At 36.9% G+C, this 72089-nt stretch overlaps 1 protein-coding gene across 1 annotated transcript; it reads right to left on the reverse strand.

The window, feature by feature from the left end:
* Positions 1-14529: 14529 nt before the first annotated feature.
* LOC140243362 (uncharacterized) lies at positions 14530-44747 on the reverse strand. The gene is made up of 18 exons (XM_072323042.1): positions 43635-44747; positions 39897-39976; positions 38848-38950; positions 38029-38103; positions 37567-37729; positions 34882-34958; positions 34233-34316; positions 33368-33444; positions 31960-32037; positions 31407-31467; positions 21541-21610; positions 20444-20614; positions 19348-19517; positions 18547-18649; positions 17156-17271; positions 15942-16004; positions 15287-15421; positions 14530-14667 (listed from the first exon to the last, which is right to left on the reverse strand). The coding sequence occupies exons 1-18, from the start codon at positions 44745-44747 to the stop codon at positions 14530-14532; spliced, it is 2877 nt and encodes a 958-aa protein (XP_072179143.1).
* Between the last annotated feature and the right edge of the window lie 27342 nt (positions 44748-72089).

Consider the following 72089-nt stretch of genomic DNA (forward strand, 5'->3'; position numbering starts at 1 on the left):
AAAAAAACATCAACACTTGTTGGACTACATCCACAAAGTAAGGTTTAACATGATAATTTTCATAACCAAATCTATACAATAATCCCAGAATAAACATAAATATAACAAATATATCACCGCCCCACCCTCCCAAATCATGTATATACCCTCCCTCCAGACATCCAAAACATCCAATTCATTTACCATTTATACCTAATAATTAATTTTTATGTTTGTTTGCATGTTTTATCATGTACCACTAACATGTTTTATGAGGTTTAGGCCAACAACCCCCGGGTAATTACCCTAGACCCTGCCTTTTAGGATTTGAAATGGAAGTAAACAAATTGAATTCAATTTCTGGATCATGAAAGAACAATGTTCTTGCGCAATTGGATGTGATTGATGCAGTTCGGTGCGGTCGTATGCAATGCATTGTTTATAACTACCACACGCCACATGTAAAGAGTACAAATTGGGAGGAAACTATGCACTCAAGAAGCAATTGAAAATGATTATGATTGAAAATTAAAAAAAAATGTCGGACGGTTTAGAGGCCCGGTAGGGAGGCACCAACATTCCTTCCAGTAACCACCATACACACCATCGTCAGCGACATACGTATATGCCAAGCCCCTTTGAGGCCCTTTAGACATCTAAATTGCTCTTCTGAGCAGTCGAAGAGTTTCCTCTCTTTCCAGTGGAAAATCGGGTACTCCAGTGTGGCTCGCTTTCCTAAGAGGAAATGGCCGAATATTGCACTCATGGTGCGCAAGTGAAAGTTCAGTGCCATTCGGCTAACGACGTGCATAAGAGGACAACTGGCATGGTAAGTGATGTTCCCGAATAAGGAGCCCACACCTGACCTCTCCACGAACCGCCGACAATCAGCGCACACTTTCGCAAGAATTTATAACATTGGTGCAGACAGGTTTGTGATGTCGTGGTTAGTTTTTGATGATCGACGAGAAGCGAAATTCACGCAATAACGTGAAAAAGTGGATTAACGAATAAATTGTACCATGTAAACTTCGACAGTATACGCCTATATCTATATGCATGCTTCTGTGAATAACGTTTGTCGCTGTTTTGTGTGTTCATAGGGGGTAAACGAAGTCTCAATTATATTCATATTTTATTCATAAGTAAAAAGATCGATCATGGAAATAACAACTAAAAAGTATAGGTAACTAATGTGCAGCAGACGTCAACGGTCACGTACAAAGACACGTTAGTGGTCTACAGAGGGCGTACACTACTTTCCAACTGATCGAAATCATCGATTCATACGGTGTTAAGTTGTGAACCATGTTAGGTGGAACGGAATTTCTCACAGGAATCGGCGTTTGTTTGTTCGTTTGTTTGTTTGTCTGTCTTAGATATATTTTAGGAAAAAATAATTTGCTGGAATGTTTCGAACGAGGGAAGGGACAAAGCAATTATAAGTTTTATTGTCGACCTAGATATGGAGCTATATTGTAGGTCCATGATACGGATCATCGCTTGGATCCAAAAATGTTGGTGAAAAAGGGATTTTACACTACAAGATATAAAATGGAAGAGTTGATATAATATGGTATGCAGTTACGAACAATATCAGTATTCATGGGTCAAAAAAACAAACACACAAACAAGGGACAATATCATGAAAAATGCAATAAGTAATCCGAATACCACCAATGTTCTAAGCAATGATCCAGAATGGTTCATTCATAGAGGCCCGTGAAAAATTCGCAGTTAGATGCGCAGTCTGAACCGAGCTGTGAAGATGGGACTTTTATAGGGGTAAACTGTTTACTGTCATTAAGAATATTTATGAAAGTGCTAAATCATGTGTGGCGGTTAGGGGGGAGATGTCAGAGTTTTTTTTTTTTTTTTACTTGTAACACTGGCGACAGGGTGAAAACCTTTCCCCATTTTTATTTGCCATTTATCTAAATGATTTTCAAGATTACATTAGAAATTCATATGGTGGACTTAAATAATTGGACAGTGAGATTTCTTACCACCTGGATTCTGATAATGTCAAAAAAGCTTTAAATCTTTCTTGTTTACTTGATGACACAATAATTTTAGCAGAAACTCCGGAGGAGTTGCAAAAAGCTCTTGATGCTGTAGATAGTTATTGTCAGACATGGCGCTTAAGTGTAAATGCAAGCAAGCCTAAAATTGTTTTTTTTTCTCCCGTTGGAAGGTTAGAAGAATTCCTGAATTCGTTTATGCTGGTGATCCACTTGAGGTTGTAGATGACTTTGTGTACCTTGGAGTTAAATTCAATTATGATGGTAGTTTTAAGGCAATTTCTAAACAAGTCACACAAGCTAGAAAAGCACTTTATAGCATGTTGGTCAAGGCTAAAAAGTTACAGCTCTCTGTGGACACACAGTGTCATCTATTTGATCATCTTGTTTTACCTGTTTTACTCTACGGTTGTGAAGTCTGGGGTTATGAGTGCATAGACCAAATTGAAATTTTCCATAGGAAATTCTTATGAAAAATTTTGCTTGTGAACAAAATAATGTACTCCTGATTGTATGGTTTATGGTGAAACTGGACGTGGATTAATTTTGAACCATATTAAATGTCGAATGATTGGATTCTGGTTGAGATTAGTCAAGGGAAAAGAAACCAAACACTCATGTACAATTTTCAAATTAGACATACACTCCTCGTCAAAATCACAATAGTTATTATTTATCGCAAATATTTTTTATTATGCAGGGCTAGGGAATGTGTGGTTAGCACATGGGGTAGATTTAGTGCTGCATGGTTTGACACACCTCAGAAGTTAAACTTTTAGATATGTTTATTCAAGAGTGGAGAGCAGCAACATGGCCAAATAGAATCTGTACAAATTATAGAACATTTAAGGATAATTTGATGTTAGAGAAGTATTTACAGGTCTTGTGTAAGAAAGATTATATCACATTAAGTAAATTCAGATGTAGATCTAATGGATTGCCCGTTACTAAGGGCAGGTTTGATGCAAGCCTGACAGATGAATTGCATTGTACTATATGTTCATCCGACGATATAGGGGATGAATTTCATTATATTTTTGTTTGTCCCTTTTTCAACAAAGAGAGACTATTGTATTTACCAAGTAGCTTGACGGCCAGTAGACCAAGTGCATTACATATGGCCAAATTATTCAATTCAACTAATGCTTGCCATTTGAAAAAACTAGCCAAATTTGTCAGAATTATTATGTTTCAGTTCTCTTCAATACCAAAGAAGAAAGACAGTAGTTTTGTAGAAAGTAAAGTAGATGTGAATGTTTGTACACGTAGTGGTAGAGTAGTTAAACGTCCTTTACGCCTTGTTTTGTAAACACATTTATTTATATCTGTTATTTTCACATATACATGTACATTATCACTTATATTTTTGTATTCATATATTGTAAATATGTTTGTACTCTCATACCCCGAGAGGGGGTCAATAGAGTCAATAAGATTTTACAAATCTTACAAATCTTACAAAGCAGGGGCGGATCCAGGAATTCTGTAAAGGGAGGGGGGCGCAACTAATATTTCTGGTGCCACTGCCGGGTTTTTCTTTTTATTTCTTTTGTTTTAACGATAAAGAATCTGCAGGGAAAAAGACGATCGAGGGTTTTCACGATTCCAATTTTATGATATTACATTTGTTTTTTGGTGTTTTTTTTGCATTTTCTTTTTGCAGTTTTTGTTGGTATTTTCTTTTTCCAGTTTTTTTGTGTTTTTCCTGAATTGTGAAAATTCTTGTTCATCACATACTTGTTACTTCGTTGCTTTTTTTGTGATTTTTGCTTTTTGAATTTTTTTTTCGGAGTCGTGTCTTCCTGATCGCCGAGACATGCTATACCCCGGCGTTTATAATACACACGTAAATGTAAAAAATTGAGCACATGGTTAGTTTTCTAGCACGAATATCTCGATCACAATTCTTTAATATTCACTCTGATTTCAGACAAGGACATTGACCCCCCCCCCCTTCCACAGGTAAGAAAAAAGAAATAAAAAGACCCTGACAAATATTATGGCTGTAAGTGCTATATTCCTTGAAAGTTTACAATTTCTCAAATAGGTATCTCCTTTCACACACTATTGTGAGATCGTCAGCAGCTTCCTGTTCTGTTTCGGAAACTCGTGCCTGAATAGCTGAGTCACACTTGTTGTTTTCCCCTTTTTCTTTTTAATTTCACTCCTGTGAACGCAACATGTCACGCAACTGTTGTCTCTATGATACACAGTACCTTTCGGCAGTCAGTCAGAATATTTATTGGATCCGACAAAGTTGTACATTTTGGTATTGTTTCATTAAGTTATCAGCAATAGCTTAAGGGTAGATCATGGTACAGTCTGAAGAACTAGCTGATGGTTATGGTTGTGATTGTCACAGAGCGAAGGAGCTTTGAGTTGATGACATTACCTATAATTCCACTCCGTTTAGCTCTGAGTGACTGGTGTTTAATTCCATTTAAGAATGAACTATTTTGGATATGAAATTTAAATGAACAAAATACATGTTTTAAATCTAAGATGTAATTCAGTATTCAAATTGAATTTGGTGAGGAGCGTGGAGTAACTAAAAAGACGACTATAGGAAGAAGTGCATTCTTTAACAATAAAACTACAGAAGTTTTGTTTGTGTGGTTGATAATATATTACTGCATCTCTGGAAGTTAATGTTTTATATTGCAATGACACTTTGCTTTTATAACACACACACACACACACACACACTCTCTCTCTCTCTCTCTCTCCCTCTCTCTCTCTCTCTCACACATTCTGTCTTTGCACAATATGCAGGGCTCGACAATATACCCGTGACCCAGTGGCCCTGGGGTTATAGACCTGGGGCCCAGAAGATTTATTCAGTTGAAAAAAAAAATCACACGGTTTGATGGTCTCATCATGTTAGGAGGTGGCCACGAGTCAATAAAATGAATTGCTGGAAAGTCACATCCTGTACCGTACGCCTAGGGGCCACAAAAAGGGGCCCCGAAAAATGCATTTATCTTGGGCTCCCAAGTTTCCAGACAGGTTATCTTGAGGTGGTCCATGAGAAATTGGATTGGTATGTTTCCTTTTATTTTAGGGCCAATGCATTTCTTTGTCGGAAAAGTATTTTTTTTTTTCAAATTCAAAGATTTAGCGTTTATACTTACCACTAATTATGCCTGATTGGCAAGACTATTTTATAATTCTATTTTTTTTTTCTCGGAATTTAACGCTTTCTGTGCCAGGGACTTTGGACTGTGTGTACAACGCTATGGGGTCTTCAGTACCAATGATCACTGAAAGCACACAAGGGCCCGAATTCTCAAAGGTGGACTAACTTTATTATACACGGCTTATTCCGCCGATTTATTACGCCTTTTATGCAAATCAGGCCCTCGTGACGTAAAATGACGCGATTTATTCCCCGGAATCTATTCTCAAAGGTGGAATAACTTATTCCCCGGAATAACTATTCCGCGGAATAGTTATTCCAGCTTTGAGAATTCGGGCCAAGGGGTTAAAGATTTAAAGACACATACTAATATCAAGAGAGAAGAGAAATCATATTTTCCAAGACAACATCTCATGATACTTTTATTTGGTAGATTTCAGTGTTCTTACAAAAATTCACAAAACATATTTCACACATTTACAAAGTTTATAGAAGTGAGAAGACTAAGATATTAAAGGGATGATATAGTTTTGATTGAGATGGGGCTTTAGGTTTCGACTTCTTTTTTTTTTGTGAGATAACAAGAAACCTCTTCTGAATGAAAGAGCGTTCAATCTAGGAGGAATTCAAATTTTATTTGATGAAGATTGGTCTTAAATGGCTGACATGTCCAAAGCAAAACAATCCTAATAAGAGGTTAACTTTTCTCAGGATCACTTTGTTCAAAATCGATCTTTTTTTTTCATCAAATAAACATTGAATACCTCTTAAAATTGTATGCTCTGCAATATTTTACAGGTGGTTTTGTAATTATCTTGCAAAAAAAAAAATTAAAATCTAAGTCTCCATTTCTATACCAAAACTATACCATCCCTTTAACTTTTTTAGAGTGTTCAAGGTAGAAAACTCATTGTAACCACAGTATATTACAGCACACGTATCTCGCTCTTCGACTAAAACACCAATAAGAAATTTTGTTCTTCCAGCGCAAATTGACGTTGCTGAATGCATTTGACATTTACACATAGTATGACGATTGACGCTAGTGGCATTCCATTATAAAGATGGACAAGTTAATCATGAGTGTAGGAAATTAGTGATTAATGAGCACTGGAGAGTCACACGCTTTCATCTACGAATCTACTAGATATTTAGCAGAGACGGCTAGTCGAGCACATTTTTTTTTTTTTTTTTTTTTTTTTTTTTACCGTCAATGCCTGTTTTCTCCGGGATTTTTTTTTTTCTTCACAATTTCCATTCTCTCCTAAATATTTTCTTCTCCTTACATGCATTTCCATTTTTTTTTTTTTTTTTTTAGAAAAAATAGAAAATCAGTTACTTCCGACACCCAAAAGGCCGTACGTTGCCTATAGCAAAAATGTATGCCTGCAATCTTGGTTCCAAGTATTGGAATACATCAAATTTGTTTACTAAATATATGGATGACACTGGTTTTATACCTAAGCGACAGGAAATAACTTGAGTGTGTATGAATAATTTTGTTATTCTTTCCATCCGAAAGTGTTGACGAATACAGGCAATTATTGTAAAGCGTTGAGGCCTGCATGCATTATGGTCTTGTTTCAGCGGGAGAACTCAGTAATCTTCCTTAAAGTAGACCAAAAAAAAGTGGAATAACACAACACGTTTACTCAATAGGCAATCTCAAAAACCATATAAGCTCACTTAACATGTGAGCAGTCTCGTGATCAACTTTTCCGATGTAAATGAAAACAGTTAAAGCAGAAAGAAGCGACGACAGCCATCCACTAAACTATAATCACTCAAGCTCGTAAGACACTATCTCCAAGTGCAATTTCATACCACGTTCAGGATAGTGCAAAGTCACCCATATTCTTTACATGAAATCAATAATATTGATTACTAGCTGCCTCGGCGCGCGCTGCGCGCGCGCCTCGGCAGCTAGGCTCGGCGCTACGCGCCTCGGCGTCCCTTGTCAAGTATAGCGAGGTGCCCGCACCTCGTCAGGGGCCCGAATACCGTCACCCCGCTTAAAATTGTTTTAATCACACTAAACAAAAATTTATGACCGGGAATGTGTTCAGTACGCTGGAAACTTGGCAGGGCCACCATAACCAAGCAAATTGTGGTGAAAACTGAACAGTTTTTCGCGAAAATCTGAAACATCCAGCGTGGGGTGCATTATTTATGACCAAAAGAGGGCGTCTTACAACCTCAGACCACAGAACTCTTACAGAACTCTTACACAGTAAGAGTTCTGTGCCTCAGACTTAGCCAAGGAGCTGTAGAATAACTTTAGCCAATCACAGAGATCCTTCATGGACTCAGAAAAATTATTACAAGCAAAGAAATGTATTTTAGAATGTCTCTTATTGGCCAAAACACCTACCAGGGGTTCGAGCCTGCTGAGAAAGTAATCAATATTCATGTTTACAGCGCGCATGTATCTTTGTTGCCCCAGCAACTGCAGTGATTTCTTACGCGCGGTATCGTGATATCGATCGATCTCCTCAGAGAGGAGTGCGTGGATATCTGATTACCTAGCTGTGTGTGTCGAATTCCATCTACGTTAGTGAGTGTTGCGTAACTTCTCTAGGTTTCCAGTCCATTCCCTCTTTTTTTCTCTTTTACTTTCGTATCATTCTATATCTTTTATTCTCAGAGTACAATCGTACTTCTGAGAGTGTTTTGTTCATTATTTTAAGTGATTATCTCGTTTGCAACAATTTAGAGGTGAGTTTTTGTTCGAGTGTTTGTTGAGTTTTTTGATTGAACACGATGTAGTAGATTATCTACGTGTGTGCGAGAACATCGTTCTTTGTATGGTACCCACTCGTTTGTTTTCGAGTTAGCATTTTTACCCTAAAGTGTTTTCATCGTTCGTCTTCCAGGCATCGGGTTTTCACCCTAGTTTTCCTCATCGTAGTTTTTTTACCTCGATTTTTTTTTTTCCGGTGCAAGATGTTTTGTGTATTTTTTTCTACGGTAAAATACCACTGTCGATAGTCTTCGTGTATTCATTACTTGTTTTCCACCTCCGTTTCATTTTTGTGTATAACTAATGTCTAGCTAGGTCTCGTTTGCTGATGTGTTTTGTGAGAGTGAAGAGTATGATGATGATGGGAGTGATATTCAGGGATTTGCTGTGGTTGAGATGATAGTGATGATGATGATAATGTCCATGATTCTGGTGATGTTGATGTACGAACCCTTATGATGCAATTTATTTCGTGTGACCATGAGCATGACGTTGATGGCGAGTACGACATGACACGAGTAGCCTAGGCCGATGACGAGAGTGACACTGAAACGGTGCTGATGCTCGCTCGTGCACAGACAGGAATGGTCTAGAGACCTGCATTTTATCTTTTTTTTTTTTCATTTTGCTTGTTCACTCGGATTTAGTGCTACCAAAATTTGTGTCTCTAAAGAAACTCAACCAAAAGCTTGACAATAAGTTTGCATTAGGTCTATTCTGTAGTGAATATTAGATCTAAATGACGATGCTAATTTATTTAGTTTTCATTTAGAACTTGATGAAATCCCGTTTTCTTTGCTAATTTTTCGACTAATAAATTATTTAGAATTGTACTTATAATCTGATGTACTGCGTTCACCATTGTGTTAAATCAATAAAAAAAGAGCCTGCTGAGCAGGTATTTCATTCTGTCCTCTTCATTTCCTCCCTATCCTTTTTGTTTCCTTGCTGTCACTTTCTTCTTTGACCCTGGATGGAAAAAAAAAAATCCCATCTTGCCATGTAAAGACAGAACACATACCATCATGAAATATTATGACATTAAACTAATAAAAGAAATATGTAAGTGATAAAAATTCTTATTTGTGAAAATAAATGATAAATCAAAGGTGATTTCTTGTGAAGCAGTTCTTTCAAACGTCCAACAGCTTCGATAATGAAGCAAGTGAAATCTGAAAACTATCGTGGCAACAAGTGATATCGATAGGGAATTCTGACTAAAACTGTCACACCATTTGATGTTTGAATTTGTCTTTTTTTTTATTGGCTAGGGTTATAAAACTATAAACACCACCGATAAATTCACAATCGCTCTCAATTACAATCTAACAGGAGCAGTTAAGGGTAGGTACGTTTTCACATCAGCCCGATGTTTCGAAATAGCGCGCTATTTTCTGACTTGGGGAATAAAAAAAAAAATATCTCGAGCTTGGATTTTTATCGGGCTGATGTGAAAACGCCTTCTGTAAACAGTTGATTACTTATGCATCGTATCCATGGGCAACTGCGGGGAACTGCAAGAAAGCGCATGGATTTTAGACTTGAGTTAAGAATTTTTGTTTATTATTACTTTTTTATTCAAAAGTCTTTTTCTCTCGGACTGAAAAAAACCCCCAAATATTTCATATTACGCTTCTAAAATATATAACGAATATAATTATCAAGTATTTTAATCGTGATTTTATGAAGAATTAGAATTATTATGAAAATGTAAATACTAGACGGGCTGAACAATGAAGTCTAATTTCGCCCCAAGAATTTGCAGCACACCGCGTAGCTGGTGCATTCCTAGCGTTCTTGTCGCGCTCGATGCATGCAGCAGTCACATTGCACATGTTACAGTACACGTTGTATGAGTACCTAGTTCAGTTATCTCATTCCTGATCTCGAGCGAGGAAAACCTCGAAAATCCTCTCAAAACTAAGCCAGACATGATTTTGGAACATACATTACAGTGTCAAGACCTTTTCAGTGGACATTGATTTCACTATTTGTCTGTTTTAGCTCTTGAATGTACGACTTCTTACGTCCGATTTGTTTGTACCATGCCACGTGCTGCATGTTTTTTTCAGCCCCATGCTTCCCCTACACACAAGCCATCGCGATCGAAGTTTGAGCGATAGCGATAACACGTGCGGAGCAGACATGCGGATTGCAGCACAGGGTAAATGAGTAGTTGAACGTATCACGATTGTAAAACAAATCTTTTCCTATGTCTCTGCAAAATTGAATTAGGCTATCTAAGCATAGATAGATTATGATACATTATAGAATAGATTAGCCATATAGCAAGAACTTGCTTACATGAGAGTTAGTTGATAACGTTGCAAAATAAAAACCCCGTCATTGAATGGAATGTCCCAGCGCTATCTCTGTGGGCTCGAGGACACTATGGACACGTCGATTTGCAAGTGGGTAAAATGTGATTACAGATAGGTTGAAATGAAGATGATTTATGAATAAAATACGCAGAAACATAATATTTGTTCATTATACCTTCACAGTTTATTATTTCTTTTCATTAAAATTGACATAAACTAGTGCTGTATTGAGTCAACTAAGTGCACATTCGCACGAGTGTACACGCATCATCCCTCCTGCCTAGTGGCAGGCAGTTTTTCAATGCAATGACCTATGAATGCCCTTGGCGTTCCGCCTGAGTGCACCGAGCAAGTGCGAGCAGCAGCAGCAGCAGCAGCAGCAGCAGCAGCAGCAGTAGTTCGAGACTTTTATATATATAGATATGATAATAGCCCAGCGCTGATTACACTTGCTGAATTATTGACCAAAAACTTTGTGTACAGACCTTTTCTAATTTACCACAGCAGCGTGTGTATAGCCGCGCACTATTTGGTGAAGATATTATGTGAAACTTACACATTTTGTGACTAACTTATTCTTGTCCGATTTCAGGAGTGTTCGGATTGCTGACGTGCACAATATCAAGTTTTTTGTGTACCTGTTTTTTTATTTATTTTTTTTTCGCTGCAAGTAGCTATTACATCATATTGTCACAAGTCCATCAGGCAAAAATAAATAAATGCATGAATGAATGCTTGAATAAGTAAATAAATAACAATTAAGTTAAACAAATAAATAAATAATTACATAAATAAATAAATAAATAAATAAATAAATAAATAAATAAAGAAAATAAATAAATAAAATGTCAGTGGTAAAATGACGGTGGTATTGTAATATATCAAATGTAGGAGCGTTGTCGCTGCAAAACCAAGCTTCAACCACTACAGACATGAGGGAAAACTCCTTCATTGCTATTCCCAGAATTTTGTCCACCCCGACTGGTCATCACATCCTGTGGTCAGTCTACACACCCTACCTCCCTAGGAGCCTAACCTCTCCCATAAACATTTCTGGATAACTTGTCTCCCCATTGTCTACCAGTGCTATTAAGTTTCTCCCCCATCATCCCCATCATGTAAAATGTGAATCACTGGTGTCAGTGACCCATGGATTGACAGTGGTCATTACTAACCTACTCCTTTGTTTTATTATAATCTGAATCCCTCTATTTTGAATATTTGAATATTGTAGATTAAGCCCCTCCTTCGAGTATAGATGTATTATAAAAGTGACCATGTGCTTTGGTCAAGAGTTCTCTCTTTCACCCTCTTCGGGTAAAGACACAAAGCGTTGGTCTCCCTTGCCATCCCTCTTTAGGGGCAATATATGGCCGTTTGATGGAGAGTACCTATTAATATATCATATTCTTGTAAAGCGTTATATCCTCTTGTGACTAAATAAAGAGCCTGGATTTGGATGCTTATATGAACTGGTCTCTTGGTCTCTTCTGTGTGCTGTCGAGAAACATTACCAATGTAACACCGCCAATACGCCATCGAAGAACACTCAACTACAAAATAAAGGTGTTACATTCTGGTGGCAGCGGTGTGTTGATTAATCGAGCCTATACTTCTGCAGGTGGGATTGGACGAGCCCATCTCCACATTATACCGCCCTGGATTTTGCAGTTTGTAGACTGTTTATACCATTTGTTTCTCGACTGTGGATCATCTCGAGACATTGATCTATCTCTTCTGTGGAACAGCCTTTGTGCATCATAGAAGGCTCGACCCTGCTTGTGGACACAATAATTCCCCACTGTTGAAAGTGAATTTACACAGTGAACTATATTTATCATCACTTTCCTCATTCATCATCACAGCATCATCACCTGATGGAGTGTTTTGTGTTTTAATGTACATGTAAGCTGTTCGCCACTGCTGGAGAATCAACCTTTATTTCCTTGGATGAGCTGTTCTTCTTCATCGGGGATCTACTTTCATCGCTGACTTGTACTATCAAAGTCCTCCTCTACCATCTCTTCCGCCCCAACCTCCCTCCCCACCTGCCCCACATGTTGCATCTCCTCCTAGTCAACCCAACTTGCCTCCCCTCCTCCTTCATCATCCCATGATGCCCATGCACGTAACCATGATCCTCCGAACCGCACTCGAAGCGGCCGGATTGTACACCCTCCTGATTATTATGGTAACCCCATTTCCTCAGACTTCACCTCTTTTTCTCGTTAGGCCTTGGTAAACTTGACTTTCAGACAACCTTAATTAAGGATTGTTGCTATTTTGAAGTTTATCACATCATTTGTTTTATGTTCACCTATGTTTCTGTTGTCTGACTTCTGAATGCAAAGTAAGGAGGTATTGCCTCCTATAATGCCATTCCTTTGTATATATTTTTTTCATGACCATCAACAGTTAAAGCAGGTCATGATTTATGTTTATAGACAAGTGTAGTTCCTACCGATGAATGCCTTGATATTTGAATTTGTTTGCTATAATTTCACGTGTGATTATTTTTTAAGCCAACAATATCTTGCTCATATCCCACATGAGTGTTGTGTGGTTCAAGTTTTAATAATAGCCTTCCAATTGCTTTGACTTTTCCTTTGCTCTGCCTGTTCTCTGACTCCTCAGCTTTTGAATCTCCTCTCTCTATTTCACTTCACACGATGCTTTCAACATATTATTTCTGCCTGTCCACAGCCTCCTGTGGACCAATTACTAAAATTTTTTACACATTTCTGTGTGATCTCCATTTTTCACACAAGTATCCACATGACCTTATCGCCATACCTAGATTGGCCTATTTTTAATATTTGTTTGAATGTGTTTTTTTTTTTTATTATATTACGCTAACAATATCCTGGTTTCAGGTTTTCCATTCCATAAATGCAAGATTATTATATTTTTATTCCATTATTTCAAGTTGGCTTTATTTTTCCTGCTTATTCGAGACATTGACCTAATTATATTTATACCTAGATGTGTTTATTTTATTGACCAGTTATTTGCTGAATTTGGGTGATCAATGCAATCACTTTCTCTTTGGTTATTATTCCATTTTAGTAGAATTTTTTTATTCCTGTTCGTGTATTACACCCTATTACACATGGAGTTAGTTGTTTTGGATTAATGTCAATATTGTAGTTTTCGTATATTGTTCAGATGAAGTTGGTTTTTGTTTAGTTGTTTAAATTCACTGCGCACACATTTTTTTTCCTCATAGTTTGAATCAGTATTTATGCGATTCTTTGATTTTTGCCTCGGTTTTACGACCTTCAGTATTGCAACACGGAAACAGGAGAATGTTTCATGATTTTTCCCATGTGCTCACTGCCTTTTAACTATGATTTCACTTGATGTTTTTGTAGTAATGTTAACACCATGTTGAATTTGATATTTCTATGTTCTTTTGTTTCCTTCTACCTCTTTCCACTTTCTTTCATTCCTTTAGTCATGCTGTAGTATTCTGTATGTTTTATCATTTTGTACACATAAGTTACATTTTGTATCCAGTCCCCTCTCTCATTTTCTCACTGGAGAATACTCTCAATTGTTTTTAGGTCACCTGTCCCACTGTAATAACCCTCCTTGAAACGAGGACGTTTCATTTTGGAAGATGGAAGTAATGTAATATATCAAATGTAGGAGCGTTGTCGCTGCAAAACCAAGCTTCAACCACTACAGACATGAGGGGAAACTCCTTCATTGCTATTCCCAGAATTTTGTCCATCCCGACTGGTCATCACATCCTGTGGTCAGTCTACACACCCTACCTCCCTAGGAGCCTAACCTCTCCCATAAACATTTCTGGATAACTTGTCTCCCCATTGTCTACCAGTGCTAAGTTTCTCCCCCATCATCCCCATCATGTAAAATGTGAATCACTGGTGTCAGTGACCCATGGATTGACAGTGGTCATTACTAACCTACTCCTTTGTTTTATTATAATCTGAATCCCTCTATTTTGAATATTTGAATATTGTAGATTAAGCCCCTCCTTCGAGTATAGATGTATTATAAAAGTGACCATGTGCTTTGGTCAAGAGTTCTCTCTTTCACCCTCTTCGGGTAAAGACACAAAGCGTTGGTCTCCCTTGCCATCCCTCTTTAGGGGCAATATATGGCCGTTTGATGGAGAGTACCTATTAATATATCATATTCTTGTAAAGCGTTATATCCTCTTGTGACTAAATAAAGAGCCTGGATTTGGATGCTTTTATGAACTGGTCTCTTGGTCTCTTCTGTGTGCTGTCGAGAAACATTACCAATGTAACACCGCCAATACGCCATCGAAGAACACTCAACTACAAAATAAAGGTGTTACAGTATCTATCTGAATCGACTGGCTCTGTCCCGAGCCTTGCTTTCTTCAAGCGTGCCCTTTAGAGTCTCCTCCTTGTAGATGTCCCATTTGAGCTTGACCTCTAACCCCGCCTGCAGCTCATCTTCCGGGGGATACCGCTGATACTATCGATACAAAAGAAAATAAGGGTAATAGTTTAATCAATATATCTTCAAAGAAATTAGTGTATCACATGCTTAAAGGGACATGAGACCCAAATATTGTGTGAATTGAGTGAATGCAGAAATATTAGTTGAACACATCAGTGATGTTTAAAGAATATTAGACAATCCGTTCCCAACATATTTTAGAAGTACTGGACCGACATTGCTGGATAATAAGACATTTGTGATGTCACAGTAGGACAACGATGAGGAGTATATAGAAAGAGCATTCAACATCATTTTTCTAGGATAATGAAAACAGCACTATTTGGATCATCTCTTTCAGGAGACAGGGGGAATAATGAATTATAATAATATGTATTAACAATCTATAATGGGGTGATGGTTATTTTCATAAAGTATGCTGAATAATTGACTTTTTTGTTTTGTTTTGGTTTGGTTTGTTTGTTTGTTTGTTTTTAGCAAGGGGAGGAGGGCTGGGAATAAGAGGGGGTATTTGAGATCTGTCATAACCGCCTACAAAAGCGGTTATGTTTGTCCAGATGTTTCTACGTATAAATGGCGTTATGTTATTTCATCATCATAAGCAAAGTAGCTCATTCAGTGAAGCTTTGGTTACCTCTGTTCGTAATTTACTGATCATCCGCATGGTGGCGTGCTCCATGTACAGTTTCTTGGAGAGGAGGATACATTCGGCCCCATTGCTGATGACTGCGAAGCTTGGTTGGGAATCATAAGCCATGTCAGCCAGGCCCTATAAAATAAAAAAATAAAAGAATAAATGAATTAAAAATGAAATGAAATAAAAACATTTCTGTTAATGGGTGTCATATAATATTTTAAGCTATTGATATAATTCATGTACAGAAGCATATCTTCAATTTTTGCTTTTATTTTCAAGAAATATTGAAGGCATTCAAATTCAAATTTCAGAGTCAAAATTTTCAACGAATTTGATGTACAAACGGATCATTTTAGGTCTACTTCTTTTCGAGACCTTCCCCTTTACATTTTTTTCTCTTTTTTTTTAAACAATCATGGCAATACAATGCGTCCGGTTGGGCTTTGAAGTCCCAGAAACCTGAAACTTCTCTTGCAGTTAAGACTTCTCAAAAGACAATTCAACCTTTTTAGCGTTATGTTATCGCGCAGGTATACTTAACATAGAACGCAGCCCAGCCATTTGCCCATCAGAATATTACATTCAATTTATCATTTCGCAGTCAACCATAATATCTTCCCAGTGCAACCGGAACCCGTATACATGTACTTACAAACACACTTCCTTTGGTAAGAGTCTGAACCCGTACCCAAATTGGCTCTGTGTTCCCATCCACCTGTGAGAGAGAGAGGAGAGAGGTTTGCAAGTACAGTTGTTTACAGATCAAGCTGTAGAAGTATTCACTTCTAAAATTTGTTGCCCACATAATCGTCAAATTTCTATTTTCATTTTTCTCTAAACGCAATTAAGCTTCAGTCTCAAATTCTGATTTTATATGGCTGTTTATGATTTTGAACTTCATCATGGAATTTCATTGTATTTCACACTTTTATAACAGAAATATTGAATTTCGGCATTTTCTGTTGTACGCGGCCAATGAACTATTGTGAGGAAGTTATATCATCTGCTCATTCATTTACATATTCATATGAACTGTTCAAAAACTCTTTTGAAGGAAATAGTAAAACTTCACAATTTTGTAATTCACCTAATTTTTATCAGATTGAAATTTCACTGTTGCGCTTACAAGATTTTCTCCTTTTTTCAAACTATTCTCAACTCGTCTGGAATGATTCGGTGGTGTACACAACAAGCTTATTTTAAGATTCCCTCTAAAACCACAACATATCATTGGAGGTGAACTTTAAGAATTGGCTTGGCAAACTGCCAGTCTAGCAGGATGATGGAAATGTAACGTGTGATGTGGCTGTGTTAGTAATGCAACAGACATGGAGAAAAAAAAAATACACGATCACGACAACTGACTATGACTGTCAGCCAAGCGCAAGCAAGTTTGTGCTTATGAAAGGCAGGTAGTCGGAGCTGTTCACAGATCACTTTTGTACTACAACCTTTGTTTTCATCATAATCTAGAACAAATTGCATTTATGAACAAACAAACCAAACGAATACTCATACATTAACAGACAAACAGACAGACAGGCATATACTTAGCACACACACGCATATTAACCCTATACCCCACATGGACACAAGCGCGTTTGAACTGTGACACGACATTTGCTCCTGCGACCACTGTTGCCTGCGACAATAAGTTGCTCCGGTCTTATTTTCTCAAAAGACTTGTCGGGTTGGTGTTAGGGTTGGATAGGGCTTTTAGGTTTAATTTGATGTGAGGATTAAGATTAGGGTTATGTTTGTGGGCAGAATTTATGTTTGGCTTAGCGTGCAGATATTTCATGGGAGCAATTGTTGCTGGAGCAAATGTCATGGCACCCGTTTGAACACACTTTGGTCACATCTTACTTCAATGCCTTCGAAGTCGGATCCGCCGATGTCGTCTAACAGGGTTTTCTTCTTGCCATACATCGATTTCTGCTTCTCAGCTTTTTGCTGCACATTGTGCAGGAAGAGAATGTCGGCTGGGAAAAAAAAAAACACGAATAATGGCAGTGACTTATTTTTAGTTGCTGTGACAAAAGTCACGTGTTCATCCTGTCAAACAGGAAGAGCATGTTTTAATGAGGTGAGAGGTCGGGCAAGCTCAGAATAATTTCCACAGTTAACCCAGTCTGAATGTTATTGTTCGTGTAAGTTATTGAACACGGAGGCCATGCGACAGCGTTGAAATAGCCTTCTCTTATGACTGATGTATCTTTCATATAGATCTCTGCTTTAGATATCATTGCATAAAAAATATATGTGTATGTATGTGTGTATGCATATATATATATATATATATATATATATATATATACATATATACGTGGATTACCATTCATGATTCTGTATAATAAATGAAGGAATGAACTTCCCGAACTATTTAATGATAATACAGGACTGATCATGAAATTGTGTAGATGCATTCAGTGTACTCGTCGACAAAAAAAACCCCCAAAAATCATAATGATGTCTGTTGACAGAACTTAATATGCCAGGATGATAATGACTCTGATTATTATTATATGATTGAAGTAATTAAGATTGACAGTACTTCTCACTTTTCATACCAAGAATTCAGGGTTCTGGCTGAATTAAAAAAAAGAAGGATTTTTATACATATCGAATATTAATTATGTGGTATTGACTGAATATGTAATTACTATTTTGGTTTGGCTTTATACAGTGTTAAATATTCTGAAATTTCGTACGGTTTGATATGTAAATATGTGACTGTTTGGTATTCAAGGGAGAGAAACCACAAAATAGATTCGGTAATGTTAGTTATCAAGTCAAATCATATCTATTACGATTTCGGTTGATCTTCAAATAACGTCATATCACACGTGTAGGCTAATATATTTCTTTTTAGAATGCAAGGTAAATATTACATACAAATTTATGTAAATCTAAGTACGTGTTTATGTGTTAGCATTATCTTGACATTTTTCAATTTCAATTTCAATTCATTTTCATATTTTTCAATGAACAATTCATCACATGTAACAATAGTAAAATGATACATGATATTCAGCTACGATGTAAAATAGAATGTTGCAAACTTATAAAACATGGTGGTTAATTTAGGAAAGTATAAATCTAAGCGCAATTAACTTTTTTGTGTACACAAAGAAATAAAGGGGAATAAACCTTCCAAAATCAATTCAAACTTTATTAGCAATCTCTTCGCAAAATGTTCACTTGGTAATCTTCCATGTAACGTGAACTAAAGTTGAATGAATTTAATTCCACTTTACCTATCGGGTTGACCCCTTCTTCAACGCCATTCTCTGCCTCTTCGTCAAATACCTCATCTGGGATGCCTTGTGGAGCCTTCGTTCTCTTTCTCGACATATACGCCTGAGGGATAATACATCAACAAGGACTTCAATCAACACCGGATCACTCAACATGTATACCAGGAAGAATGAAATCCCTAAAGTTGTTCAAGATACTAAGTTACTCAATATCTTGTTTGAAATTGTTTTGGAGTTGTGACTCATTCAAATCCATTTTACCCTTTTCACGAGAAGGATTAATGCCATGGCGTGATAACATTTTCTTTCTTTCTTCGATGTCTCTCGTTTTCTTAACATTTTTTTTAAATTTCCTTTAATATATAGGTCTACCGTTTGTTATTCCACTTGTGATGTGCTATTATAGTTATATTGCATTCTACAGCTTCTTTTTCTTTGCTTTGATATCTTCATACGCCTTTTATTTTTATTCACTTATTGTCACTTTTGTTGTAATGTGTGTTCTTTCTTCTTCTTTTTTTTTTCACCCTTCTCACTCTATCTACACCTATAATGCCGGTCTTCGTAAATGCAATGAATCAAACTTTCATCACCAATCTTCTGGTATTTGGGCAAAATACTATAAACTTTTATATCCTCTTACCTCTTTCACAACCCTATTTCTAGCTATGCTGTGTAATACTTTGTGAGTTTTTTCCTAATCATGGCTCACTGTTTTTCTACCATATGATAGATAAGTCAAAGGTGTTCCATTTACCCTTACATCGGTATCTATCTAAATTATTTCGTCTGACAAGTTACCGCTTTATGCTTGGTCGGCACATTTTCCGATTCGCTGGCTGGACTTTTTGGAGTCGATATCGAAAGGGCGTCGGTGCCATCCAATTCCCTCATCGCATTCTCGAGCTCATCGTCCGTGTCGATGTCCCGGAGTTCTTCCTCAAAGGAGTCATCCGAAGCATTGTCATCGCCTGGTGAAGAATAGCTGTTTATTTTTATTTTCATTTTTTTTTAGATGTGATAAGTAACTTATTTCATCTTCTTATTGCGTATTAACAAGTCATTCACTTATATTATGTTTATTTAATTTGTAATGTAGACAGATATCTGTCTGTCATTATCTTATCGTTCCAAAGAATTCCACAATTTATCATGCATTCCTTTACTATTTCTTCAAAAATAAATTCTCATGATTCTCACGTTTTGAGTTGTCTAATGAAGATAAACAGTTTCAAAGAAAGAAATAGATCGATCAGAAACAGTGTGCGGACACGTAAAATATGAACATTTAAAAAATCACGATACAGATTATTTGTTATATCATTATGTGGGGGTGGAGGGGATGGACTTACGTCAACAGGTGATATAGACCTACATGTACACAGGTTGAGACTTTTTCCTTGTTCGTACTGAAAACAAAGAAATAACACCGCAGGAAAGTTATTTGCTTTCAAAGTCTCCACCAACTTGACATTCCCTCATTCATCGCCGATTTAATACGTGTTTAACCCTCTGTCTGCTTTGAGTGTCAATTGTCATAGAAAACTCCATAACGTTGTATAGGTCTACACACTGTCCAAAGTCCCTGACACAGAACGGGTTAACACATTTTATGAAAGAGAACATTTCAACCAATCAAAAAACAATCTTAGTATTTTAGTATTTTTTATGATAAAAAAAACTCCATTTCCACATTTTTCTCTCTAATCCACATAATGTGTATGTGTGTGTGCATTTGTGCTTCTATGTATCGTATTCAACTTGCATATGGCATAGCGATAGCATTACTAAAATGACGGTCTTGCGATGTTTTCTATATTGTCCATATTTTCTATCATTATCATCATGATCTTATTTCATCATCCTCGTTGTTAGCATCAAAATGACTTCCGCCAACCTTTCCGACCACGTGACGCGGCCGACCCGTTCTCCATTTCCTTCTCGTTGAGGTCCTTCATGAAATTCTCGAACTCCTCTCGTTTCTTCCTCTGTTCAAAGTTCTCGATCAGCGACCCATCGACGCTCTTCGATATCCGCCGGCTGGACCATGATTTAGCCTGCTTGCGAGCTTTGGGCGCAGTAGGCATTACAGTGCAGAGGGAAGACACGCGAGAAGAGACTGTTGGAATTGGCGCTTTATTGTACGTTATGTCATGGTTATTCTTTAGTAATTGGAAAATTTTCCTTGTCAAAGTAAAAGTTTGTTTGGACTTCTTGCATGAAAGCAGTCGACTTGAAGCTGTAGGTCATTAATAATTTTTTTTTTAAACGTATTTGATTGGACTTCGATCGTAGTAAAGTCTAGAAATTTTCTTTAAAAAAAAAAAGTCAATTCAATTTCAATTTATGTCTGCAGCTTGTTCTTCCACGAAAACACGAACATCGATTTTGGTTAAATAACATTTTCTAAGGAGATCAAATGTTCAAAACCAAATTTTATTAATAATTTAGAAGCTAAGTACAGTAAATTGCTGCATTTTCACTGTCATGATATGTTACACTTGTCTTTACAAAAGCTGTCACAATAAACATGCGTGATGACGTTTGACGAGATGACAGCCCTTTCCTGACAGAATGACTTTAAAAACGGATTTTAAAAGTCATTTTAAAGTGGGTTTTTTTCACGGATTTACTTGCAAAAAGGGGTAGGGCCACAAAGATATGGCCAGGCATTATTTCACTTATTAAACTGAAATTCTGTTTTTAGATGTGAAGTGCACGTGATTTGAAAGATTGAACGGATTTTGAAGAGTTTTAAGCTCAATAACTTACTTATGAACGTAACATTGCAAGAAAAAGTATAAAAAGGGATTGCAGTTTGTTTGTTTGGTTGGTTGTTTTTGTTTTTGTTTTTGTTTTGTTGTTGTTGTTTGTTTGTTTGTTTGGTTTTTTTTGGGGGGGGGGGTCCCGAGTATGTTCGGGCAAGTGTCTATGGGAAATGCGTGTTGTAGCAAAATTAAACCGTCCTCAACGGGTTAAGTAAAGACCACCTACATTCTTCTTGATCCACGTCGCGCTTCTTTGGGCGTGCTCTGCGTAGCAGCTTCATCACCTGGCAGCTGCCCTGTGGATACAGAAAATCAAGGGTTAAAACGTTCGTAATCATTCTGTCCTATTTTACAAAGGATCAAGTATAAAACTAGTAATTAGGCCTGCTTTATATATCTATGATATGACCAAAAATCGCAGAACTGAGAAGCAGGCCTATGTTTCTAGTTGTAAATATGTGTCAAAGTTTGTTTGATTTCCATTTGAGAAGATGGCTGGAATAGCCCATATTCAGCTGCAATAGCTGGTCTTGTTGAATGTTAGGTAGGACCACTTCATCGTGTTAAAAATCCTACTCTTTGCGATGAATAAATGAAGCAAGATCTCTAAGGTGCATGAATTTTGACTCTCTCACACACGAGATTTCCATTTTAAATGTCATGTCATATCCGACGGACAGAGTGTTTTGCCTCTTAGGTCCCTACTAGATGGGACGGTATGAATACAACATTGCTAAGTGGGACTCGGGAATCGAACCAGGGTCCTTTGGATCGTGAGGAAGACGCGCTACAGACTGAGCTAACTCATCGCCCAAAGTTCAATGAAGTTTCTACTATTTTGGTTGATTATTTTATTATTCATACTTAAGTAAAAAGAGACAAGAGGTGGTCACGCAAATTCCAATGTGGTGTGGAGAAAATGTAAATTTGTGCCAAAAGACGGCTTACGGGAAGGGGAACGACTTTCGGGCTTTAAGATAGGATTGGCGCAATAAATCTTGTGCCTTCCGTCCCATATGTGATTCTCTTTGATCACTCCCTTTTTCCCTAGATGTGGCTCTCGACCTCCCTGGGTCGAGAGCCACATCTAGGGAAGAAAGGCCAGTACCGGCTTCATCTAACCGTTAATGTGTAGGCAAACTTCGCGTTCATCGAAATTCGCCTACTGATATCAATGGTTAGTGTTAGCGGTACACTGCCCGTGGCCAACGTCACTTCCCCTATCCTCGTGGCCGCCGAGCTGTTAGATCTCGGAATTCTTTATGAACTGCCAAACTTTTATAAGAAATGTGTGCATGCTTAGTTTCTTAACACGCGTGCCTTTTTTTCGTATTGTCTTGTCTCTTAATTTCGCTCATTAGAGTACAGCTGCGTCAGTATACAAGCAACAGGTAAAAGTTGCAATTGTTCATCACTATGTATAATACGGGTGCTGTTCGTTATTCCGAAGGTTCGATATTCCGAAGGTTCGTTATTCCGAAGGTTCGTTAATCCGAAACACACACATTTCCTATACCTAGAGGTTCGTTAATCCGAAAATGATAAAGGGTTCGTTAATCCGAACATTTGTGGCGTTATTTCGAAGGTTCGGTATTCCGAAGATTTGTTCATCCGAAAATGAAATTCGGAAAAACGAACCTTCGGAATAACGAATCTTCGGACTGAAGAGCCTTCGGAATAACGAACCTTCGGAATAACGAGCTGTAACCGTATAATACAACATCTGTTATTGGTCCATTAAATTCACCAATATAATTTGTGTTACTAGTATGTTATTTTACATAAATATCGATTCAGTTCGATTATACAAGTCCATGCAGTGCGTGTAGTCAGACCTCAGCACTCCGGCACGTACGCTCATGAACCGGTCCCGCGAGATTTTGCGAGAGTTTGGCACGGCTACATTTTACACAATGTCAACGGAAATTCGTACTTCCTCTTATTTCTTTTTTTTTTTTAAGGCAAATGGTTTGGGAAAAAATGCATGGTGCGATGGCGAAACTAAATGCCCTCCTTCTCATGTCTATTTCTGACATGTGTGTTAGAGAAAAAGATATGTAAATGTTTATAGGGATTTATAGGTGAGAAGCAATGAGAATTAGGCAAAGATATTCTCGGACGTTATACAGTCATAAAACCATAAGGTCGCATATTGGATGCGAAAGCGTTATTTGACTGATGGCGGATGAGCGAAAATTATTCACCTTTGAACTAACAAATGCTATTTCAGAGCGAGCGTTGGAAATGACGAACTCTTATTTCATTTTCGGAGAATGACGATCATCAGTTATAATACAGTAAGAAAAGAAAAGTGTTAAAACTGAAGAGGCTGCCGTCTTACAATAAAATCCAAACGAATATCACAATATCACTGTCTAATTATAACCTACGAAAGTAATTCATTCCATGTCTCCAAAGTACTTTTTTTTCAACTGCATCATTAATTATTTTGAAGGGATAGATTGTAATGACAAAAAAAAAAAAAAAAAAATCAATCAAAATGATCAATTATGTGGGTTGGATTTTCTTCCTTTTTTTGGGGGGGGGGGATGGGGAGGGGGAGTTATCAAGAATGAAGGATAGATACAATCTGATACTTTCTCAGCCCCTCCCCTTCTTCTTGACCCCCTCCCCATCAAAACAGCAACAATAACAACACCAAACAAACAAAAAACAACGAACAAACAAGTTGGTTGTTTATTGTTCACATGGCCTACACGTTAATTCGTGTATCCCGGTCTCCGGTTCATTTAGTCACATTGTGTTCATTTGCTTCAACCCGTGTAATTCTAAATTACGTCCATTATACGCACATTATGATTCAATCCACATCAGCTCACAATTATTTCCATTTTCACGTGTTAACATGACACGAACTGTATGGATGCACTGAAAGTTTGGGACATAACTGGTGATGAAAAGCACTTTGATACAGCAACTGTTGCAAACAAAATGTTTACAAGTAGAGATACCAGTTTTAAGGTAAGTAAATATACAACCTGACAGATACACTTTGAAGGTATACTTGACGTTCAATATGACATGATAATATAGGGGGAAATCTATAGCAAGACCATGAAAATATTATGTAATCATATATTTTCATGGTCTTGGTATAGATTTCAATAACTTAAGTAGGACGAGAACCTACTGAAAAGCTGTTATATGCTTGCATAATGTCTCTCAAGAGGAGATGAAAATATAGGTAGACAGAGAAAAAACATATTTTTAGGGGCCTGGCCTATAATCAATGTTTTCAGAAAGTCCCCCAATTTTAAGCGTTAACCTTTTGAAATGATTTTCTTTTCCCTATATTTTAAACGCATAAAGAGGAACTTTATGATCCAAATATTGAATAACGCATAGGGAAATATGGGGACAGCCCCGTGTTGTATCTGTCGAACTCGTGGGCCTTTTTTGCTTATTGTCGAATTCATGGGCTATATGACTTGTGAGCTGTATAACTCGTGGGCTGTATAACTCATGGGCTGTATGACTCTTGGGCTGTATGACTCGTGGGCGTCGGTCTCGTGACGTGCACCCGTAATCATCCATCGTAATTTTGTCATAATACCATTCTTAATTCGTCTTTATATTGGTTACCTATACTGTCACAGTATCAAATAGTATACTCAGTACTTGTTATGTCAGTGTATTGTATATGTATCGCATTAAAATAAATATATGACTGACGTTTTAAAAGACGACCAAGTGTAAAAACCGCTCCATTTTCTTTTTCTTTCTTATGTACATGCAATAATTAGTAACCTTACATTAATGAAGAACCCATTGTTACATACATTGGTCATTACATGAGTAAATTGAGTATTCTTATTTTCCCTTTTTTTTTCCCTTTTCACTTTTGTCCTTTTTTTCCGGAGGGTGATTTCCTGGTCGCCGGATGAAGATCTCCTCGATTGTTTATGTACTGCGCAGAATAAGAAAACATTTCGTAGATGGTTACTCTGTGTCAGCACCTATCAAGATGATGAAATAATGCTGGCATACGTGAAGTTCTTTCGCCAATCAATTATGGTTAACAGTCGATAATCAGCAAAAATAATGAATCTTCGTCAAGCTCTACCAGGGTAGGATGCTGCCTTCATGCGAACTCATATTGGGAAACATTTTCCATGTTCATCGATGGTATGTTTAGTCGTCCATTTTTGCGAAATACAAAGGAGAGATTGTCACGAAATAGCCTTTTTTACCACCCCAAACAACAGTATGAAATTACGATTGGCGAGATGTTATGCGCTTGATAGTTGGGAAAGCACGTTGGCTAAAAAGGCTTCGATCCCAAGAAAAATAAATGTCTCAGTATCAGCATAGATAGCTTTTTTTAGGGCGTAAATTTTGGGAAGATGTCTGGAATGTTGCCGCGAGGGAGACTACAAGGAAGGCTCAGCAGTCGCTTATGGACTTGGCTCAAAATCGATTACCAGTGACTGCAGCTGCACAGTTCAAAGTAATCAGTTTGAAAATGCAGAGCAAAGGTCGTATTTACACAAATGCATGTCCTGGCCAAACACACACACAAACTAAACACTATATTCGTAGGTACATACAGTGCATGCTATATTTGCATAATAATGCATAATGCATTCGGCATTCGGCATTGCCAAATCGATTGCCAACGATAGGGCGGGGATTCCCCAATTGTCACATTGGACAATCGAAGGATTCATGTGTTTTGAGCTTTACATGATAGATGGAACAAACGTTTTGTGTCATCTTCAACAAGCTTTCATAAATGTAATTAGCATATTACTGATATTAAGATTTCTATGATGCACAAAAACATTCCACAGGCGCACTTGTGCATTTGATGATCGGGGCTCGTCTTTCTGAGCAATCTGAAGATTATTTTGGAACGCTAATATAATGTGGGCGATATTTTGCTTGTTTCGGATAATCAACAGAAACTTAATCTCATGACCAAACATATAAAACAAAAGAAGATCCCGTCCAGAAATATTTGCAAAAGTTAGTGTATGCCTAGATGAATGTCGTGAAAGTATTTGAAATTGTGCCCTTTTTGGAAAGCCGATTGCATAATTTTAATAGTATTCCGACTAATGAAACTGATATGGTACAATAATCTTCAAGTTTAATTCTTTATTTGTCTATATATCAGATTAGTGTAAAGACGTGTAAAGTCGAGTAACTTTTATTCCTATTCTATCTCCGTGTCTGTACCAGCATGTACCGATCATCTTTTATGGAAAGGGACGGCGAAAACTATTTGCCAACGTATACATTATTCAAACATATCTTCCTTATGAGAAGAGAGTGGTCTATTATTATGCAATGACACATGAATCTATAGTCTTCCTGTCTGCCGGGTAGCGCTACTTCGACACATACTTCAAATAATAGTTATTATTTTTGAGTGGCGGCATCGAACGTGGGATCAAAGGAAATAAGACATTGTAACAAATAGGTTGGTCAAATTGAATCTTGCCTTGTATTGTATTCCCGGATTCCAAGTAATTTCATACCACCTTATTATTTACTGCAGACTCCGTCTGACATTAAATGCAACGTGAATGATATCAATGACATCGAAACCCTCAATGGTGATATGCCTGAGCTTTGCCGTATTCACGATGACCATGACATTTCATTTCATCCGAAATCTGGTACATCTGGTTATATTTTACCGCAACATGTAACAACATATTGGAATATACTACATGTATTTCAGTCTTGCATCATAACATAAGAAGTTCGACTAAAAATATTGATCAATTACACTCTTTTTTTTTTACTTGACACGGAATGTGAAACTCTCCGTTCTGGGTTTATGTGAAACTTAGACGGCCGATAATGTCACTTTACTATGGTAATACACTCAGTCAAATAATTAAGTTTGTAAACGAGGTGAAAATGTGGCATTTCATGCAAAGAATGTTTTGAAAGTTAAAATAATAATCCAGTTTAATAATTATGATATGTCTGATTCAGTTGAAAGCACAGTTGTAATTTTATTGATGTAAGCATGCCAAATGGTAATAGTGCATTAATAGGAGAAATTTATAAGTCATGCAACTGAAGTCACTTTGATTTCATATCGACTCTCGGAATCATTTCGGATTCACCCCATTCCCGTAACAAACACAGCTATTAATGATAAGCGACTTTGATTTAGATTCATTTGACTATGGAAAGCCACTAAAGTGATTTTCTTGATACTATTGATTCATCGTCTTTCACCACTGTTCACTCCTTGACATCCTTGTATAACTATGCCAACAAGATTCTCTTGTGTCAGCACTAATATTGATAGTGCTTTCTTAAATAGTCACTACTTTATTGAATAGATCAGTACCGTATATTGTTTCAGACATATCAGATCATTTCCAAGTTATAGTTTCTTCCATACCTTTGTGTACTCACAATGGAGCCTCGCTCGAGTGACTAAATTTGTTCCACCAAATTGTTTCTAAGCTTTGTCACCTTAGGTTTAGTTAGGAACACTCTAATATCTTTGTGCATTATCGTATTATTACAATATCGACACTTTGTCTGCTCGTACGTTTCGTCATTTTTCTTTTGTCATTAAAACGTTCTACTAGACTCCTTGATTCATTATCATGGAGCCTATTTTACAAGCTTCTGTTATTGAGTAGGTTCCCCATATCACACGTTATTCTCTCTTGATGGAATGCACACTTGTATGAACCATGGAACATGGCACAATGAATAAAACAAATGGCTGAATCACTAAAAGACGACCAAGTGTAAACACCACTCCATTTTGTACATGCGTTTAGGAATCACTATGCCATTCAAGAAGGCAAATGTGACCCTTTTTGATGTTATTTGCAATAAGTTTTTTTTTTTTTTTTTGGCTTTTTTTTTTTTTTTGGTTTTTTTTTTTTTTTTTTGGTTTTTTTTTTTTTTTTTTGCTTTTTGCTTTTTTTTTTTTTTTCCGGAGGGTGATTTCCTGGTCGCCGGTTGTGCATTTAACCCGTGTATTTATGTATTACGCAGAATAAGAAAACATTCTGTAAATGGTTACTCTGTGTTATAGCCCCTATCAAGATGATAAAACGCTGGCATACACTACGTGAATTCTTTTGCCAATAAATTATGGTTCACAGTGGACAATCAGCAAAAATAATGAAACTTCGTCAAGCTTTACCAGGGTAGGGTGCTGCCTTAATGTGTTCATATTGTTGAAATACCTTCATGTTCATCGATGGTATGTGTAATCGTCCATTTTTGCGAAATTCTAAGGGAAGATCGTCACGAAATAGTAGCCTTTTTACCATCCCAAACAATAGGATGAAATAACGATCGGCTAGATATTATGGACTTGACAGTTGGGAAAGCACGTTGGATGGAAAGGCTTTGATCCCAAGAAAAGTAGAAATATCAATATCGACACAGATAACTTTTCTTCAGGGCGTAAATTTTGGAGAGATTTCTGGAATGTTTCCGCGAGGAAGACTACAAGGAAGGCTCTGGAGTCGCTTATGGACTTGGCTCATAATCGATTACCAGTGACTGCAGCTGCATAGTTCATAGCAATCCGTTTGAGAATGCAGAGCAAGGATCGTATGACACTGTTTACACAAATGCATGTCTTGCCCAAACACACACACCGACTAAACACTATAGTCGTTAGATACATGTAGTGCATGCAATATTTGCATAATAATGCATAATGCATGAGGCATTTAGCATTGCCAAATCGATTGCCTACAACAGGACGGGGATTCACACTTGTCACATGGACACTCGAAGAATTCATGTGTTTTGAGCTTTGCATGAAAGAAGGTACAAACGTTTTATATCATTTTCAACCAGCTTTCATAAAGGATTAGCATATTACTGAGACTGGGAACATTTCCTGAAAACATATATCACTGATCCATGATGCCATTCAACTCTCTTCTAACGCATTATTCGAACAATAAGTGTTCTTGACTCGACTGATTGTTCTGAGTTGATATACAAAAACTGTTAAAAGTCCATGTGCGGATTGAGTGAATGCAGTAATATTTATTCAGTGAAAAAAACACCCACTTCATTGATTTTCTAGGGCAATCCGTTCAAAAATTATGAATTTTAAAGCTTCTCTGCTGCCATCGCTGGATGAGAAGACTACAACAGTTTGTGACGTCACTGCAGGACAACAATATAAAGAAAATACAAAGACAATTCCACAACATTTCACTTCTTATGAAAAGTGAACATTTCCTCGACAACTGACGCATGTCCCCATGTTGGGGTAATACTGTACCACCTGCTTACTGAAAATTGTAGTCGAGTGTTCTTTCTTTTTGCTAGAAATATGAAGATATATATGAATTCTGTTTGGTTCACTTCCTTTCGATCCCCCTCACCTTCCCTCACTTGCATCTTCTCCCCCAAATTTTGACCATATTCTTGCCCCCCCCCCCGAAAAAAAAAACAACTGCACACGGCCAAAGTCTACCTAAGGTGGCCTTTTCAAGGATTGTGCGCTGCGCACTGATTATTCGTTGTAAAATTGTCTTTATACTCAATTTGCCTCTTCATTTGTGAATGTGGAGTTTGGAAGTAAAGATAAAATGAAAGATGGTACAGAGAAACTGAGTTTTATCGTCTGGTATAAATATATATATATATATATATATATATATATATATATATATATGAAAAGAAGGTAGTTTTCTAGCCACGTTAACGTTTTTACGAGTTTATTGCACACAAAAAAGAAAACATTCCTTCATGATTACTTTGTTTATTATAGCTCTCAGAAATTTGATAACATGCTAACGTGCGCGAAATTCCCGTACCATTTAATCCTTTTTTTTTTTAAAGATGCGGTGATTTTATTTTATTTGATTTCTAGTGCTTGTTTTTATCTCTTTTTTTAATTTCACTACGGCGTAAATCGATGACAAGACAGTCGATGGCCTATTCCAGCTTCATGCATACATAAAATATGTCTGCATAAATGATACATAATGCATGAGGCTTTCAGAGTTGCTGGTAAAGGTTACTAATAATATAGCACGGGAATTCCCACCGGTCATTGAGACAGCCATAGGCACGTGTTTTCTCAGTTTTGTAATTAAGCACACATACGTGCAGTACCCTATACAAATAGCGATAGGCTTGCAATGGTCTGACATTGAAGAACGCTTTATGTACAGTATGTGTGTTTGTATATAATATGTATGTATGTATGTATGTATGTATGTATGTATGTCTATGCTGAATATGTTTATATGTAACGTTGACGTTCCATGCCATGTCTGCAGAAGTAGTATAATGTCCACGTAAAAGATTATGTATTTCTTAGATCTGGTTACATACACACGCAGAAGCATAGATGAAATATACTGTTTAAAAGAGCTCCTCGAATATCCTGCTCTTCATAAACAAGTAGAGTTTAAAAAGATGTCATAATCTGATAATATTAAGAGATCAGACGTGTGTATTATTGATCATTTTCCATGGTCATCATATAATTTAACGCCCGATGATATTGAACTTTCGATGGTTTTATAAATACTTTCTTACTATACATCCTGATGAATATATTGCATAATCAATGAATAATTCAATCAATTCAATTCAATCAACAATATAATATTGTATAATCCCCTTGTGTGAAAAAAAATATTAAATAAATCCGAGACTTCTTTGCATTATATTCAAGATCAATTACGTCACAAATATTTCACAATTTAGCGAAAATTCTTCACGAATTCCTCTCATGATAAGTAGTAGTAGTAGTAATAATAACAATAATAATGATAACAATGATGATGATGATGATAATAACAATAATGATAATAATAATAATGATGATAATAATAATGATAATAATAATAATAATATTAATAATAATAATAATAATAATAATAATGATAATAATAATGATAATAATAATAAAGACTATCCGTCGAGTTGAGAAGAGTGAAACCGGGGAAATAAAAAGAGAATGTCCTGTGTTGTGTGTTTGTGTGTGTGTGTGTGTGTGTGTGTGTGTGTGTGTGTGTGTGTTATACGAAGAGATATCACGCCCGAAAGTACTTCATTGGCATGTAACAAAAGAAAAAAAAAAGAAAAGGATGGATAAAGGGAACCTACCGATTTTACGATGATGATCCAATCCGATCGTCTGCTCTCCCTGATGAGAATGTCCCCGCGCCTGGTATAAGGAGGAGGAAGGAAGGAAGGACCGTTACGTCACCATGACAACTGCCATCAAAGAGTGTGTATTTTCCATTATGATTACAAGTTAATTCCTTTCGTTGAGACAAGTACGTTGTACTTTGTATCTCAAATCAGGACTTTAAGATAATCAATGAAACCGTTTCCCAACATAATATATTATTAACCTTTAAAATTATTACCACAGTTGTTTTCTCTGGAACAAATTAAGACAACGTTCTGCATCCTCAAGACATGTAATACCTCAAAAGTTATGTAATAGTTATGTAATATAATTATAAAGTACATACAGTGGAGTGAGTATATAGATGATTAAGTAAGTGCAATGAATCCAATATGCAGTAAACGAGTAGATGCAGTTTGATATTTGTGGACAAATTGATGTGTATCATAACGAGGTCAGAAAATGCTCATAACATTCGCAATGGATAGAAAAAGTCAAGGTCAGATCATTTCGTGCAAGTCTTACTTGAAGTAGGAGAAGACGCATTTCTTTGGATGTTCCGCCAGTCTGTGCAGAGGCCAACCATCGAGAAAGCGCAGATTCCTTTAATTGAGAATATTCATATCATATCCTTCATTAATGAAATCCTGTACACTGATTGATCAATTAAGCGTCATGAGTGACCAAACATTATAGCACTGCTATGTTGAAGACAAGAAGACCGTGATGGTACTATACATTCATGGTGAAATGTACCATAATTACATACCATGAATATGACGTCATATTTATGGTTACGTCAGAGATAGCGTGTGTAAATATTATTGATATCGGTATCCGCCCCTTATAAAAGGGGTTGTATAGTTTTGGTTGAGACCTAACTTCACGTTTCTAACTTTTTTTTTGTGAGATAATGAGAAACCTCTCATGAAATATGAAAGAGCATGTAATTCCAAGGGGAATTCAATGTTTATTTGATGAAAATTGATTATAAAATGGCTGAGATATCCAAAACAGAGCAATCCTGATAAAAGGTAGGACCCACCTTTAATTACGATCGCTTCGTTTTACTTTGTTTTTGGATGTCTCGGCCAAAACGATTTTCGTCAAACAAACTTTGAATTCCTCTTAGAATGGTATGTTCTGCATTATTTCATAAGTGGTTTCTTGGAATCTTGCAAAAAGTGATAAGCCCAATCCTCACCTCCACCAATACTATACTAGCCCTTTAAACCACTTTTGGGCTATTATCACGTCCAGTGCTTTCGAGCAATACACTGCATGAACAAAATACAATGCTAGATGATCTTTTTTAAGTGAAAACGTCTTGTAATCTTGATTTCAAAGATATAGTTGAGATATAAAACAAATATATCACTAACTATTTTGAGTCTCCAATAAAGTTGTGGATCCTTCGGTGACAGATATGGCACTATTTTTTTCAGGGCTGCCCCCTTATTGTTATGGCCGTCACCTTAGAATCCATTTTTTTTCTACTATAGGTTCTCAGTATATGGTATTGTCTATGAATTATACTAGACATCTTAAATGAAAATTTGAACAAACTGAATTTCATTTTGTTCTAATTCTTTTTAGAAAAAGGTTTGTAAATAACATGAGAAAGAAGTGCATAGAGAATGAGGGTAATTGTATATGATCTCTCTCTTTTGGTGCTAGGGCTTGGAAAGAATAACATTGCAAACAACGTTGTAGAAAATGTGAACATAGCAACACTTCAGAGTCTCGTACGTGGTTTATTATGCTAGCCGTTGTTTTTTCTTTCTAAAAGGCAATTTCTTATGATTGTAAAAAGACACGATTCATAGATGTTAACTAGTGAGGCAGAAAGTATATTTGTTTCCACACAAAGTGGGCATTACTTCAAGCATGGACCTACAGTACGTCCATATTTCAAGCAATATCGATCACCCACCTGACAAATGCGTTGTCGTTTTGCTGAGGATTGAGTAGCGTCGACAAACCACCCGCCATGAAAATCCGAGTGTAGTCCTGAAGACGAAGATGGAATACATAACATTCAGATGTGATACGAACGGCAACAGGAGAAGGGCAACAACAACAACAGCAAAAAAACAAAACAAAACAAAACAAAACAAAACAAAAACAAAACAAAACTTTGCAGGTCCACTTTCAGTCTTGATTACATATAGGACAGTACTATGTGTGTATGTGTGTGTGTGTGTGTGTTTGTGCGTGTGTGCGTGTGTTTGTGCGTGTGTGTGTGTGTTAAATAGTCTCAAAACTATGTGAATAATTTCTTACTTTGTACAGAAAGAACAGCTTCGATTGCGTATTCATAATGGAAATGAAATAAACACCATTGAAATTATGTATGTTGGTGTGTAAGAGTGAGAGTTTTTCTGTGAGTGTCTGTCTCTTTGTATGTCTGTGCTTGTGTGCGTGTGTGATGTGATGGGTCTGTCCTGTGAGAATAGGAGAAAGTTATTGCGAGAGACAAAATGACTGGACCTGACGAACCATTTTACTTGGTTTCCTTGGAGATACTTGATTGATTTTTTTTTTTTTTGGGGGGGGGGAGGGGGAGAACGTGCTATATGACAACTATATACAACAAGAACTTGACGACCAAAATGCCACTCTATCTGCTATCAAATCACTGAGCTCTGTTGGAGAATAGCAAGCTAAATGGTGATGGTAGTGAATCTTATTTTGTTATCATTATACCCCACTTCCCCATTCATTGATCAATATGATTATGAAGAAATGGACAGAAAATAAAGTGAATGAAAATAATGACAGCTAAATCCTTTTCTCACGTTTCCGGTGATGGTGATCATTTCAACTCGTTCTCGTGCGATTACTGTGGCTTGTCTTTTAGCTCGATTCACAAGTCCCAATTCCTGTTTGGCAAAACAAACAAACAAACAAGACAAATCAGTACAAAAATTGTAGAAAAGAATGTGAAGACCAAGAATGTGAACACACAGGGAGAAGGACTAGGGAGGATGAATAAAAAAAACTTGGGAAATGGACATGAAGGACAGAGAGCAGGAGATATGGAGAAAGAAAAACAATTTCAGTCAGTCTGGCACTAATCGTTTATAAGTTTTCGTAATGGCTTTTTGTTACATTAACCAAGAGGTATCAGACCTAATAAGTTGTCCTATATACTTAACATACTTCGCTTACACGAACCTTCAAAAAGCATCAAGTTTCAGTGCACTGCAAGTACGGTCAGCATACCCTACACAGCTGCTAAAAGATGGTACCATGTTAATTTCCATTATAATAAAGAGATTACGAAGAATAAGAGATGTGGTTTCCATTTGTGCTTATATGGTTTTACTTAATGTTTTTCTCCCTCTTTTTCTTGGTCCTATTTTTCTATAGTGTCTCCTCCATAGCAGGAATGTTTCCTCTACACATTCCTTAATTCAGTTATTTGTTTTGTTTTCTTCAACCTACCCCAAAGGTATCCCCTCTCTTGAGGTAGACCACTGTCCTGTTTTCATGGGTTCCTTCGTCCATGACGCTCACCACCACTGCAAGATGAGAGAAGAAAAAAAAATTAACCAGTCGCTATGGTAACGCTTATGGTTTCCTACCAGCATGACCAGATTCGGATATTGTGTCATCGAGTGCCCCTACTTGTACTCTAGTTTGTTTGACGCAGCCATGTTTCTGAATGAACAAGTTCAACTCGTCAGATTAGAGTTACAAATCTTGATAGTCCACACGGCAATTGTATAATAGTAGTTCATCAGAATTATACACTTATATATACATATAATATATATATATATATATATATATATATATATATATATATATATATATATATATATATGTATATATATATATAATTTTGTATTATTATTATTATTATTATTATTATTATTATTATTATTATTATTATTATTATTATTATTATTATTATTATTATTCGGCAATTCAACATACAATACAAGCGGACATAAAATACAAACAGAAAATCGTATTACATGATATAAAATGATATGTCTGGTTTTGTTTGGATTTATTCTACGAGCCGCGTAGGAAATTGTAAGGGCCTATAGTGCTCATGAGCATGCTATACCGCTGTTAAAACAGAGTGCTTTTCCTCACCAAGGGCATAACCGTTGCTGCCTGTGCAACACATGGGCCAAGGCAAAGCCAAGGTGCGCCAAAATGGGTATTCGGCTTGTCACAACTTTTTCATGTCTTGAAATACAATGGCTCCTCGGAGGCATCTTCGTGTAAACATTTCTCTCCAGAATACTATTTCCAACGCAAATATGATATTCTGTGCTTATATAATATGATTAAAGCATTACTTTTGTCTAACGCAATATTCTAACGCGCTTTCATTTTGTAGGATGAGGTGAGGGATTATGAATGATCATATAGATCTGTGTCTTGTCATTTACAAAATATGCTAGGATGCGACTATTTGATCGATGTATGAGAAGTCCTACTTTGGATCCTTACAAACCATGTACTGTGCCTAACCAAGGAGGTACTAGGCTTTGCCTAGTACACGTACTAGGCTTTGCCTAGTACCTCCTTGGCCTAACACAGGTTCTCTACACTGTCTGCTACAACTTCTGGCCTTGGTCCCCCTGCTCTGTATAACTTACTACGGTTTCAGGCTTACTCGACATACAAACTTCTTGACTGTGCCAAAATCTACATTTGTAAGAAAAGGTGTTTTTTCTATTAATAGACATAAAGATGATTGCTTGCTTTCGTCTGTTCGCTTGACGGACTTCGTGACCCCGTGCTTATCATTCAAGGCTTGTTCTACGCCCGTTGAAGCGTCTTGTGGTGTATGGTATTACTGCTACAGCGGCTTAAATCTCGGGGTCCTCGTGGAAGCCAGACAAATGCACCAATCAAAGAAGTCGTCTCATAAATCCGTTTTAGATAGGTTTTAGAGCCCCAGGTCTTCATAAGTGGTTACAGGATTGCTGATGCAGAGCCATTGCGGTCTTGTAATTGTTAATCACATCTCCAGAAAGTAGCAAAACAAGTATCAAAATTGTGTATGCGTGCGTATCATATTATACGTACGCGTTTTTTCGATGCACGTGTCAAAGTTAATTCATTATCATGTTTTCACCAGTGGTAGTAATATTGGTCGTTAGCATAAACCCAAATTAGATGAGCGGATGATGTTATCCACTCAAAGAAAACTTTAGAAAGTGAAAACAAAGCCACGTAAAGGCATTGTCAATTCGTGAAAGGGAACGTGAAGCAACTTTCAAGCACATGAAACTTTGAAAATAGATCGTATCCGTGTGGCCAATTTTTCTTCTCCTTTGTCATATAATTATTATTTATTTATTAGAATAACTCATTAAATACTCCCACCGTACTTCGTTTATAAAGTAACACTGAAACCTTAAAACCTTATCTTGAGGCCAGAGGAAAGGACAACAAACTGAAGTGCGATTATGGTATGATGGCAATTTGATTTTTAACATTATACTGGGAGCACAGTCATGATAAGCAAGTGAAACACGCAGAATTTCACTACAGTGAAAAAACACAGACTGCGCTCGAAGTGCGGATTATTGAGCAGTGCATTCATCATATCACTTCACTAATTCAAAGCCATTACAGACGTATAGTCCTTTAACTTTCAGATTTGATCTGGACGAGCTAATTCAATGAGTCAGATGAGTATGGTCGTATATAAAATGCAGTCATTTCAAATAATGATTTTGTGTGGTGTCCACAAGAGGATATACAATGTACTTCACTTTATGTCTGCCTGTGTGTGTTCTTGTTTTTTTTTTTTTTTTTTTTTTTACTTTTTGTTGGGGCCCTCGGGAGTGCAAGCAATGGGCAAAAGCAGGAGGTGGGGGGGGGGGGGGCACTGTGGCTAAGACTCCCGAATCTCAATCGGAGGACCCTAGTTCGAATCGTCCATGGCAAATGTTTTTACCCATCCATCTTCCTCTCGAACCAGGTGTGTAAATGGGTTCCCGGCAACTCTATGATAGGGTTATATGAAGACAGAAATAGCAGGGCCCTCTTGTAAAGCAGTGACAACAATGAAAAGGCTACGATGGATAAACGAGACCATGAATGATATTATCATTGATGAATTAGTATCATAGGAGACGCACAAGACATCGGGGCTCTCACCTGACCCAGACAAGATGAAGTAGAAGTTCTCGGCCCAGTGGCCCTGGCGCAGAATGATCCGCTGTGCCTGGTAGGACACGTACCAGCCGACCCCGACAATCTCTTGCTGCATGGCCAGTGGGTACTCGCAGAATGTCGGGAAATTGCGCATCGAGATCAGGACCTTGAGGAATGGTTGCAATATAAGTTACAAGTGATGACGCTTTCAGCATAGAATTTATCCAAATCATAATAATAATGGTGATAAAGATAATGATGATGACAACATTAAATATAACATGATAACAGTTAAGAATTCATGGTAACATTTACATTCACACAATCCATATTTACAGTTATATCAATTTACTTTCACAATACATTCCCATTTACATTTACGTTTAGACGAACATTCGGTCAGCGCCGGCCCATGTCGACTTGGCAACTTTTGTCTAATTTATTATAGTTTCTCATTGTACTTACATGGTACTTATCCTTTTCTTTCCTATTCTTTGGATGCGTTGAGAGGATCCGACGAGAATCGGCGGAAATTCCCGACTATCGATGTAAAGAAAAACAACAGAAACATAATTATTATGTGCATCATCATAACGAAATTCAAACATGTAAAAGGCGGAGACTAATAGGAGTCAGAGGAACAACTGGGTGATACAGTATCCATCAAATTGGAAGAAAACTAGAAATTCATTAATGAAATGTGATACTAATGTCTAACTCCATGTAGTGAAATTTGGGGGAATGTCTTATTTCCATACTGACTTTTTACGTCATAACAAAGATCAGAAGAGGCATCTCATTAAATTTTGATTGTGCGTCGTGTAATCTTTTCCTTTATTATGAAGTGTTTGTATCTTTCGTTTAGCACTGTATTTGAATGATCCATTATTCACAGTATCGATCCATCAAGATCATCCAGCGAGCGAAGTTAATACTTCATGCTTCTGTTGCTGAATGTATAGCGTGATTTTCTCATATCAAACTTTAGTTGACTGTTAAGGGATGTATGTTGTCATTTGCTTACTTATGCAGCATTTTTTGTTTGTTTGTTTTGCTTTTGAGATTGTTTGTTGTTGTTGTTGTTGTTTTCGTCGTTCTTTGTAATGCTGCGCATCTTGAAATCATGGTCATGTAGGACAATGCATATGAATGTTTTGGTATTTGAAGTGATGCAATGTACACATGTCGTAACTGTCTTGCCAAATCATCATATTTTTTTTTTTTTGCATTACACTATTTTTGGCACTATTTCTTGTATACATGACAATATTATGTCAATCTCACCTCCTTATTGGCTCGAAACTTTCTGACGTCAAAAAGGAGTTCCTGCTCGGGTTCGTCGAGTAAGCCATGGATGCCACGGAACGCAGAACTCTCGTTGTTAGCACTGATGGTTGAATAAAAAAAAAAAATATCCGTATGGGCTTTTTAAAACGCTACAAATTATATCCAATAGAGTAAAAAACGATCGTTCTTTTCGGAGGTCTTTTGATTATTCTTGGGCTCATTACTTGTAACTGTCACTGAGAAAGGTTGCAAACATATTGGAAGTATTGACACGGAATTCAGATATCAATCTTGGACAAGACAATAATTAGTTACCGCAGTGTCATTCGATGAGACTAAACTAAGGGGACAAATTATGTTAGAAAAGGAAGGCAACATGATTTGTCTGATCTGAGGAAAATATTGTCCTATGCAGATTTAAGTGATTATACAACGAACTCAAATGTATGTGTTGAACGAACCATTATAAAAGTGTTTTTGCTTCCTGAGTCTTTGGGTGAATACATCATTACAATAAATAATGTATTTATATTAAACAAGATTTGTAATTGGTCGAATTGGTACCATTATCGATTTTGCTAAAATCGCGAAACTTCATATTATGAAATTCACGGTCAAGAACCATATGAGAACTTTGCTTCAATCTTGCACAGGCAATCCCCAGATCCTAGACAAATCAATGTTATAAATACATTTTCTTTACTAAAATATTATATGGTACCTGCTCTTTTGAGCACTATTCTAGCCAACATACACTCCAAATTCATAATAAAGAGTCCTCTTGCAAAACTATTTCACACCAGCCTTAGGCTTCGGAAAAAAACAAACAAACAAACAAACAAAACAAACAAACAAACAAACAATAAAAAAAACTGCACTTGTTTATGGGATAAATATGCATATACCGTGTACACTGTAACTGTTATAATCAAGTACTCTGCATTCAGTATCACTTACCATTATGTAATATTCCTTCTCTATGCATCTAAGTTGCACACATGAACCACTCTCATATATTATGAACTTACGATAAACCTCTCACGTACCTGAGAAAATGTTGTTGGCAAAGCCGGTAGAAGGAGGTGATCAATTTGCAGTATATTCTAAATTTCCGCAAAAGTTTCTCCTGCAAGTTAAAGAAAAAATACAACACTTATTAAAGAACAAAGAAACAAAGGCTTTCAGCATTGATATTGACGTACTGAATTGTCAAAGCGATATCATATTGCGTGTTTGTGGGTTACTGTATTTGTGTAGGCCAAAGTAAATGATACGTAAAAACGAATGGTCATCGCAACTACTCTGCCCACATACAGTCTGCTAGATTATCATGTCAGGAGTAGTAAAACCATATTGATAGAGCGTTACAATGTAACTCAATACGAATGTGATTCTGAGAATATTACAAATGCTATTGTGAATCTCCATTTTTTTTATTGCACTTGTTATAAGGTACACACAAACATAATTGTTTTGACATCCAAAGCGAGAGACTTCTTGACTTAAATTGATGGAGTGAACAAATATATATATATATATATATATATATATATATATATATATATATATATACAGAATTCAAATTTGGCAAATTGTATTACGACCAGCAAATAATGTGCCTTGTAAGAAATCATTTTGCGTCCAACAACACATATTTGTTCATACTCAAAAATTTGAAAAAAAAAATACCGTATCTCTTGTTTGAGAAAAAAAAAATAAGATCGACAGATTTTCTAAAAAAAAATACCCAACTATGATTTTGGAGATTAGTTACTATTTTGACATCCAATAAAGATGTTGATAAATCACATTACAAAAAAAAGCTACCAATAATTTCGAAAAATGATGAAAAATTCCTAGAAGGGAATGGATTTAGACAGGAGAGGTGAGAGGTGGAGAAGAAGTCAAAGAGATAGTATAGTTTTGGTTAAGACCTAACTTCAGGTTTCTAACAGTTTTGGGTGAGATAATGAGAAACCTCCTATGAAATATGAAAGATCATGTAATTCCAAGAGGCATTCAACGTTTATTTGATGAAAATTGCATGGCTATGAAATGGCTGAGATACCCAAAACAGGGTAATCCTAATAAAAGGTGGGACCCAGCTAATATTACGATCGCTTTATTTTACTTTGTCTTTGGATGTCTCAGCCATTCCAAAACCGATTTTCATCAAATAAACTTTGAACTTGTCTTAGAATGGTGTGCTCTGCACTATTTCATAAGTGGTTTCTTGGTGTCTCGAAAAAAGTTAAAAGCCCAATCCTCGCCTCCACCAAAACTATACCATCCCTTTAACCTTCTTGTCATACCTGGTATATTTCGAATTCCATTTTCCTGTTACATTAATTTGTGGTTGCGTTTTTAAGCATTGCAAAATTTTCTTACATCACCGCTTTCAAACTCCTGTGTAATGTTTACATGGAGTGATAGCATTTCATTTTAAAGGAATATATGCGTATGATCATATGCGTATTCAATAGTTCATGCTGTGAAAAGCAGTCTCATGTGGTCGTAAAGCTGCCTAGATGCACTTTTCATCGATGACTTGCATGGTAAGTATGCGATCCATTCATGCCGCAAAGTAGAGTTTTGAAAAAGATTTTAATGGGTTTGGTTCCAGATAATCGAGATAAATTATTCATCTAAGAAGAGTAGATGTCCTGCTACGTGTCATGCCAATGCCAAATGTCTTGAAAATAATATGGGTTATACTTAATTCTTACTTCTGAACTTTCAGGGATTTGCTACTATATTGTAAAAGCTTGCAAGATTCGCTACTACCAACGGCTACTCTGCACGTTTAATAAGAAAGATGAATCTACACATAAGAGTCATTGGAAAATGGGTAAGGGGGGGGGGAGTTTACAGACAAATATGACTAACAAAGCGAAGACTGCCAGTTCCTTCCAGCTTGTAAAAAAGAAGACTACTATAAAGAGAATTCTGGTCTGACTAGTGCGAACTGTTTGTCCTCTTCATCGTGGCTGAATGCTAGCAATATTTGACCAGTGCACGGAAATAGACAAAGAGAGGTCCGTTTTATTTGATTTTGTGCTTAAGTTTCCTCACTAGAAAATGGTAGTTCCCTCTTTCTTTCTCCATCCCTTTCAGCTCTCTTTATTGTAATTTGTTCCCCGCATCTCTTTCTGTTATAATTTCTTTTTTTGAGCCTTTTTCTTTTCGACTAGTTCTACTTGTGTTATCTTTTGTCAGTCTAGATTGGAGAAAAAAAAAGAAGAAAAATAGCGCTGAATGAGTCTGTTCTGTCTTTCCTGTTCGAAACTATGAATGCTTTACATGCCACACATTTGTTTGTAACGGTTCACTTATCAACATCGTCTCTACTAGTCACTACTGTAGACATTCGTATGTGCAATGTCAGCCGCTTTATCCTAACTTGCATCAGAGGTTACAAACCTCTTTAGCAAAACGCTCAAAATTTCCTCTCAAGGCAGCATTTGTTCATTAACAACCGTCTAGCTACCTTTTGGAACTGCCAACTGACTTCACAACTACAAGATATAAACACAAACCTCTGGCATGATGGCTGGAGTACATTCACCTTGAAAGAAAGTTATCTCTTTCGTCAGAAATATGTTCACGCCAGTTTACTCAGTTATATCTTCAGAAACCCTATGGAGACGTGCACACTATAACAAATCACTGTTTTCAAGTTAAAATTTGAGCCACATTTTATATAACTTTATATTACATTATTACTTGTTAATAAATTCCTACAAAGTGGAAGATTAATATCCTTCTAAGCTCTAGTTTTAAGTCCTTATTTTCTCCTCATCCAAGTTGTTTACTCATACCTTTGTAAGCTCATGCATCACGTGCCTCGCGTGCATTGGTATTGACCCTTCAACTCCTCCTCCTTCACCCTTCGCGCCTTTTCTTGTCCTTTCTATAATTTCTTCCTGATATTCCTTCCCCGCTTATCCTTTCCTATAAGTGAGAGGTGCCTAGTTTTTGTTTGTTTGTTTGTGTGTGTGTGTGTGTGTGCATTTTGTTTAGTTTTTCTGTCGCTTTTTCCTTCTTTTTTAAGGCAATTTTCTTTAGTTTTCTTATAGTTCGGTAATTAGTAAGTGTTAATGAGGTTACTTACATGACAGTCTTTTCAACAGTCCCCTCGATTTCCAACAACTTTGTCTCGTTATAGTCATAAAAGTCTCAACACATAATTTTACTTCCATTTACAATATTTTCCCTGATTATGATGTCGTACTGAAGTAAACATGTGAAAATTTCCGTTATTTCTTCTTCTTCTTTTTTTTTGGGGGGGGGGGGAGGAATTAAATTTTAAAAAGTTCTTATAAGGATCACGAGTCAGCAAACATCTACTTTTCTGACAGTCACTGGGTTCGTATAACATGTAAGGTACACATTATGAAAAGGAGTGTTCAATTCCGTTTTTCTTTTCATTTCAAACCGAAATTTGAGTAATTTTATAAGTTTAACGAGTAATCTTATCATACGATTGACATCGACATGTAACGAGAAAAAAAGAGAGATGTGATTCTTCATTTAACCTGCTTAAATTTGGTAGTTTTACTTCAAGAAATTCGGATTATGTTTATTTAAGCTTGAACTATATGCAGGTTTTTGCCTATCGTGGAAAATACACACACACGCACGCACACACACACACGGGAATGTAAAGAGTATTTTAAACCTACCTAATCAGCTATTCGATAAGCACTAAAAATGGTTCATTATCATTTCGAACTTTTCGAACACAAACTTTCATGATTGTGTTCAAAATTTGCCACACTTCTCACCGCATTTTTCTTTCTCAGTTCCTCTCTGCTTGGTTTTTGTAGTTCACCGGATGTTCCTGTTGACAGAAACCCCCCTCGCTTTCCACCCTCACCACGGACGCTCATCCTGCTAAATTCCACATCATCGTCCTCATCGTCGACGTCCGATACGCTTCCTCTTCGACTTCTTCGGGACGATCCAGGGAGCAGGAGGAATCGACCATTGGCTGGTTGAAGTTTCCGCTGATTTAAGAAATCGTTGTCTAGTGACGAAGAACGGCGCGATCTCGGACGGCGTCTTCGCGAATCCGGATCCCCCTTCACAACAGTATTGATAAGAAGCTGTGATCGACTGCCTCGACGACTTCCCGTCTCCATCTCATCATCTCCAAATACTTCTTCTATAGATTCCTCGATAATCAGGTCCTGACTTCCAGTCCTTTGTCGTCCTCGGTATCGCGTCTTCGAGATCCCAGGTATCAGAATGCTTCCTCGACGGACGCGACCAGCATGTATATCAGGGTCTTGTTCGTCTTCATCTTCATCTTCATTATTTTCGATGTCAAGGCCAGTCTCTTGAGCATACCGACGACGGCGTCGACTTCGCAATCGTCTGCTTGTTTCACGACTTCCACCTCCTCCTTCCTCGGGGATTTCAGTTCGTATTCGAGGGATGGTATTGTCGCTTTTGCTCCGAGCCCTTTCGTATCCCAGTTGAGTTTTATTTCTCACTTGGTTTGAGAACCTGCGAATAGCAAATTTTTCCGTCATCGTAGTCGGTATTACGCCGTCGGTTCTACTAATCTGACCTTCTAGCCAGCCGTCATCATCCGCTTTTTCCTCAGCGATTGCTGGGTATTCCGGTGCCACCGTCGTCTTCTTCTCAAGCATCTCTCGGAGTTCCTGGGTGGAGCGTAGTCTTATTTTGCCCTTGTTACCACCGACAGTCACCTTGCTGACGACTCCGTTTATCCTGGAGAGAGAACCTCGGACATTTTCATTTTGATTCGTAAGATCATGAGTGTTCTCTTTTCTTATGAGCACTCGTGTATCCGGTCCATCCGCCCCTTCTTGGTCTATGGAATCCACATCCTCAACAATCATGGCTGGATTTTCAGTCTCATCTGACGCCATGGTTTGTCTTTAGGAAGAGAACTCCCCGACTGATGGAACAGAGTGGCGAATTATGTTTCCTTCCTCACCTGCCCTGTCGTATTCATGTTTCTAGCAACATTCTTAATACGAACACTCCCTCTGAACACTCCCTCGTCGAAGATAGTTTAAACTTTTTGATGCCCTGGATTTCAAACGTCTGCGATTTGTCGTCGATATGATGTTTCCATGCGTTAGACAGGACAGCGTGAAATCTAAACCACAAAAGAGTCCTCGTCGATTCTGTTCAACAACTGGTCTATTCGAATGTTTTGCTGTTATGTACCACGGATGAAACCAATGATGTGTTGGTCTGTTCATCCATAATAAAACAATCCGCAGAGCTTTCAAACGTATGCAATCAACCAGCGCTTCAATAACTGTAGCAGCATTGCGAAACCTTAGTAAAGTTCGTCTTTGATGAAAGATCAGAAAAGGTGGGAGATGTGCGGAAGATTTCTCACAACTGCGTGTGGTTTAGCTTTTTTGTTTACTTGTGTCCTAACCTTCTTCCATTGATTGTTCGGCTGGTGGTAACAGGTAGCACTCAGGAACGGTATAGTCCAAGTCGGGCTGTTTACGTTGGCATGGACAACGGGCAGTGATTACCCGTGTACCAAAGGCTCTCGCCTGACTCGATAGAGTTTTCTCTCAGAACTCCTTGTCAAAGAAGTCTGACCTATTGTATGCATCCTGTTTAGTCCCCCTTCTTTGGCCCCTCTCTCTCTCTTTCTCTCCATCCCTCTGGCCATGCATCTTCTCCCCTCTCTCTTTGTTCTCCCTCCCCCTCCCTATTGATATCTTTGTTAGGTTATCAGCGTCAAATATAGAAATATGAGAATATAATTTATACAGCAAACATATATTATATAGTATTGCTGTCACTTCCTTTATCATTACCATCTCCTTCCCTGTGTTTCGATCCTGAGAGCCCCTAATCTTGTCTCAAATTAGCATCGTCCCATATGATATTTACGGTACCAGTGGCGGATTCCCTTTTATTTTTTCTTAAAACAAAAGAAATAAAAATGAAAAAAGAGGTGGGCGTGCGGCAATGGTCATGTTTCACTTATACGAAAAAAAAAAAGATGTTCATTTCTTTTAACTTTTTTTTTATTTGTTCATAATCATTTCTTCGCCTTAACGACGGTTGGATAGACGATATTAGTATTCTCTGACCCCATCGAGAAACAAAACGTTTCTGTTTTCCAAAATTATATTTTGTTTTTCGCAAAGTACAAAACATGACGTCAGGGATTGTCCCACATTTTTATCCTTCTACTTCAACCACCAGATGCCAAACGAAATTGACGAAACTTACTGGGGGAATGTGACGGAATTATATACCACTATAGGTAAGACACAAATTTGCAAATACTGTTGGCAACTTTCGACACTAATCGAAAAACAAAAATATCACACTCAGTTTTCAAAATACTGTTGGTTTATTTCAAAGAAAATTTGCAACAAACCACCATTCCCCCAACATGATTTATCTAACTTAAAATGGAAAAATGGAATCTTACAAAGCTTTACAAACCGAGTTTCGGACTCTCATTTACCAATAGGTCCGGTAAATATTCATGATATATTTTGTACTTCAAAATAGAAATAATATTAAGTATAAAAAAAAATCCTATTGTTGGTTGAATTTCTCGAAAGGTCAATGAAAATACGGAATTACGATTTTTTAAAGCCAACTCATAATTACCCAACTGAATTTACCAAACATTTCAAGAGTGGACATCTTCCCTATTCCTCGTTCATCACCGGATTCTGAAATGAAGTTAAGATCTCTCTTCACAGCATTTTGTAATCTGTGATACACATAGCATGTGAGCGAGTGTGATTCATGCATTCGTTGCTATCATAAGTATTATGTGAAGAGCTCGCTTCCAAAAGGCGCTCAATCCATAATTTTTCTACGGATTCAGCGCCTTTTGGTAGAAAGGTATTCATATACGAGAATATACCAGAAATAGAAGATAGTGGGGAGAATAAGCTGTCATGATTCTTTACTTGCCAGTTGGGTCTCTAATAAGAACAGTCACTTTGTGACGGGCGCATTTTAATGTACATCAAACAGATCGTAATAGATTGATAACTTTTGCGAGACATCATTCCCAGCATCAATATGCAATGGAAACGAAAGCGCATGAGATATTCACACACACACACACACACACAAAATCAACAAAGGTTTCTGGCTCTATCGCCGCTTGTATGCAACCACTGAGCAACCCACTGCCTGTTTAGCTATTCAAAGGGAAATGAACTCCAACTATACATGTGGATTGTGAAAGAGTGAATGCAGCAATATAATTAAGTCACGTCAGTAAGAGTTTGAGGTAAATTCATGACTTTTAAATGACGACGAGCCGTCATGGCCGTCGCTGGATGAAAACACTAGTATAGTTCGTGACGTCACATATGGAAGACAATAATACAGAAAATGATTAGAAAATCAGTATATTTTCATTTTTCTAGCACAATGATGGAACCCTAACTTGAGTCTTTCAGAGAGCAGGTCGAGAAAATGTGTAATGTGTACTCTTGACACATACACACACACACACACACACACACACACACAAAATGTAATTTTATTTACCTTTCTTTATATATCCTTTATAAGATTTCCGTATGTGACGTCATGAAATATGGAAGTCTTTTCATCCCTGCAGCGAAGGCCGCGCCAAAATTTCAGCAATTCATAACTTAAAAACGGATTGTCTGATTTTCCTCAAACTTTCACTGATGTGTTCTATGATAGTATTGCTGCATTCAATCAGTCCACCAGCTTTTATTTGGGTTTCATTTCCATTTTAACAGTTCATTGAACTGACAAGCGAGGGCGCCCTTCATGATTGTGCCTCTCCATCGCAGAGGTTTTGCATAGTATAGGGCTCACACGGGTAAATAATTCCCCATACAGACGTGTGTTAAAATTCAAATTTCAAAAAGTTCTGTAAAATAGCTGGGAGAAATGAGGTGTTTCATCTTCACTAACCTGGATAAGTGAGATATTACCTTTCATCCATCAAATTTCCAGGGTGGGTTCGTCTGCTCAAATTCTGTCCAAGGGTCCGCGAAGCCAGACTACGAGTTGTTGTCACTCAAAAAATCACCTATTTTCTGTACACGTACCCAATGAAATATAGTCCCCTCAAATTCCATCAGAAAAGCTTTCATCCTCCAACCAAAATGCAGTTTGTAGAGGAATTCATACTCAATATCTACAGCTATTCAGTTTTTTGCCAAACTACATCATTGATTTTTAATTAATTTTTATCTTCATTTATTTTGGTATCTTTGGTACGAATTTGTGAAGGGGTCTGGGATAGTCCATTTTATTTACAGGTGTGAGCCCTATAGTGGAGGTCATATTTCTTATTTGACTTTTTAACATCATAAATGAGTTTTTGATGATATTTGCCCCTACATCATACGAGAAATTACACATTCAAGGGTTATAAAGCTTCTCAAAGGGAGACTTTTGAAAATCATGCCCTTTTGGGTTTTTTTAAAAATAAATCTTGCAGTTCTGATCAGTTCTTCATAAGATGAATACAAAGATCCAGGCAGTTATCCTTGATTATGGGCGTGTCATCATCACCTTATAGCCTACAAAGTACTTGGTAAGACTTTGTTTTGTCAAACTGACTAACTTTATGTATTTTGAGATGTTTCAGTGGTAGCCAAAACAAAGAAATACATTAAAATAACACAGTCCTTCAAAGTTGTGTGATACTGATGACTGCAATGTACTAAGATCTAGTTCCACAAGAACATAATAAGAAAACAAATTGTAGCAAGGCAGAGTTGGGGGGGGGGGGAGTAGAGGAGAGAGGTAGAGGGAGGGGGTAGGGAGGAGAAGGGGGAGGGAAGAAGAGATCTGACACAATACAAGATACACAATACAAGAATAACACAGTTATTCAAAGTTGTGTGATACTGATGACTGCTATGTACTAAGATCTAGTGCCACAAGAACATAAGAAAACAAATTGTAGCAAGGCAGAGTTGGGGGGGGGGGGGAGTAGAGGAGAGAGGTAGAGGGAGGGGGGAGGAGAAGGGGGAGGGAAGAGATCTGACACAATACAAGATACACAATACAAGAATAACACAGTTATTCAAAGTTGTGCAATACGGATGACTGCTATATGTACTAAGATCTAGTAGATACCACAAGAACATAATAAGAAAACAAATTGTAGCGAGGCAGAGTTGGGGGGGGAGTACGTAGGGGGGGGGGGGGGGGTAGGGAGGAGAAGGGGGAGGGAGGAAGAGATCTGACACAATACAAGATCAACATAAACCAGCAGAGCTTGTATGGGATGAATACTTCCCATAGACTTGCATGCATTGCGTGCATTCTCTATATAGGGCTCACACGGGTAAATAATTCCCCATAGAGGCGTGTGTTAAAATTCAAATTTCAAAAAATTCTGTAAAATAGCTGGGAGAAATGAGGTGTTTCATCTTCACTAACCTGGATAAGTGAGATATTACCTTTCATCCATCAAATTTCCAGGGTGGGTTCGTCTGCTCAAATTCTGTCCAAGGGTCCGCAAAGCCAGACTACGAGTTCTTGTCACTCAAAAAATCACCTATTTTCTGTACACGTACCCAATGAAATGTAGTCCCCTCAAATTCCATCAGAAAAGCTTTCATCTTCCAACCAAAATGCAGTTTGTAGAGGAATTCATACTCAATACCTACAGCTATTCAGTTTTTTGCCAAACTACATCATTGATTTTTAATTAATTTTTTTCTTCATTTATTTTGGTATCTTTGGTACGAATTTGTGAAGGGGTCTTGTGGGACAGTCCATTTTATTTACAGGTGTGAGCCCTATATAGCTGGATCAGCAACGCGAGTACTGATGGTACAAGGTATCATCATGAAAATGTTATATTACATGTATTTACCAGGGGCGAACCACATGAAATCGTTGCACTTGTACCGTCGCATTCAACATTGAGAAACAAAGCGAGAGACTAACCAATTGAAAGTTACAAAGTTATCTTTTAAAGGCAAAAAGGAGTTCATCAGATATTGTATTGTGGAAGGAATAAGGCAATTTTAAATCAAAAACCTTGAGTTGTTAGTAATCTGTGATCCGAAATTTGTAAAAGATCTCCACAGTCTGCCTGCTCTCACTGTGACTGAACGACTGTTGTGGGTCTTCAAAACTTAGGATGGCTCATACAGGAGTAGCTTGCAGACACTATTCTTTTATGAGAAACAGATTACAGGGGATCACGGCGGCTGAATACGGAGCTGGGGAAAGTCGTTTTAGTCTAATAGATCTTGTTCGAATTCGCCTTGCCATTTTTTTTTTTTTTTGGGGGGGGGGGATGGGTTGTTGTTTTATTTTTTGTTTGTTTTTGAGGGAGTAGTCTGCCAGATAAAGGCTTGGTTCTTCATTTTGAATAATGTATACAGAAAGAAAAATGATGCGGTGTTTGTTATATGTTTTATTTCTGGTGTTTTTTTTTTTTTGTAATAGGTGTATACAAGTATCCTTATTTAACATTTAGATATTTTCTTATATGCGATTTTGATAGATACATACTGAAAAAAAAAACCCGAATATATAATATGTTTATCAGTTTGTCTGTCTGTCTATTATACTCATGTATACTTATGAAAAATGTAAAACCTAGCAAAACAGTAAATAGAACAATTAAAGTTGAATATGAATCGAAGGTTCCATGACATTTGCTTTCATGAAATGTCTGCACGATAAGCCGAACATAAATTCACACGCATAACCCTAACCCTAATCCTAACATTAAACTAAACCTAAAACCTTATCACAACCCTATCCCTAACCCTTGGTCCTTGGAGAAAATAAGACCGGAGCAATTGTCGCAGGAGCAATTGTCGTGTCACCGAATAGAACATAAATTATACGTTACGATATCAACATTATTATTATTTTTAGTGTCATACACATGACTGTTTTCTTGGAACAATATTGATCGAACACATGTAGATGACGTTATTTCATTACCTCACAACTTCTGTAATAAAGTTTTTGTTCAATAATGGTCATAAAAATAGTAATGTAAACAATTTAAAGGGCCTACTACAAAATGTTTTTAAGAACATTACAGATAGGAACACCAATGAACATTGACAATCAGCAAAAGAAACAAACATGTAAATGTTAAAAAGTAACTTAATTCAGTTGCTAATCAATCAAATTTCATAAATAATGAATAATCATAAGTGTTGAAATTTAGTATGTTGCTGCTTTCCAATCAGGGTTCTTGTGCCATGTTTACCCCAAACTTTTATGGTCATAAGATCTACTTTAAAAAAAGGTCCAATATTGGAATAATTCCTTTCTGCACAGTATTTTTTTTTTTTGTCAAAAACAAAAAGACAGTCGAGGGAGAGCCAAGGGCTGAAATTTGTAAGGTTGTTTCATTGATTCAGTAGCGATAGAGAGAAAGCCCTTGGCCGACGGACCGCCACGGATGTGATAGTTTCGAACAAATTTTATATGCAATGACTTCGACTTGAATGTTAACATGGTTAAGGCAATGGTTATTTCCGTCACAAAGCATACCAATGATATCAATAATCATAATGTTCTAAATGAAAGATCAAACAAATCTTTATACTTTGTTCTTGTATTCTTTATCACATTCTTAAGCAGGATTATTGTGCTGCATTTGTTGATATTGTCATTTCACATTAACTTTCTTTTGTTCTTCAGTGTTTACAAAACCGTGACACTGTGGCTATGAAGAATGAATATTCAATTGGCCGCACACCCCACAGCAAGTCGCAGCTGCGTGCGGGGAATCCCCACTGAGCTCTATGTGACAGTGGGTACATGTATTGCGAACTAACGAAAGGTGGTCCGCCACTTCCATATTCTTCCATCGATTATAAAAAGGAACCGATTCCCTTTACTAAGTATTAGGAAGCAGGCTTGCAGTACACAATAAAGACTGTTTGACCAGGTAGGTATTTATTACAGGTGAGACATCTACTGCTCTCCTTTGAAGTCATGCTCGTCACCGCCGAGAAGTTGTGCGTTCAACAACAGGTGTTACCCATGTGCTTTGACACAAGAGAGCATCAATAATCGGGAGTAAGGCGAAAGACTTCCCCCTTCTGCAGTTCGCTGACTTCGTTTTCTTTCAATGTGATGACAACAATTAATTTGTGTGCCTTGAATTGAAGTAGCGAAACAACAATAACAAATATATATATATATATAGATAAATAAAATAAAAATCACGCTTTAGCAGAGTACTTTATTTGAAAGATCAAAATATTAAGATTAAGATAGAGAAGTATGTATTGGATATACATATTGGTTTATAATTTCTCAAATCAGTTTTACGTTTACCTTTATGAATCGTTAGCGGTTTCAAAATCAACTAGTATTGTTTCTGTTGATAGAGATTTGATAAATAAGACAGACAGTGGTTCACAAAATGTAGTCAGCTGCTAATTTCAGTAGTCTTGGATGCATACCTATAATCCCTGTATTACTGAAATCTATATTTTCAACTCTCTTTTAACATCATATTTAGTATCTATTTCAGAAAATTCAAAACATTTATGCGTTACATCATCAATATATTTCAAACCGGGGGTCATATCACCATTGTAGATATCTACACCATCAGCTATATTAGGGTCTACATACTTCATTGAATATTTTATTGAATGTAACTCCCAAATCCCTTTCACTTTTCAATGATTCACCATGAAGAAGATAAACTTGTTTCTTCTATTTTTGTTTGGCAATAGTTCCTTTAACACTGCGAATTTTCTTTACATCGTGATTGCATACATCGAAGACGCTATTATTATATTTTTTCTTCAATTTCTTATTCAAGTAAGTCAGTTCACAGTTCTAATCTGAGCATGTACAGTTAAATGTCATTGCAGATCATCTCTTGAAGTGAATTTGCAACTGAGGTATTCAAAACCTCGATAAAGCTTCATGATAACTGCGTTATAAATGAACTAGGTGCGGATTGGTATGTACAGGTGGATGTGCAGTCTTTTCAGCAACATTCATAAAAGCAATTCATGCTATGCAGCACTAACATGTAAATTACCACTTCCTGCATGGCTGTTTTCAACTGCTCATCTTGAAGACTATTCCATTAATTGCAAAATCTGTGGTTGGAGAGGTCATTTCAGACTACTGCTATCTGTGAACTGGCTTATTATTAGCTTGATTTCTATAATGTTTGAATAAAACCAATAATTGTCTATTTCTCTCAGAATCATCAAATTCATAACACTGAGTGGATTTCCGCTGGGCAATTGAGCTAGAGCTTATCAAACTGTTGTTGTTGTTGTTATTATTGTTGTTGTTGTTGTTGTTGTTGTTGTTGTTGTTGTTGTTGTTGTTGAATTGCCGATTGTATATTCTTGAGTAATCCAAGGTGCACCTTTAACTTTCCTTCTGACATTCACAAAAGGAGTATGCTTATCACATAATATGTTATCGAAGAATAACTTTATAAAGTTACTCTACATAAGGTGAACATCCTTTACATACAACCCGCTCCATTCAAAGTTATCTAAGTCTTCGAAAAATCTCTCCTCTTGGAAACTCTTAAATGATCTTTTCTGATTTCGCTGAGATGGCTTTGAGAATAAGATAAGTCAAAGAATGGTCACTTAGTCGCACTAATTGTACACCGGAGGGTAGGTGGCCACATGAATCAGAAACTAAAATCAAATCACAAGTGTACTGCTATGCGGAGTCACACGGGTCGGAGACGCTATTTCTTGAGACATCTGAAACAGACTGCAAAGTTCCTTGATCCTATTTTAGTGTACAGTCTCCCATAACAATAGCATTATTCGATATAAAGAACACTCGTTCTAACCTTTCTTGAAGTACATTCAAAACATCTGAACTATCGTTTGCTATTCGTGTGTTAGCTCTATCCACAGATATTCTATGAGCTCTTTTTCCAGATCAAGTCGCCTTACATACGCTCTATGAAGTATCAAGCCACTCCACCACCAGAAAAATGTCCATCTCTTCTTCTTTCGAGATGATAACCTGGTATTTCGAACAATGAGGCAGAGGATTTATTATCGAGCCATGTTTCAGCCTAATGAGAGCATGTCGTATGGGTACATTTTTAAAGGACAAATCCACCTTCATATACATGTGGATTGAGTGAATGCAACAATATTAGTAGGACACATCAGTGACAGTTGGATGCGTGGATGCGTAATGATAAAAAACGTTCAGAATCTGGACTAATCATCCAGCTGTGTCTGAGCAGAAATGTCAAAAATTCATAACTTGTGAACGGATTGTCCGATTTTCCTCAAACTCTCGCTGATTTTATGTTCTGCTATTGTTGCTGCATAAGCCAGTTCACAGTTAGCTCATGTGCACATTGGTACAAATGACCTTTCTTCTTTCTCAGTTGGTTAGGCACTTCATTCATTTTCAAAGCAACATAATGCATAAGCATGCCCACAATTTATGGAGTTCACATTCAAACAAAGAATGAACATACGCAGAGCAGGTGACAAGAATGGTCTGTAAATTGACACTTCGGCAGGCATTCATTTCATTGTTTTGGTGTTGAATGCTTAAACAAACTTTTTCTACCAACATTGCTAAATACCAGGCTTGCTGTCAGATGGATATGCCAGTAAGCACCATTTATAAGGGTTACATGAATAATCATTACATCAGGGATGCTTGTCTCAGTGAATTAAAAAATCAACATGTCTGATTGTACAAATGACCTTTTTCTGCTCATGCGCAAAATGTAACTGTGAACTGGCTTATTCTCTCAACCCAAATGTCTATAAAGGTGAACTTGTCCTTTAAAAAAATACTTCAACTGCTTCCTTTTTATTATATTTAAGCCCCTGATGTTAAGATGACTTACTTTAAGTATCTTCCCAGTCAGAAAAGTAAATGTATCATCATTTACATCAGAAGACTTCAAAGAAAGGTAAGTATCAGCATTTTTTCCCATGTATTTGAGTCGCTATAAAATGGGAGCACTTGCATTAAACAGCTTGGGCATTGCCAGTTCATAAACTTTTCATTGGAGTTATAAAGTTTCTTCAAAACACTCGCACATATAATGTGCGTCCACTGATTACACGTCATACAGCCTAGGGCTTATTGATTTTCTTCACAGACTTTTCGCAACACATACATGTTATAATCAACCACCATTTTTCACATTGCTCTTTACGATAGAAACATAATAATAGTGGTAGTCGGATCACAGTTTGTTGTCGATGTCTACGAGGGAGGTAATGGTGATCTTCTTATCGTCGGCTTTGAGGACAGTGATTTCTGCCGTCGAGAGTCCAGACCTTCCTGACTAAAGAGTTTGTCATGATATCGTAGTTTGTTGACGATGGCTTGCCTCTTCGTGGTGAGGTCTTCGTGCACGTAGATGTTGGTGCCTCTCACCTTTTGTCTTGCCTTGTAGATGTCCTGCCTCGTGCGACGTAGTATCTCGAGAACTTGATGATGATCGGTCTAGAGGCCCTGTCACAGCTTTCCGGGCAAGCTACGGGGGCTTGTTGCATGTATGGATTTTCCAGCACGCAAGATAATTTTCAGCGGGCGGAAAAGGATTCAGGCGAGTTTCGCGTGCGTCTTACCTTCTGGACGTGTGCTTCTTACGTTCTACTAACGTTTTAGTTACGGACAAGTTACGTGGGAGTTGCCTGCAAGGTGCTACCGCTACGGTCCTTCTATTGGTGTTCTGCGTGGACATTTGTGGGCAATCCCCGCAACTCACCCGGAAATAGTTTGAGCATGCTCAAGGGCCCGTCACACTTTTCCAGCCAAGCTTTGCTTGTCACTTGCGAAAAACAATTTTTGCTACCCGGAGGTCTCCGCAGATGGGCTTCACAGTGACAATAACTAGCACGTAGTCGCCCGTAGTTGAGCACGCAAGTCCGATTTACCGGCAGCCAAGTTTTAAGCATGCTCAAAACTTTTTCCGGGTGACTCGCGGAGATTGCCAGCAGAGTTCCACGCAGAAAATCAGTAGGAGGCCCGTAGCTAGCTGCCGCTAGTCACAGGAGGATAACCAGCGTGCATGCTGAGGGTCAGCTAAATCCTGCTGGATAGTTGAGAGTCAGCTGCGGTCAGGATTATGACATTCTCTGGGACATCTGCCAAATAAATATTCCTTCAGAGGAATTCCTTCATTGAGTTGTCAGCCCCCACGCCCCTGACACGCGGGTCACACAGAATACCCGCAAGTAGAACTTAAGTAGCACGCGTTCAGCGAGTAAGACGCGTGCAAAACTCGCCCAAATCATTGTCCGCCTTCAGAAATTGTCTGGTGTGCTGGAAAATTCCCACACACAACAAGCCCGCGTAGCTTGCCCTGAAAGGTGTGCCTGAAAATGACTGCAGGTAAATAGGATTTGCGTGCGCACCTCCGTTCGAATCAGACCAATGGGATCACCCCTATGTCACTGGATACATTTTTCCAACCAACACTGACAGTGCTCACTCTCCACTCCCTGGGGAGCATTCAAGCCAGTCGCTATTTTAAAGGCGCACACCTGCTGATCAACCGACATAACCATGTTCAGCCTGTGTGTGGATAATGTTTCATTTCTTTGTGTTCTTGTATAATAGGTGTATTCAAATATATACACAGATAATTTAAAAACTGATTTGGCTATCATCATGTATATAATGAATTTGGCCCATGGTTATTTATAATTCAAAATGTGTTCTAAAGTGAATTGAATTGAATTGAATAACTGAAACTGCACCGGTCTTACACTCGAGACACAGTAAACAGTTCCAGCATATTTATTTTCATATTTCACATGAGATATACATTTCATCAAAATACACTAAAAAGAATACAAACCAAGCAAGATACAAAATATGTTATAAATCGGGGCATGGACAGAAAATGTGTCAGCGTATATAATGTACATAAGACAATTCTCTATAACTTGTGAAATATGATGGAACCGCAAAAGCAAAGCTTGTAAACGCAGGTTCCAAGAAAATATACCAGTGTAAATTTGATATGCATTCAATGGAGATAGGACACAAAGTAATAATGACGAAACGATATAAAAACTAGATTATCAAGGTACAAAGGAAAAAGAAAATAAAAGAGATGAAAAAGAAAAGGAAAAAATAAACAAGAACCTAAGGAATAACAACAGGGTAAAAAGTTAATATAGCATATAGGTACACAAGTATATACTCACACATATCTAGAATCAAATTCCTAACGAGTTCAATATGTTACTACAATGGTACGGATGCAGTGACTATATAATGGGAGCATAAACCAGAAGCAAACAATCATAAACTGCAGGTTGATTCATCATACATTAAATAAGGATACTGCAGATAACATATCAAAGAAAAATTCTAGTGCGATTTTGATAGACAAAAGTGCGATTTTGATAGACAAAAAAAAAAAACCGCCTGAAAAATACAAATGTAGAATATGTTTATCAGTTTGTCTGCCTGTCTATATACTTATGAATATAAATGAAACAGTAAAACCTAGCAAAATAGAAAATAGACCAATAAAAGTTTGATAGGAATCGAACATATAATAATACGTTACGATATTTTTTAGTTCCACATTACTGTTTTCTTGAAACAATATTGATCACACACATTTAGAATACGTTATTTCCTTACCTCACAACTTTCAAATTTAAGTCTTTGGTCAATAATAGTCATAAGAATAATAATATAAACAATTTAGAGAACCCAGTAAAAGAAACCAACATGTAAATGTTTTGAAAGTAAATTAATTCAATTGTTAATCAATCATTTTACATACTACAATTTAATTTAATTTAATTTCATTTCATTTCATTCATTAAGTTTCCACACAACTCATACAGTGTTTTGTTTACAACATCCATCCATGACAATGTAAAGTAACACATGAATTATAAGTTATAAGTTCAGTATATACAAATACAAAATCAATTAAAATCATTCTCAAGTACATTACATTCATGACGGATAAATAGCATGGTGTGTGGTGGGAACCTACATAGAAGCAGATGCTTGTGGGAGTAGGTTCCCCGAAAGAAAGTCAAACACAGGCTGTTACACCAAGGAGGTTTTATAAATGGAGTTCCAACTGGCTGTAATTATTCAAACAGTTGTCAGATTTCTATTGATGTACAAAAGAATTCAACAGGTGCACTAAAATAGTTTTGTGCCTTTGATGATCGATGTTCCAAGCCGCCGTCTTGCTGAGCAATCTGAATATTCATTTTGAACGTTATCATAATGTTGGACATATTTTGCTTATTTATTTATTAAATGAAATGAAATTTCACGTAATGATAAAGCATGTAAAACAAAAGTCAATTCCTTCCAGAAATTTGCGCAAAAGTGTAAATCAGAGCTGTATCATGTGAAAATGTTTAAAACTGTACCATCCTGGAAAGCTGGTTTTACCTGGTTTTACCACTTTTCGGCTTAATTTCCACAAATGAAACTAATATTGAATAATCTTCAAGTATGATTCTTTATTGATAGATATATCAGATTAGTGCCCGGGTATGCCCAGTCGAGTAATTTTCATCTTTATTTCAGCATTTTTTGCTCAGTTTCTATTCGCGCATCCTCGTGCCTGTACCACCTACCTTTCATAAGAAGGGCTAGCGAAAAGTAATCACCATCACAAAGACATATCTTCCTTTGAAAATGGCTGGTGATTATGCAATGAGACATGAGTCAATTGTCTTCCTATCTGCCCGGCAGATCCTGTTTGGCACATGCTTCAAATATTTTTGAGCGGCGGCTTCGAACATCTAACAAAGGAAATAAGACGGTTGTGACTCCATTCTCTAGAACCTCTTTGGTTACACTCACATACACACACTTTGCACGCACGCAAGTGCACCTGGACAAGCGTGCGTGCGCGCACGCGCGCACACACACACACACACACGTTGTCTCTCAGGGTTCTTGTGCCGTGTTTGTATCAAGCCAAGGAGGTTCAAGAGAATGGAGTCACAACTGTCGTATTTCCTTTGAAGTCACGTTCGATGCCGCCACTCGAAAGTATTTGAAGCATGTGGCAAACTGGATCTGCCGCGCAGAAAGGAAGACAATTGACTCATGTCTCATTGCATAATCATCAGCCACTTTCTAACGAAAATATGTCTTTGTGATGGTAATTACTTTTCGCCATCCCTACTTATAAAAGATAGGTGGTATATAATGGTAAAGACACGGGGATGCGCGAATAGAAATTGCGCAAAAAAAATGATGAAATGAAAATGAAAATTATTCGACTGGCCGTGCCCGGCCACTAATCTGATATATCTATTAATATAGAATTATACTCGAAGATTATTCCATATCAGTTTTATTTGGAGGAATTAAGTGGAAAAGTGATAAAACCGGCTTTCCGGGAGGGTACAGTTTTAAACACTTTCACATGATACAGCTCTGATTTACACTTTTGCACATATTTCTTGAAGGGATTGACCTTTGTTTAATGAGCTTTATCATTAAGTGAGATTTCGTTTCATTTAATAGATAAACAAGCAAAATATAGCCAACATTATGTTCACGTTCAAAATGAATCTTCAGATTGCTCAGCAAGACGGCGGCATCAAACCCCGCCACCAAAGGCACAGATGCACCTGTGGAATTCTTTTGTACATCAATAGAAAAGTGACAACTGTTTGAATAATTACAGCCAGTTGGAACTCCATCTCTTAAACCTCCTTGATCAAACTTAATGGCCTTGTAAGATCTAGTTTAAAAGGCACAAATGTTTTAATCATTCCTTTCTGCACAATATTATTTTGTTAAAAAAACAAAAAGACGGTCGAGGGAAAGCCAAGGGCTATGAGTGATAATTAATTGGTTTGAGTGTTTTGGTTAGGGATAGAAAGAAGCCCTTGGCTCACGGACCGCCACGAATCAATTTCTTCGAACATTTATGTATCAAGATTTCGATTCGAGTGTTAAAGCAATGGTTATTTCCCTCAGAAGGCACATCGATAACTATAATATTCCGATGAAATATCAAACAATCCTTCATACTTTGTCTTTCAGTATCATATTTTCAACGTGATTATTGTGCTGCATTTTTAGGTATTGTCATTTCACATTAACTTGCTTTGTTTCTGTAGTGTTTAGGAAACCTTGACAGTATGGCTATGAATAATGAATAATGAATATTCAAATTGGCCGCACACCCCACAGCAAGCCGCAGCTGCGTGCGGGGAATCCCCACTGAGCTCTAGGTGACTGTGGGTATTACGAACTAACGAAAGTTGTCCGCCACTTCCATGTTCTGCCATCGATTATAAAAAGGAACCGATTCTCTACACTACGTATTAGGAAGCAGGCTTGCAGTGCACAGTAAAGACTGTTTGACCAGGGAGGTAGAGAAGGTGAGCCAACTACTGCTCTCCTTTGAAGTCATGCTCGTCACCGCCGAGAAGTTATGCGTTCAACTACAGGTGTTACCCATGTGCTTTGACAAAAGAGGGTAGCAATAATTGGGACTTAAGCGAAAGACCTCCCCCTTCTGCAGTTCGCTGACTTCGCTCTCTTTCAATGTGATGGCAACGATGAATTTGTGTGCCTTGAATTGGAGCAGCGAGGCAATCTGCAGTGTCAAACTGACAATTTTAACAGAAAAAAATAAATAAATGAATGAAAATAGATAGAAATAGATGAAAAAAAAAAATCACGCTGCAGCGAAGTACTTTATTTGAAAGATCAAAATATCGCAGATTATAGGGGAAATCCAGTCCAAATATAAGTTATAGTCTGATATTAAAAAAAAAAGGAAAATATTACCACTTCAGTAGTAAAAATTTGACTGAAGTCGAATGAAAAAGAAAAAGTTATGACATTTGGAAGTTTTGCTAATTTCTGAAAAAAAAACAGTTCTTGTACAGTGGATTAATATGCAAATGAGTGAGCTAACCATGTCATAACTCACAATTTTCCATTGATCGTGTAAAAAAAAAAAGACAAAATTGATGACAGAAATGTTTCTGTCATTGAAGTCTGAAACGTGATGTTATTCCCGGTTGAATAACTTCAGAATAGTGATCAGTTAGATATACCAGAATTTAAGCCTCGGGCATATTGCGTTTGAATGAAAAAGAAAGGAAATTTCAAAATGTTATGTACAAACCATGTGGCAAGTTGTGAGGGGATGACATGCTCACTTTGCCATGTTCATATTGACCGTTCAAGAACTGTTTCCTGAAAAATTAGCAAAACTTCAAAATGTCGTAACTTTCTTATTTTTTCACCCGATATTGATCAAAACTTTACCGTTGAACTCGTAATATTTTACTTTATCAGACTAACTTATATTTGGACTGGATTTTCCCTTTAAGATAGAGAAGTAACATAATTATATAAACATATTGGTCTGTAATAATTCAAATCATTTTTACATTTACATCTATGAATAGGAACAATTCTAGCTGTTTTAAAATCAGCTGGTATTGTTGCTGTGGCGAGAGATTTGTTAAATAAGACAGACAGTGGTTCACAAAATGTGGTCAGCTGCTGATTTCAGTGGTCTTGGATGCATACCTAGAATCCCTGTTTTACTGAAATCTATATTTTCAATTCTCTTTTGACATTTTTAGAATCTATTTCAGAGAATTCAAAACATATATGCGTGACATCATCAATATATTTCAAACCGAGGTTCATATCACCAGTAAAGATATCTACATCATCATATATATTAGGGCCTACATACTTCATTGAATGTCTTATTGAATGTAACTCCCAAATCCCTGTCACTTTTCAATGACTCCAATCAATAAGATAAACTTGTTTCTTCTATTTTTGTTTGGAAATAATTCCTTTAACACTTTCCAAGTTTTCTTCACATCATACATCGAAGACGCTATCATTATTTTTTTTCTTCAATTTCTTATTCAAATAAACCAGTTCACAGTTCCAATCTGAGCATGTACAGTTAAATGTCATTGCAGACCATCTCTTGAAATGTATTTGCAACTGAGGTATTCAAAACCTAGGTAGGGCTTCATGACAACTGTGTTAATGAACCAGGTGCAGATTGGTATTTACAGGTGAATGTGCAGTCTTTTCATGCAGCACTAACATGTAAATTACCACTTCCTGCATGGTTGTTTTCAATTGCTCTTCTTGAAGACTATTTCATGTATTGCAAAGTCTGTGGTTGGAGAGGTTGGTGTGGTTCCATCCCTTGATATCTGATGTCACCCTGACTGTTGGTAATGTCGTCATTCATCCATCAAGTTCCGTTAGAAGCCTGGGTGTCGAAATTTGATTTGATTTGATTTGATTTATTTCTGCTTAATTCCGTTACATCAGGTATGATTATGTACATGTCATTTATGACAAACAGTATATCGACACATAGTTTTTAGTACAATTATACAAGACAAATACAAACAGCTTATGGAACTTAAACAGAACGGTCTCCAAAATAAGCCGAGGCTTGACGGTATGGAGACTATATGCTTACCTACTCTGGATAGAATAGGGAATAGAGAAAGAGAGAAATAGGGAAGGGTAGGGGGAAAAGGGAAAGTTACAGAGTGTATGTGTACCACTCCAACTACTTTACAATAATAGTAATGATGATAAATACAATATGATAATGATATTAAAGTTTACACGTTCAGTTGCCTTTGCCGGAGTAATGACCGAATATGCACTATGAAAATAATAATGTGTGAATACAAAGTATCCTATACATATTGTTATCTGATACGGAATGAAATATATCGTGCTTATTTTATGTACGCAGTAATGGTAAGGCACATCGTACACATACATATACATGCTCATATAATATACATGATGTACCTATCCTATACATACATATATATTCATATTCATAATATGGATAGATAAATACATCGATAAATGTATGCACACATACATGCATCATGTACCACGTACATACAATAAAGGAATCAGAATGTTATCCTGGGGAAAACTGCTTAAGGAGGTGAAGTTTTACAGCCTTCTTAAATGAATACATAGTGGTCATGTTTTTAATTTCGATGGGAAGGGAATTCCAAGTGTCAGGGCCGGAGTGTCTGGTAGAATGATGCGCGAGTGCGGTTTTGGGATTAAATAAATGTAAATTTGTGGATTGTCTAGTTGGATTAGAGTGAATCTCTGAATTTGACCGAAATATTCTGTTGAATATTGGAGGCAAGAGGTTTGACTGGAGACAAAACATAAATACAGCTTTTTGGAGAAAATTTATGTCATTTATCTTAAGGGATTTAAGCTGGAAAAACAATGGGTCGGTGTGATCTCGAGAGCGTGCTCGACTGCACACTCGAATTGCTTTTTTCTGTAGAAGAAGTATACGGTCTGTGTTACATTTGTGGGTTGCCCAGATAATGTTGCAATACGATATATATGGTAAGATTAAGGCATTATACAGGGTAAACAATATACGAGTTGATAAAAAATACTGAAGCTTAGTTAGCAGGCCAACGTTTCGGGATATAGGCAAAATGATGTGTTTTACATGATCATCCCATTTTAGGTTTTCATTTATATACACACCAAGAAATTTATTAGATATTTTCCTTTCAAGAGATATACCATCAATAAACAATTCATATTCTGGGAGATCAGCTTTATTACATTTAAAATGAATGAAATTAGTTTTGCTTAAATAAAGTGCCAGTATATTACTTTTAAACCATGTAGATAATTTCGGTGATTCATTGTTCAAAGTAGCAACTACCTGGTTTAGGTCAGTATGTGAGTAAAACACATTTGTATCATCAGCAAATAATATATACTGCAATATAGATGATGCGTTTGAAATATCATTAATGTAGATTAAAAACAATAACGGCCCTAAGATTGAACCCTGGGGAACTCCACATGTTACAGGTAATGTATTGGAGGATACTGAATCAATGGAAACAAATTGTTTTCTACATGACAAATAGTTTTCAAACCATGTAAGTGCAATACCCCGAACCCCGTAATGTCGTAGCTTATATAATAATATTTTGTGGTCAAGAGTATCGAATGCCTTGCTCAGATCCATAAATATACCAATTGCATGTTTGCGATCTGCCAAGGCACTCGATACTCTATCAAATAACTGCATTAGCGCGTGATCAGTAGAATGATTGGTTCGGAAACCGAATTGATCAGGATTGAAGAAATCATTCTGACACAAAAATCCATACAACCTATTATATACAATTCTCTCGAGTATTTTGGAGAAACTAGAGAGAATGGAAATGGGACGGTAATTAGTTACACACGTGGGATCATCTTTTTTATGAATCGGTATTACTTTAGCAATTTTGAAGGAACTTGGAAAAATACCAGAAGAAAGAGATAGATTAAAAATATGGACTAAGGGAGACAAAATACTACCTATAATCTGTTTAAGTAAATTAGTGCTGATTTCATCATGACTGACAGAATAACTATTTTTAAAAGCACGAACGATTCTTAATATTTCAATAAAGTCAGTTGGGTTTAGGAATAAGGATGAATCTATTGGTTGTGGCAGAAAATCTGCGAAATCACAATTACTCTTATCGATTTTAGAGCCCTGTTGTGGACCAATATGCACAAAATATTCATTAAACATATTACTTATATCTACCGGATTACTTAAGGTATTGCCATCTTTATAAAATACTTGAGAATCAGATGATGATTTACTCCTATTAAGAATTTCATTGATTATTTTCCATATAGTTGAACTTTTACCTTGAGCATTATCTATCTTTTTAGAATTGACTCCTCCGTGAAGCTGAGTCACCGCGTTTCTTCTCTAAGCAGTTCGCTTCATTTCCATCTCTCAAATATTGCACGTATCAGGCCTTTCCTCGATCAGAAAGCTTGTGAGCATGCTGTAAGAGCTCTCATTACCTCAGGAATAGACTATGCAAACTCCATGCTGTCTGGTACTTCTTCAAGTAATGTCCAGCGCCTTCAACGTGCTCAAAACCGAACTGCAAAGCTGGTTTTTCTAGCCAAGAAGCGTCACCATGCCTCTCCTCTTCTTCAGCAATTACACTGGCTCCCTGTGCAAAAGCGAATCGCCTACAAAATCTTGTCAATCACGTACAAATGCCTTCAGAATTGTGCTCCATCTTACCTCCTGAATCTACTTTCAAGTTGATTTATTTCATTTCCAACAAACAAAAATATTGGAAGTACAATGAAACATTCATATACACAGATGTCAGAAAATCAGTACCACAATGCGATGAACAGAAATAACATTGTAAAAAGATACAGGTAAGTTATCAACAGAGATACAAAAAAATAATAACTGTAATATCACTGTGGTAAATGCATAAGCAATATTGCTGGAAATGGAAGGGACTGCTAAAAAGCAGTGCTTGTAGAATGCAGTCCCCTCATACGGAAAAAAAAAACATATAGTAGCAAAAACAACAATTTCCCTAAGCAGTAGTAAAAAAAAAAAAAAAAAAAAAAAAAGACAGAGTAATACACACATACATGACACATACCTATACGCACATTGACAAACACAAAGCGGCTCTCTTGTAAGGAAAGATTGATGAGAGGATAGAAAGATAGTGAGGAAGGTAGTAAGTCCGAGGTGGACAAGGGGGAGGGAGGGGGGAGGGGGAGAGGAGAGGGAAACGATGGGTCATAACCAGTGCACTGGAGGCACAGAAGCTCGGGCTCACTGATAAACAAAGAGTAGTGAGATTACCGAGCAACAACAGTATTGAAAATCAAAAGTAAAAAAAGAATGAATCATTATGCTGCATACGAAGTTTTTAAATAATTCTTTAACTTTAAAGAAAATGTATTAAAACTTAAAGCTTCTTTTATATTACTATCAAGAGAATTCCAGAATTTTGGTCCAGAAAGGGAGAATAAAGATTTTGCAAAAACCGTCCTAGTCAAAGGCAAATGATATTCATGGGATTGACGGGTTGGATATGCATGAACAGTTTCATTCTTTAAAAACATATAATCAAACACAAGGGGGAGAGAATGGTTGGTGAGTTTATATATGAATTGTCCTAATTGCAAACGATAAAGGTCATAAATTTTCAAAATATTATTTTCGTGAAATAAATTATTAGTATGACTTCTCCACGATTCGTTACAAATGATACGAAGAGCTTTTTTCTGTAATAATAATATCGAAATTCTTTCTGTGTAAGTAGAATAAGTGTTTCCCCATGCGAGTATCCCATAGTTTAAATAAGGTAGTATCAAAGTAGAATATAACATAAAAAGTACATTTTGGGGAAGATAAAATTTAACTTTGTTTATAATACCTATATTCCTTGAAATAACACGACATACAGAATCAATATGCAATCCCCAGGTAAGTTTATTGTCCAGAATCAAACCTAAAAATTTGATAGAAGAGACTTCTTCTATGACCGTGTCTTCCAGAAAAATATTTCTCGGTAAATTTTCCAGCGAATTACTGAACAACATACATTTAGTTTTTTGCAAATTTATTGACAGTTTATTCGCTCTTATCCAATGAAGTAACTTCGTTAATTCACTGTTTAAAGTATCAATTAATCGATCAGAATCAGAATCAGATAAAAACACATTAGTATCATCCGCAAATAATAAGAAAGAGAGGATGTTTGAAGAATTTGACATATCATTGACATAGAGAATAAATAAAAGGGGACCTAGTAAACTTCCTTGAGGAACACCACAGTTAACATTTTGCATAGTCGATGCGTGACCGTTGATAAATACAAATTGTTTTCGATTAGAGAGATAACTCTTGAACCACTCCAAGGCCTTTCCCCTGATACCATAATGTGATAATTTGTGAAGCAGTATGTTGTGGTCTATGGTATCAAAGGCCTTGGAGAGGTCCAGGAAGACTCCAATAGTATGATGAAATGTATCTATCGCTTTTGAAACCCTGTCAAGGAAGGTAAGGATTGCATGAGATGTGCAATGCTTTTGCCGAAATCCGAATTGATGATCAGAAATAATTTTATGAGTGTCTAGGAACTTCAAAAGCCTGGTGTAAACAACCCTTTCTAACATTTTCGAAACGGAGGTTAGCAGGGATATTGGTCTATAATTGGAGACATCTTCCCTTTCCCCCTTTTTATGGACAGGAATTACTTTCGAGACTTTCATAGCCTCAGGGACAACACCATTACTTATAGACAAATTAAATACATGTACAAGTGGATCAACGATATAATCAATAATACTTTTTAAAAGGACATTATCAATGCCGTCATAACCAGAGCTTTTTTTTATTTTTTAAATTCTGAACTATATCTAATAATTCATTTCTGTGCAAAGGCATGAAAAACAATGAGCTAGGATTGGGGATTTTTAAATAATCTTGAAAATTCAGATGAGTATATGGAATATTTTGGGCAAGATTACTTCCTATTTGTGAAAAATACTGATTAAAAATATCAACTATTGAGGAAACATCATCAACAAATAAATCACCGTATTTGATTGATGTTTTACGGGGCTTGTCCTTATTTTTATTGATAGCCATATTGATAACTTTCCAAGTATTTTGAATATCATGTTTAAACAAACTTATCTGATTAGTAAAGTATTTCCGTTTCTCGTAACGTAATATTTTGTGTGAGGACGTTTTTATATGAAGTGTATCTATCATAAGATTGCTGGGTACGTTTAATTTTATCAGCATAACACAAATTATTCTTTCGATTGATTGATCGCAGTAAAGACCTAGATATCCATGGAAGTCTAGGGGATTTTTGTATAATTTCTAGATTTCTTTTTAACAACAGGAACATGCTTATCCATAAGCGAAATTAAAGTACTCATAAACAAATCATAAGCCTCATTTATATTTTCGGTATTATGTACAGAAGACCAATCCACATTACCGAGGTCATTTTGCAACCTCTCTATATTTCCAGGTGTCACTTTCCGGAAAGTTGACACCGGGTCATTCATGGTAATTTTTTTCTGAAGGGGTATGTGAGTGAAAATAGGGTAATGGTCTAATAAATCTGAAAGAACAATACCAGAGACCGGTAAGGGGTTAATATTACAAAATATATTATCAATAAGAGTTGCCGAGTGATTGGTTACTCGAGTTGGTTTGGTTATGAGGGGTAAAAAAGATGTGGACATCATAATATCAAGAAAAGATTGAGCAGTATTCATTGTTTGAAACTTAGATAAATCTATATTGAAATCTCCCATAATATAACAGTCTTTGCAAATAATCCAAAAAATCTTGGGTGTTAGAATTAGGAGGTCTAAACATCGTAAATACAAGTATGTTTTTGGCATGGGCGACCTTGATTTCAACACATAATGACTCAACGACTCCGTTCATGCACATTAAATCTTTGTATATAACGTAATCAAGGTTTTGTTTGACGTATAAACCAACACCTCCGCCCATTCTATCGCATCTACTATTTTCTATAAAATCATAGCCTGGAATAGAATATGCGGAAGTAGAATCCTGAGTAATCCATATTTCACTAAGACCCATTACAGAAAAAGATATATCATGAGTATTGTTCAGAAAACAACAAAAGTTATCAAAATTCTTATTCAAACTCCTTATGTTCAAATGCAATAATGTAAAACAATCAGTAAGTCCGGTTAAAGATTTGAACTGATTCATAGTATAACACTTGGAACTTAAATATTGTTCATGATTATCCTCATTAAATTCTACATCTGTTTCAAAAATAAATAAGATCATAAACAGCAGAATACTCATCATTTTTAGGGGCATTAACTGTATGTGGGTCTTGATGAAACATGTCAAAAAATTCGTCGTTATTTAGTGAACTGAAAGCGAAATTTTCAATTCGCATCATCTAAAATATAAAGGATGAGTAGTACAGCAAGACCGAACTCGAGTTTCAGCGAGAACCATGCAGAGTGCGTTCGAGTGCACAAGGCGATGACCCAAAGAACAGAAGAAAAGGGATAACTGAAGAATGCGAGCATCACTGCGGAAAGAATGAAGTAGGAATAGTAAAAGGAGGAGAGGGAAGTAAGAGAAGACAAGGTGCAAGGGTTACAAGAGAGCAGAGTACTGACAATAAACAAGGACAGCACAAAGACGAAAAAAAAAAACAGCCTATACATAATTCTGATTAGCTCTTATTCATGAGTAGTGAACAACATGCAAGAAGGAGAGCCCTTCCCACCCCATCAAAGTTTGCCGAACCCAAACTATAAATTCAATAAAAATCAAATTATTCGTCAACTCAGAGTCAGAACTAGAAATCTCCTAACAAAGGAGAAGGGACGAATTAAACCAATCCTTGAAAAAAAAGGAGTTTGATTTGATTTGATTTGATTTGATTTGATTTGATTTGATTTGATTTATTTCTGCTTAATTCCGTTACATCAGATAGGATCATGTACATGTCATTTATGACAAACAGTATATCGACACATAGTTTTTAGTACAATTATACAAGACAAATACAAACATACAAGCTTATGGAACTTAAACAGAAGGGTCTCGAAAATAAGCCGAGGCTTGACGGTATGGAGACTATATGCTTACCTACTCTGAATAGAATAGGGAATAGAGAAAGAGAGAAATAGGGAAGGGTAGGGGGAAAAAAAGGAGTCAAACATCCATTACGTTATGATATACTAAACTCTGAAAATACATCATCTTAACATTTCTTTTCAAACAAATTATCCATATCATTTATCATGTACCTACATTTCATCACAGAATCAGATTAACGCTACTCCACCAGGTGGAGAGCCTGAAATGAGAACCGAAGCTAAGTGACACCTCATGACCCATCCATTTTCACTTACATAAAAAAAAAACACTGTATATGCATATACCATTACTTATTTTATTTAAACCAACAACGTCACGCCACCAAGCTGAGGGATGACACAGGAGTTAGAAATTGCAGAAGAGGAAAAAGAAAAGGAGAAGAAGAAAAAAAAAACAACAACAGCAGCCCTAGTGACAGAAAGTGACGCCATTGACCATGGACATGACATGACATGAAACAGGCCCGCAGTCTGGTTACCCTACTTTCAAAAGAAAAAGGAAAAATAAAACCAAATTCGTGGCGTGTCATGGCATCTTATATAAAAGAATTAGAGTCAATGCAATTCAAATTCAATTTGTTGAGAGAAGAGAGGAAAATAAGTTACACCCGGTATAAAGACATGACACCATTCCAATTGAACACGGGATTACATAACGCAACACTGCTTCATTCATTCTCCAAGATTTGTATTACAATATACGTGCCATAGTTGTGCATTAAATTTACAGTTCGATGAACTGATAGCCGATGTCACGCCACCTATTCAGAGGACAACAAAGAAAAAAAAAATCCTATCTCATGTCACAAGTAATCTTCACGCAGACCATGGTCATAACACGGTACGAAAGAACCATTCAGATTGTAATTGTCAGCTATTTCTCCATGAAAAGAAGAGAGGCAGAACGAGAGAAAGAAAGTACAAACATAGCACGCTACATTGTGAGTATCGTCTTGAAAAAAAGGCAACGAAATGAACAAACATAGAGGTATTTGGGTTATTATGCATGATACATTGCTGGGCAAGAGAAGAAAATAAAGGTCCTAGTGGTATTGACCCATAAGATAAAAGAACTGCAGATCATCTGTCAAATAAACGACGTGCTTTCAAGTAGAATTGGCACATTCTAACAGTACGAACATGACACGCTACATTGTGAGTATCGTCTTGAAAAAAAGGCAACGAAATGAACAAACATGGAGGTATTTGGGTTATTATGCATGACACATTGCTGGGCAAGAGAAGAAGATAAAGGTGCTAGTGCTATTGACCCATAAGATAAAGGAACTGCAGATCATCTGTCCAATATACGACGTGCTTTCAAGTAGAATTGGCACATTCTAACAACAAATAATGCATATACAAATCAGATACGTTGTGCTGGGAGTTAAGATAACACCTAGCAACAGACAAAGCAAAACAGGATCAGTCAGAGCGATAACCCCGCTCCATCATGATTCGGGATTACATAACGTGTTAACTGAGTCAAACCTATTGAGTTGTCTACATCCTCACCCCAAATGAGGATGCATGTGATCACCTGTTGTGTTTGTACAATTTAGACTGGTTGCAATGAAAAAGAGAGATAGCGAGAAAAAGAAAACCATGAAGAAAGGCGAACAAGCAGAATAAAATCCCAAGTAATAAACAGGTGCAGGAGCATGCTTCATCACGTACCTCATTACATACATCGTATGGAAAAGTGACACATTGCGTCACACGTAAAAACCATTCAAATCCAAATTGCAGAAGTTTGTATGTATATAAGAGATAAACTCCATGATTTCATCGTCAACAATAAAGGTGTAAGAGTTTAATTGCGAGTACGTTCGTGTAGGACTTAAGAATCGTAAAGGGAAAGGAGTTGAGTGCAAGAGCACGGGGTCATTCGACTCCATCCAATTTGGAGGACGTAACAATTTAAAACTCCACCCAAAAAAACAGACAAAACAAGACATGTGGTGATGTCAAAGCCGTGTACTTATTACTGTCAATTCATTCCAGACCAGACTTTTAAAGTTAAGTTTCGGTAACTATTTGAAGGTGTATCACTTATATCAGCAATCAACAGATAGTTAGCGTTTCTGCCGATTAAATTCGTCGCAAGAAAAAAAAAAACGGAGAGAAGGAAAAGAAAGTAAAAAAAAGAAAAGCATTGAACAGTGATGCTCTATACGGGATCATGCACGTGAATTGCTTAATCTTTGTCAGGATTATCAGCAACAATTACGACACATAACATATAACTGAGTTGTGGTATTCATCCAAATTCAGGGATTGCATAAAAAACGCACTCAAACAAAAATCAGACATGACGTTACTATGTCCTACAGGAGGACAAAATCAAGGTTTGTCCCGACCGGGAGGACAAAACGGGAGGCAAAACGGGAGGACAAAGACGTGGTTTGTCCAAATTATGCGTACAGTGCTCATTTCATTACTGTATAAATTGATTATCCAACCTAATGATTTAAATTCAAGCGGATATGATTCATTTGAGGGAAAACACTCACAGGTTTTGGATACCTGGCAATATGATACCAAATTTTCCTCCGTCAGAGCAATGTAAAACATACTAATTTAACGGACCTCTTGTTAGGATACACACACACACACACAAAAGAGATCATTAGATAATCTACCAGGGGTCATTATAAGTCACATTCACATTTCCGTTGAACCTTGATTTCATTTTTAATCATACGTTTGAATAATACAAAACTTTTAATGCCAGTTGTTCAAATCAAAATTCTATATTACCACTTATAACTCTATACAACCATCGTAAATCA

Source organism: Diadema setosum, chromosome 2, assembly GCF_964275005.1.
Source record: "Diadema setosum chromosome 2, eeDiaSeto1, whole genome shotgun sequence".
Lineage (NCBI taxonomy): Eukaryota > Metazoa > Echinodermata > Echinoidea > Diadematoida > Diadematidae > Diadema > Diadema setosum.

Coding starts and splice junctions, on each gene's coding strand:
- LOC140243362 (XM_072323042.1), bottom strand. CDS start 44,747: ATGGCGTCAGATGAGACTGAAAATCCAGCCATGATTGTTGAGGATGTG. Junction 37,730..38,028: donor AAGAAAAGGATAAGTACCAT/GTAAGTACAATG, acceptor CCATTCCTCAAG/GTCCTGATCTCGATGCGCAA. Junction 14,668..15,286: donor TCAGTAAATTACGAACAGAG/GTAACCAAAGCT, acceptor TTGTATCGATAG/TATCAGCGGTATCCCCCGGA.